This window comes from Pollachius pollachius (genome assembly GCF_949987615.1).
Source record: "Pollachius pollachius genome assembly, chromosome: 12".
NCBI classification, from domain to species: Eukaryota; Metazoa; Chordata; class Actinopteri; order Gadiformes; family Gadidae; genus Pollachius; species Pollachius pollachius.
Window position 1 is genome coordinate 10277573 of NC_136945.1, and position 72089 is coordinate 10349661.

General features: G+C 43.8%; 2 protein-coding genes across 4 annotated transcripts; both read left to right on the forward strand.

Moving 5' to 3' along the window:
* Positions 1–6400: 6400 nt before the first annotated feature.
* Positions 6401–25099, forward strand: LOC307084333 (NFX1-type zinc finger-containing protein 1-like). 3 transcript variants are annotated; one of them, XM_079748670.1, is made up of 19 exons: positions 6401–6501; positions 7071–7145; positions 7240–8054; positions 8313–8547; positions 8697–9046; positions 9159–9338; positions 9445–9551; positions 9802–10040; positions 10774–10905; positions 11289–11446; positions 11701–11854; positions 11999–12112; positions 15188–15405; positions 15756–15895; positions 17068–17200; positions 17569–17736; positions 20825–20935; positions 21336–21431; positions 21788–25099. In XM_079748670.1, the coding sequence occupies exons 2-19, from the start codon at positions 7085–7087 to the stop codon at positions 24239–24241; spliced, it is 5865 nt and encodes a 1954-aa protein (XP_079604796.1). In that variant the 5' UTR covers positions 6401–6501; positions 7071–7084; the 3' UTR covers positions 24242–25099. The 3 variants fall into 3 exon arrangements, with proteins under 3 accessions (XP_079604796.1, XP_079604798.1, XP_079604797.1); XM_079748672.1 differs by having other exon boundaries at positions 7810–8054; XM_079748671.1 differs by having other exon boundaries at positions 6434–6514.
* A 5881-nt stretch (positions 25100–30980) lies between these two features.
* Positions 30981–57668, forward strand: LOC307083950 (NFX1-type zinc finger-containing protein 1-like). Its single transcript, XM_079748025.1, has 19 exons — positions 30981–31036; positions 31512–31586; positions 31681–32471; positions 32748–32982; positions 33138–33487; positions 33600–33779; positions 33876–33982; positions 34954–35192; positions 35921–36052; positions 36701–36849; positions 37250–37403; positions 37548–37661; positions 39649–39866; positions 40220–40359; positions 48848–48980; positions 49369–49536; positions 53484–53594; positions 53968–54063; positions 54420–57668. Exons 2-19 carry the CDS (start codon positions 31526–31528, stop codon positions 56787–56789), a joined length of 5748 nt encoding a protein of 1915 aa, XP_079604151.1. The 5' UTR covers positions 30981–31036; positions 31512–31525; the 3' UTR covers positions 56790–57668.
* The last annotated feature ends 14421 nt before the right edge of the window (positions 57669–72089 follow it).

Here is a 72089-nt window from a genome sequence, read left to right on the forward strand (position 1 = left end):
TAACTTGTAGGATTGATGAGTATTTGATCGTGAGAAAACATTGTTTTACCGTGAGTGAGTGTTAAAAAGAAAGAAAGAATGAATGAATGCGGGCGCGCGCGTGTGTGTATGTGTAAAATAATTAATGAATGCGGGCACACGTCTGTTTAAACACAGGCAAACTAAACACGTAACGCGTAATACAGTCCATGGCAATGTATATTAACGGGGGGACATATGCATATTAGGAACACAAGTCGATAACGATAATGCATACAATACTGCTAAGAAACAATGTTTATAATGTATTGTGTATATCAGAACCACAGTTACCACATATCATGTGTGTTAAGTTTTCTTTTCTGAAATTTATTTGAGGACTCAGTATTTCTGAAGTTGTGGAAGAAAACCTTATTCCATGTGTGAATTAGGCCATATTATTTGGCCATAAACTGAGCCATTTGAAGTTTGAAATTCATGTGCATCTGTCATTGGAGACTGCAGACGCGCTGTCAAAATATCAACTCGTCAGATTCAAATGCTCTCATGGCTCTTAAAGGGGATGGAAGCTGGCACTCTCATTAGTTTATTGCACGTTACGCCCAAACCACACCTACGGGTAATTAGGCTACTTCAGACCAACCCTTTTTAGATTTGCGCCGGGTGCAAGAGTAATTTTTGCGCCGGTAAAATTGCAACATCGCCATAGAACCGCCCGCAAAGTTACTTGCGCTTCTCACTTGTGTTTCAGACCGTTAAAATAGGGCCCATAGTGTTGTTGTACGTTCACAACCTGGAAGATTCACACATACAGAACACAGAAAGCTACAAACTGCAGGTGCTCAGTCAACTACGTTCTCATGTCTAAAAGAATACTTTGTATTTCACTGTAATTCACTGCTCTGTAAATTTGTACCGAAATGATATTTTAGGGGAATTCGGTTTAATTTGAGACGTTATTAATAGTGGACCTTTCTCTTCCTGCTGACACGGCGGACCGGCGCAGGGATCGCAGAGTGGGGCTGAAATCATTGGCTGTTAATCATAAAAATACATAAATCTAATGCATTTTCATTATTTAGGCTTAATTAGTATGTATTTCAAACACATACACATTATTCATCTTGAAAAGGTAACCTAATTACTATGTTATTCAAACAAATATACTTAATGTATTCTGAAAACATAATCTGATTAATGTGCATTTAAATTCAATAAATTATATAAATATTGAATACATAAACCTGGTGAATATGCATTTCAAATGAATAGGCTTTATTAAACTGATGCATATACATCATGTAAAGTTTATTAGGTAAGTATGTTCAAAATATTTTAAAAAATCAAATGGAACTTTGTCATGTAATTATTTTACATATTCCTTAAAAGTTAGGGTTAAATATTCTGAGTGTACTTTACGAGACCGGGTGGAAAGGAAATGGCTTTATTGGGACAAGGGGTAACGACAAGCCGGGGCTAGGCAAGCGGTTGTCAGGCAGGCGAGGGTTCGGTAACACGGGCAGTCAGACAAGCAGGGGCTAGGCGGTAGGCGGGTAGTCAGGCAGGCAGGGATTCGGCGGTAGGCGGGTAGTCAGGCAGGTGAGGAGTCGGCAACGGGTAAACAGGGTGACGGACGGAGAACTACGGAAGAGGAAAGAGGGATACTGGAAGACAGGGAAAACGGGCTGGACTTGGTTTAACGCTGGTAGGACCGTTTACTACACCGAGGTGTAGTAAACAAACTTCCTTCAAAGGTCCCTTGAAGGGAGTTTGGGGGGAACTCCCTTCAAGGGAAGATCCCTTGCCCGAAGCCAAACCCGCTCCCTGTCCGGGAGGGTACTGGGGGGCAGGTAGACGATGCTTATTGGCCTGCAACTGGGAGCGGGAGGAAGCGTGGAGCAGCACAGCGCAGGGTTCCAAGTGCGCTGGCACCTGCGCAGGTGGGTCTGGACCGACAGGGCCGCTATCTCGTCCTCCAATTCAGGGAATAGGGGTGGTTTGTAACCCAGCGAAGCCATTAAAGGAGATAACCCTGTGGATGCGTTAACCAGGGTGTTGTGGGCATATTCAACCCAGGGGAGCTGAGTGCTCCAAGAGGTGGGACTGGCGTGGGTGATGCAACGGAGTGCAGCCTCCATCTCCTGATTGGCTCGCTCGGATTGTCCGTTAGACTGGGGGTGAAATCCGGAGGAGAGACTGGGTGAGGCACCAAGAGCCTTACAGAATGCCCACCAGACTTGGGAGGTGAACTAGGGACCTTGAGGAGGGAAGCTTGGCGAGTGCAATGAAGTGTGCGGCCTTTGAAAAACGGTCGATCACGGTTAGGATGGTGGTGTTGCCCTCGGAAGTGGGTAGACCGGTGTCGAAGTCCAGGGCGATGTGTGACGTGTGTGAATAAACAAGCGGACGTCCGCGTCCATGGTGGACCACCAGAAACTCTGACGGAGGAAGTCCAAGGTGCGGGTGATGCCTGGGTGGCAGGTGAGCCGGGAGGGATGCGCGGGATACGAACAAGTGGTTAGGGGGACCGGTTAAGGGGTCTGGCTGCTGCCTCTGCGCAAGACGTACCGCGGACTGCGCGACCACCTGGCCTGTCGGGATTTCAGCCTCTTTGCTGACTGGATATAGGCCAGGTTGCGGTGGTCGGTCCATACAATGAACGGATGCTCCGCGCCCTCCAACTAATGTCGCCACTCCTCTAAGGCAAGCTTAGGAACAAGAAGAGGAACGCTGGGAGAGCACTGCGCCCACTGTGTCAGATGCGTCGGCCTCCACCACGAACTGGAGAGGGGTCAGGTTGAATGAGGATGGGCGCGGATATGAAACGCCGTTTGAGGCCCTGAAAGGCGGTCTCAGCCTCTGGCATCCACGCGAAGGTGCTCTTGGTGGAGGTCATGGCCGTGAGGGAAGCCGCGACTTGGCTGTAACCGCGTATAAAGCGACGATAAAAATTAGCGAAACCAAGGAATTGTTGCAATCTCTTGCGGGTTGAGGGAGAGGGCCACTCGGCCACCGCAGAGACCTTGGAGGTGTCCATCTCTACCTGGCCCTGGCTAATAATATAACCCAGGAATGGGATGGACGAGACGTGAAACTCGCGCTTCTCTGCCATGACGTATAGTCTGTTCTCCAGCAACCTCTGCAGAACCTGTCGGACGTGAACCCTGTGCTCCTCCACGGACTTCGAAAAAATAAGGATATCGTCAATATAGACGAAGACGGTGTGGTTCAACATGTCCCGGAGGACATCATTTACCAGGGACTGGAAGACAGCGGGGGCGTTGGTGAGACCGAAGGGCATGACTATATACTCGAAGTGGCCTAGTAGGGTGTTGAACGCGGTCTTCCACTCGTCTCCCTCCCGGATACGCACCAAGTGATACGCGTTGCGGAGATCCAACTTGGAGAAGACGGAGGCACCGTGGAGGGGGACGAAGGCGGAACTGATGAGGGGCAAGGGGTACTTGTTCTTCACGGTGATGTCGTTCAGGCCGCGGTAGTCGATACAGGGACGAAGCGAGCCATTCTTCTTGCCGACAAAGAAAAATCCCGCTCCTACAGGTGAGGAGGATGGGCGGATGATTCCAGCGGTGAGGGATTCCCCGATGTACTCCTCCATTGACTCCCGTTCAGGACGAAAGAGATTGAACAGGCGGCTGCCAGGGAGGGGGGCTCCGGGAAGGAGGTCAATGGCGCAGTCATAAAGACGGTGAGGAGGCAAGGACAAGGCGTGGAATTTGCTGAACACTGCCCCAAGGTCGTGGTACTCCTCCGGGACCGAGGACAGGTTAGGAGGTGCGGCAGCGGACTCGAGCTCTGGCGCCCGAGGAGACTGGGCGGACCGCAAGCACTGGGACAAACAGTGTGTACTTCACGACATGACTCGTCCTGTTCTCCAATCGATCTGGGGGTTGTGTGTCTGATACCAGGGGTAACCCAGAACGACTGGGGAGAAGGGGCTGGTAATCACCATAAGGGAGATAGACTCGTGGTGAATCCCTGAAATGAGCAGGTTGACCGGAACGGTACTCGGTACGGTACTCCACCTGCGTGAGTGTCCTCCCGTCTAGCGCCTGGGTCTCGATCGGAATATCAAGAGGAACGGTGTCGATCCTCAATCGGCGAACCAACTCCCGATCAATAAAGCTCCGGAGTAATCATCTGCTCCGGAGTCCAGGAGGATAGAGAGTGGGTGGGTTTGATCCTGCCACAGGAGAACCGCCTCCAGGTGGGGACGGGAGACCGAGGGATTACGGGAGCGGCTCGCCAGGATCCCTCGGGTTACTGGCAAGCCCGTTAATTTCCCGAGAGAGAGGGACATCCTGACCGGAGATGGCCTGATAGCACACAGTAGAGGCAGGCTCCGGAGCGCATACGGCGTTCCCTCTCCTCGAGGGAGAGATGTGTGCGTCCGATCTGCATGGGCTCGGGAGAGCGTGTCCGCTCGTTGTGGGGTGGCACGGAAAACGAAGAAGGGGGCCGAGGAACTGCAGATGGCTCGAAAGAGGAAGTGGAGAACGAGTGTTGACCCCTCTGCGGCGTTTGCGTAAGCGATTGTCCACCCGTATAGCGAAAGTGATCAGGTGATCCAGATCCGAGGCCTCCTCCCGGGAGGTCAACTGGTCCTTAATGTCACTGCTAAGCGCGTTCAGAAAAACCCCCTGCAGAGCCTTTTCGTTCCAGCCGCTCTCAGCCGCAAGGGTGCGGAACTCGACCGCGAAGGAGGCGACGCTGCGGGATCCCGGCGAAGATGCAGGAGACGTTGGGAGGCCTCTCTGCCCCGGACCGGGTGATCGAAGACCTTCCGCATCTCCTCAGTGAAGTCGGAGTAGTCGGAGCAGACCGCGGAACCGCGTTCCCACACGGCCGCTGCCCATGCGAGAGCCTCCCCCCGCAATGAGCTGATCAGGTAAGCGATCCGAGATTTCTCAGTGGGGTAGGTCTGGGGCTGCATCTCGAACACCAGAGAGCACTGTAGCAGGAATGACCGACAGGATCCCAGGTCCCCTTCATAGCGCTCGGGGGCTGGAATGAACGGCTCCCGGGGGGAAGCCGATGAACCACAGACCGGGAATGGGGCTGACGGGGAGCTGGGAGTGGACAGTTTGGGTCAACTCACGGAGAGTGGAGGTGATCTCCTGCAGGACCTGGGCATGTTGGCCCAAGAGAGTCCCTTGGCGGTAGATCATCTGGCGACAAGCCTCTGCGTCAGCTGGGTCCATGTTTGGCCAGTTCGTACTGTTATGGGGACAGGACGAGAGGACCCGCAAGGAACGCTTGACACAGGGAGGCAGAGACGGGGTGGAAAGGAAATGGGGTTTATTGGGACAAGGGGTAACGACAAGCCGGGGCTAGGCAAGCGGTTGTCAGGCAGGCGAGGGTTCGGTAACAGATGGGCAGTCAGACAGGCAGGGGGCTCGGCGGTAGGCGGGTAGTCAGGCAGGCAGGGATTCGGCAACAGGCAGGGCCTCGGCAGTAGGCGGGTAGTCAGGCAGGCGAGGAGTCGGCAACGGGTAAACGGTGACGGAGGGACAACTACGGAAGAGGAAAGAGGGTTACTGGAAGACAGGGAAAACGGGCTGGACTTGGTTTAACGCTGGTAGGACCGATACTGACTGAGGTGTAGTAAACGACGAACTGGCGCCGGCTGATTGGAGATCCCCGGCTGAAGTAGGGAACGGCGATTGCAGATTGCAGCAGTTGTGTTGAGAGGGTGAGTACCAATGGCGCCAAGCGGCCACTAGATGGAGGTGTTGGACCGTGTAGCAGGACGTGGCGTAACAGAATGTACAATCCTTCACTTTAATTGCATCATCAAATTATTTTCATCAACAGCTTGCACTGCTTTTTTACACAAAATGTGTCAACTCTCAAACATTTGAATCCAAGGACACTTTTTTCACATATTTATCTCAACTATCACGTTAGGATTCCCTTTGTCAAGTTTTCAGAGAGGAAGGGGGGATCCAGAAGAATTGTTTTATTTTTGACCAGGTCTGGTAAAACCTGGTTTGTGTGTAGAAAGTACAATTAACATATTTACAGGCTTTAAACCTTTCACGAGTTTCATCTTAGAGGAACATTATATTAGTCCAGTATATTAGTGATAAAAACGCAAAGTTGGATGGATCTATGATAAAATACCTAAATGAAGCTGAACAAATCGAAATGACTATTGGCCAATCAATAATAAATAGCTAGAGGTCTTTATTGATTGTCCAATAGAACGTTACAATAAATTCGAAAATCCGAGGATAAGATAATAACATATAAATACTGTTACAGAAATAAAGGTTTAATATATTGCCGTTTATATAAGGTTATAATTATTCATCAGCATAATTCACATTTGCAATTACAATTGCAAATGAAACATAAACTAATGAAATGGGGAGAAACGAAACCAGGGAAATAAACATGATGTCACACTCAGCAACACAGGCGCACCCTTCACTCAGAGCCTTCATGTGAAACGTGAAGAGTTGGCCACCGCAGCATCGCGAAGGGTTCGTTCAGGAATAGGTTGGTCTACAAAGTAAATATTGTCTTTTAGGGTGTAAATCTAACTACTAACCCTAACTATGACGACTTGAAATAACATAATTGTGAGGATGTATTTATAGGCTAAATGGGAACGCTTATTTTACCTAGGCAAATTCAATATGAACCAGCTAACATCAAACATAGTGCTCGAGTCCCCGAGTTACATTGTATAGATTATTATTATAATTATTAATGATTATAATTTATTCATGTGGAACCTGTATTTGTGTACAAAAATATAGTTGTAGTTTTCCGTTTAGTAGCAGAAGTAACACAAAATATAACGTTAGTCGTATCATTTGTACTTCCTTACAGAAAATAATTGTTGCCTTACATTCATATTGTGTTCATATTGGGATTCCTATAATTTTTCGATGTGCATTGAAAACGAAAGCGTATACCGATCCATTTCCAGAGATCATCGGGAGGAAATGAAACTTAGTTTGTCCTGCACGTATTAACTGCGTCCAGCAGGTGGCAGCGATTGCAGAGTTCTGACATGAAGTTGTTAAACTAACATAATTTTATGCCTTCCTCTTTTTCTTTAGCGACCTTTTAAAGTATGGATGGACCAACTGAAAACACAGGGCGTCGAGAATCCATGAAGAGAAATGGTGGAAGAGGTAATTTAGAGGATGTCTGAAACGTGTCAGTGTAATAGCCTACTACACTGTCTCTACTGGCTAACAATTTTGCTCCCCCCCCTGAATCATACAGGTGACAACGACTCTTTCAGGGGAGAGACGAGGGCCAGTAGTGAGTGTAGAAATAGCAGAGTAAAAGGCGGAGGAGAATACAGTGGGGGTAAAGATGGCACGGCTGCTACAGGGAGCACAGGACCATGGGAGGACAGAGGAGGGATAGGAGGAAGTAGAGGAGGTTGGAGAGATCAAAGACGCCCTGATGTGAGTCAAGTAGGCAGAGGACAAGGGAGAGGGACAAGTTGGGGAGGAGGTAGATCATGGAGGGGTGGAGATAGATCATTAGGAAGAACAGGGGATAGAGAAAGGAGAGAAGGAGACGCCAGAGGCGGCAGGGGGGGTAGGCGTGGTGGGATGGCCCCTGGAGCCTGTGAATTTGCACGTCATGCAGCAAGAGAGAGAAGCGGGAGTTTGACGGGCACAGCGCCAGCTGCTCAGAGAGGAGATCAGAGCGCCAGAGGGGGTCGATGTGGTAGTCGGGGTAGAGGGGGGGGTCGCAGGATGACCTACACGATGCTGGCGGAGCTCTCTGAGAAACCGCCCTCCGAGGTGGCCATCACCCTCTCCTCCTCTCCTGCCTTTCAAGCGCTCCTGGAGGAGCGAGACATCCGGCATGACTTCGTGCAGCTCGTTTGCTCTGCCCTGAGCAGGGCCTTCCAGTCGCGCGTGGATAGGAGCACGGTCCAGCACCTTGCTGGTGTGGTGAAGGACAGCGGGTTCCTGCGCACCATCCTCCCGCAATACGTAGGCGGAATGAGTTCAGAGTCCGACCCCACCCGCAGGGAACAGTACCCGCAGCACTTTGACAACATGATAGCTGTCCTGTCTAAGGTACGAAGGCTGCATAGGCAGCTGTACACACTAAATGACATCCCAATTGTTGTGCAATGTTTTAACAACCAAAGTGATCGTAAATAGTTGCTGTTAAAGTTCAATCAAAGTAAGCGAACAGATTTTGTTGATGGAGAAGATGTATTGATTATATATATTTGCAGTGTGTGTGTCCAGTCATAAGTGACTTATGATTATGATTGTCGTGAATATGATTATTATGATTATTATTATAATGTATATTATTTGGTGCGGCAGGTGCTCAGCATCTTCCCAGCCAGCTCAGTCCAGGCTGTGTCTGTGCTGGTGGTTCTCTTGCGGGCCTCTCTCATTGGCCTGAGGGACTCTGGGGTTGACATCGCACGTTCAACTGAAGAAAAGCTGGAAGACATCCAGGCTTTAAGCCAGCAACTCCAAGAGAGATCCAGGGAGGGGAGCCTGCGTTCAGACCGGGACCTCCTTCCACTCTTATCCGACCAACTCGACAACCAAGGTCATCAATTATTAAGAACGGATGTTTATTGTTTAAGACTAGTTTAAAATGCTGGCAAAGATTTAGACTTGAGACTCATTAATTTGTAACATGCATACAAATTTACTTTAACTGTAAAACTGTAAAGGTGCAAACTGCTTCTTATCCAGGTGAGGAAGATCTGGAGAACTTTCGTACAATACCCATCTATCCAACGCGAGAGGAGTTCCATGAAAATAAGACACCCTACCTGAGGCCCAACGCCACTACTCGCCAACACGCCAACACAGAAACCTACCTCGACACACACTTCCGACTGCTGAGAGAGGACTTTGTGAGGCCGCTACGTGAGGGGATCCAGAGATTGATCTGGAGCGATTTGGACATGGGGAATACCCAGCAGCTTAAGAAGGAGCGCTTCAATGACATCAGTGTGTACTTTGACGCCAAATTGGAGTCGCCTCTGTGCACACGTTCAGGCTTAGCCTATGTTATCGAATTTGACGTTGAGCCTCTGAAGGTGAGTGTGTGGACCGACGTCCAACTGCCTTTCTATATTAATCACAACAACAATTTAACATTGTTTTGATTATACTGTTATGATGTAATGAAGGAACCATCTTTTTCAACAGTTTGTTCGCTGGGAAAGCTCAAAGCGGTTACTCTATGGTTCTTTGTTGTGCATGTCGTGTGACAATTTTGAGAGCATCCTGTTTGCTACAGTATCTGAACGAGAGCTGAACGACTTGAAGAAAGGCAGAATTCAGGTCATCTTTTCTGATGAGAGCAAACAAAAGCTGGCAACCATGCAGGTAGGAGTTTGTGTATTTTACTGTGTTACTGTGTGTTACTGTGTTGAGTACTAAGGTGGCATTGTATAATGAATATCTAGCAACAATAACCTACCTTTTCCTACAGACAAATCAGCTCTTTCTGATGGTGGAGACGTCTGCCTACTTTGAGGCCTACCGTCATGTTCTGGAGGGCCTGCAGGAAGTACAGGGAGATGAGCTTCCCTTTCAGAGGTTAAATATTTGTTTTGTTTTCCGCTAACAAAAAAACGCATGTACAGACATTGCAGGATACAATGTGAGATGCGTGAGATCATATTTATGGAAAGATAATAATTAATGTAATACACCTCATTAAACCTTACTTTTTTTTCTTCAGTAAGTCAACATCACATTGGATGCTCTTTAATTCCCTGAATCACTTGTATGTCCTTATTTCACAACCAAATCCCCAATGTGTCAATCCCCAATGTGTCCACTTCAGGTATATAGTGGAGTGCAGCCCAGATGTGCAACCCCCACGGTATCTGAGGGAAAACGACACGTACAACCTGGAACAGGTGGCAGACCCTAAGAAGAACCAGAAGATCGAGCCCTTTCACTGCCTCAGGCATGCTGACTGGCCTGCCAAGGAGACCCTCGACCTGGACGAGTCTCAGATGGAAGCCTTTCAATTGGCTCTCACTCAGGAGCTAGCCATCATACAAGGACCCCCTGGCACTGGTAGACACTTCTACTTTAACCATAGATGAAAAATATACATTAATTGGCAATTCAAGTTTTATACATATATTTATATATATATTTATTCATAGCTGATTTCGGATGGTTCACATATTTTCTGATGTGGCAAAGTCGTGCTGGGAGGAGAGGTACAAAAAGTGGGGGAACACACTGTAGGATTAGATCTCATATTCCAATCCTGGTTGGATCCGCATCAATGGTTTTTTAGTAGGATTTGTATCTTGATCAGTTTGTATCTGGATCAAGGTTATCCAATCCAATGTTGCTTTGAAAAACTGGCTCAAAACGAAGGTGGATTACCTGATCATTTATAGCAAAAATGGGATTTCCAAATCCGATTCATTCTCATCCAGTTATTTGGATGATTGTATCTGAATGGTCGACAAACATTTGATGATTCAAATCAAACCAGAAGCTTTTGTTTTGGTGAGACCCTGTAGTCATGGAATGTCTTATCTAGTGTAGGAGGTGAGGGAATGTATTTGGTCCTGAGTTCACCTAGTGGTCTGAGACGGGTGCTCGCTGGAGACAGGGAATCATGCAATTGCTAAAGGCCCCCATGCCGATTCAGGCTAGCTAAAACTAGACTCAGGATGAAACATACTCAAAGTAGGGCGGTTTTACCTGAGATGATGGTTTCTCAGGAATGTAAAGCTTTGCAAGCATGTCGTGCTGTTGTTTGGCTGTAACTACATTTCTGATCCGTCTATAGGAAAGACCCACGTCGGCCTTAAAATCGCCAAGGCTCTGTTGACCAACCAGGAACTCTGGAGTGCCGGTCAGGAGGCTGCGCCAATGCTTGTCGTGTGTTACACAAACCACGCTTTGGACCAGTTCCTGGAGGGTAAGCACCACTGCCACCACAGCCAATGTGGCCCACAGACCCTTCCTATTGGTCTCATTTCGTCCCTCGACCAGGACCACCGAGCCTGTCTCACCTCGCTCTACCAACATGGATGAGAAGCAGGAGAAACCACTGAAGAGCTTAATTCTATCGGCGAATCGCTGTCAACTAACTGCTATGAGCAAGCACAATTTTATGTCTGTATAGATATTAACTGAAAATCGATAATGTCAAATTCACTATATAACTGTATTGGAATGGGTAACATCTTTTGGGAATTCTGTGAGAGTACAACCCTATTCTGCTCATATTCCACTCTAGAAATTGCTTCATACTGCTTTAAGTTTTTCTCTCTTGCTTCTTCTTCCTTTCGATATTTGAAGGTATCCATACATTTCTAAGAAAAGGCATTGTGAGAGTTGGGGGCCGGAGCAGCAGCGAGGACCTAAAGCCCTTTATCCTTAAACATCTAATGGAAGCCTTCCGTAAGGGGAATTTGGATAGAAAAATGCCCAACCACCTACGATATGCTTTTACAGAGGTGAGATCCCTTGACAAACTGACCTACCGCTAATCATAGCAACAACAACTAGATAGGAGATCTGTCTGTCTTGCTGTCTGTCTGTCTGGCTGTCTGTCTGTCTGGCTGGCCTAAAGCTCTTCTTAGGTCAGATACTTTTGTTATCCACCTGAGCAACTTTTTGGTTATGTTTTATGCTGCGTTTCGTGTTTATTTGAACACTGTCCTACACAATTACGAATACAATGTTGAATCGATTAAACCTTTTTTAATAGATTATAAGCGATCTGCAAAGTCGGGAGCATGAGGTCAATCTTCACTCGGTACAACTACAGTGCAGTCAGAAGGGGGTCCTCCGCGAGTACATTCTACAGAAATACATTTCAGATAGACACTGGCCCAGTCTGGAACCGCCTGCAAGGTCCATCTGTAAGTTATTCATGTTTGTGTCTGTTACGAACAGACACAAACAGCATGCTCATATGGAGCGACTTAATTATGTTTGTTTTTCATATTATTCATATGATATTTTTAATGTACATCATTAATCTTCCATGCAATTCTCCCAACAAGCTGGCTGGTACAAAGAGCTGCATTCAAGAGAAAAAAGGCAGAGTCAGATGGTTGAGTGGTTGGGATTAGGTACCACATTCTTCCAGCAGGAAGCGGAAGAGGAAGCACATGAAGGTGAGGTTCCTGCTTAACAACAAAAAAGTAAACTACTTTAATGGTTGCCCTTCTGGTTCCGTCACTGTTGAAGAAAACAGCCATCCATATTAAAGGGCTGTACAAATTTAAAGTTAGGGTTGGCAATTTATTTCATTGCAAAGCATTTTTGTCATATTCATACATCCTCTTTACATTCCGAAAGCATTTTCATTCTCTTGCGCTCATTGCACATGACCACTGTCTTCCATAAGTCTTTAAAGACAGATTGGGGGCCTTGACAGTAAGCTTTTTTAAGCTCTTTCTGTAATGTTTTATTTGCCCAATAGCAAAACATACTTGCCCAAAATGGAAAATGTAGGCCTATTAAGAAAATGTATAAAACCAATAAGTATTTGTTGAATTATAATAATTTATTCAAATAAAAAACAAAACAATTATGGCTGCAACACTGTCAAACCAGCTAGCCCAACCATCAAAATTAATTAATAGATATATTCATTTATTTTAACATTTATTTTTATTGATTTTTGGTGAATATTTCTAACTATTAATTGCATCCCGATTTGCTATAATGCAAAGTAATATGATTCATTATCAGCAAATAATCACCTGAAGTAAGTAGCAGCCCACCATTGGCAACTACTACATCAATCAGAATGACAAAATGTATTTTTGTTGATTTGTGAGGATTTCTTTCTTGAAACAATTCCACGGTGAAGTCTGTGGGGTGCAATTTGTAGACGGCCCCTAAAACAGATAGCAGCCGGAACGTAGATTTAAGTGCTGTTCTCTCACAGATATCGATAGCAACATGCCGTCGTGATTTTTGTTGATACGGTGTCCTAAACTGTCCTCAACATACTACAACCGTAATGCAGTGAAATTGTGTTGATGAATCCGATTGCGGGGTAGTCACAACCGCAATAAGTTTACTTTTACCCGCCAGCAAGACGGACCCACGGAAACTTCCTTTGCCTTTTTGAATCACATCCTGGCGGCGTCTCATTTTCAGGTGTCTTTATTTATTTATTTCCGTTACATTTACCTGACACTTGGCCAGTTTTCTGAGGCTGAAGGAACATAACGAAAGTGACTCTTCTTTTTCTTCTATTCCGTATGTGGCCGTTGGCTATACGGATGTGACTGAACACAAATTATTGCTATGATTCTTATTCTCCTGTTTTACCGAAAACCGACGCACAGCGCTGTAGAAAGTTCCTCTCCCGCGATATAGGGGACGTTTATTTTGTAGGCATATTTGGTGTATTTTCGAAAAAAAAAAATGAGGGCAACTAAATTTCACATTTAAGTTGCCCGATCACAGACACCGGGCAAGCGGGCAATCATTAATGTCGAGGCCTGCTTGCAAACTAATCTTTTATTTTTGGGGAATGGATTTTGAGGGAGGCCTGAGGGATTTTTTAGGTTGGATACTTTCAAAGACTTTCTTCGATTATACCCTGACAATTGAAAGAAAATGAAGAATTTGATCATACAATAAAGCTTCAGAACATTTATTTCATATTTAAATTACATTTAAATTTAATTTCAATGATATATTTTTTATAAATTTTGTATTATCCCTGGCTACACTAGACACGTTTCCATCTAAAAGGTGAAGCAAATCTTTAGAAAGTTTGCAAAAAAGTAATTTGAATTAGGTGCGTTTCCATCAAGTGGTTGGAGCGAAAAACTACACACATTCCAGGGCTTGTCGTATCCTTTGGATAACATCCTCTCTTAGGTCCTGATATATAGGCTACGTTTACATGATGACGGTCTGAACAGAAGATGCAAAAGTGGCGTTGCGTCTTCACTTTTTATTCCGCATTTAGACGAGCGTTTTCGGGAGGAAATCTGCGTGCATACGGTGACGCAAAAGTGTGTGGATTTTGATTGGGTATGCATGTCAGGCGGCTAGGTGGGGCTGTGATACACTTTTACACAACACCATGTCTGAGCGCATGCGTAGAATCTTCCTACTTCTCTTATCTGCGCCGCGAAAACCAAAACATAATTACAGATCTTCAAGTTTTCCCATCTGGAGGGTGGTTTCAGATTTTTGCGTTTTTAAGCCCCAAAAACGCTGTCACTGTCTAAACGAAAGGCACTTCCGATAAAATATTTGGTCGTTTTTACCCGCAAGCGTCCTCGTGTAAACAGGGCCATAGTGGAATTGCGTTGTTTTCCATCTAAAATAGCTGTAATGTTTTTTTCTTTGATGAGAGCAAGGAAAATTTTTACCTCTTCAGCGGTCCACACGTATCTATTATTCACATTGGCTATCTGTTCCATGGACGTATTTAAAGGATACATTGTTCATATTTATAATTCGAAATTTGCCGCAGCCTTTATACCACAGATAATATAGGGTCTATAGCATATAACCGCGTTTTCTGATTACAGTTTAATGCATTTTCCACAATGTACCAGCCCTCGTTTTGAAGGCGGAACAGACAATTTGACTGGAATTACTTAGTAGGTATCCATATATCAGGGATTAATGGACACGGTATAATTAAAGGTTATGCAAACAAAGACATCCTAATTTTTATATATAGGATATAGGATGTCTATGTGTACAAAGGCTTAAAAATATATTGACGCTACAAGTTGATGTCGGCAGGGTTGCTATGGCCGGTCGTTATGCGGAAATCGGAAGGACGTTGTCAATACTGTGTGTTCAATGTTCGCTACGTCACAGCTGTTTCGAAGTGTTTTCATCTCCCATTTTTACGCATTTACTCTCTTTCGCATTTCTCAAAAACCACCTCAAGCGAGCGGATAAACTTTTTTGCGAATTAGAGGATTTTTATGCATATTTTGGTGTTTCCATCACTGTTTACTGATTCGATACTTCAAAATTCACATAAAATCAGGGGGATGGAAACGCAGCTACTGACTATCACAGTCTGTATCACAGTAGATTGACATAAGCCAGTACACAAATCTCCTGTAAACTGTATACACACATTGATGTATTAATTACATACATCAATAAATAAAGTGGCATGGGAAGAAATTTTAAGCAGCCACATTTTTTAACAAGATTTGCGTAAATAATATTTTCAATTTCTGGTTTCAATGCCTCAGAAATTGAATCGGACCCAGAAGCGGAAGCGGATGAGATGATCCAGATCGCTGAGGAAGCAGACCAGATTCACAATGAGCGATTTATCGAAGACGGCTTTGAGCGTCCAAATTCGAAGATGATCAGGCAGCAGGAAGTGCACCAAGCAGAGGAACAGATTCTGGCAATGAACTTTAAGAACGTCCGCCAACAGGGGGGCCAGAGTGACCAGGAATGGCAGGTAAAGCTGACAGCCTTGTTTCTGTTAAACAGTGACGTCATGCATCTTTAATACATCTTTTATAAATTCTTAGCTGCTTTTTGAAGTGTTTTTTTTAACATGTCAAGGCAGCTAAGAAGTGCCTCATAAAATAAAGAAAGAAAGATTGGAGTTCGTTGCTCAACGGCAATGGGAGTATTTAGGAAGAGCGAATAGACCATGGCCGTATCATAAATTTCACTTGCTAAACCTTTAAATTATTCATCTGAAATAATACAGGCAAGTGATCTAAGCAATCGTAGTTCTTTCATACTTTGGAATTGTAACCTAGAATAAAACCTTATTATATTACGTTATTCTGAATTGTTCAGATGCAGAGAAACCAGAGGAAAAGTATCAAGAGAAAATTCCGGAAGGAACTGGATAAGGAATCAGATATGACCAAAGCAGAGGAAATGGCCATATTTGACATTTGGCAACTGAGTTTGGCAGAACGATGGAGACTTTATCGGTATGGGTGAACTTTATTTACTTTCACTTCCTATTGACCTTTTTTTTTAAATAGTTTATCCTCACTTTACTTATTACTTTATTTAAAAAATAAATGTATGTAATGCAGAAAGAAGCTTTAAATATGTGAAACAGTAGATTATCTTTGGCAATATGATGTAATTGAAATTAAAACAGAACAAAATGTTGTAAGATTAAGGTTTGATTCTTCACGGTTTAAATTTACATTTTACATTTAGGGCATTAATTAGACGCTGTTATTCAAAGCGACTTACAATAAGTACATTTGTCAGAAGAAAGATAACAATATATCACTGTTGGTACAGTAAGGATGGTCATAGTAACAAGTGCCAAGCACTAACAATTGTTAGGTAAACCGATTCCCCATATACAACAAGGATAGCTAGGATAAGATGCTACACAAGGGTAGGTACTATTTTTAAGTGCAAGTACGTACAACATACAATAATTGCGTACATTAAGTGACAGGAGGTACTACATACAATAAGTGTGTAAGAGGGGTAAAGGGGGAGGAGTTCCCCTTTACACCCTTCTTAATATGCAGATAGTCTTTTCTGAAAGGAAATTTAAATGTTTAATGTAAAGTGGTCTCTAGCACCATCCTGACCCGTCTGTCCAGAAAGCCATACTTCTTGTGGTGTCTTATTGTTGTTAAAGCTGCCCCGACCAACCAGTAGGGGTCGCTAATGCAGCGACCAGTACACAAACCATGCTATGCCTGCCTAACCTAATCTATGAACACAGATACTGTAGGACCATTTTAAGAATAAAACACAGTTTTGTCAATAGACAGTCACAGTTTATCAGTCTAACAACACGACTATGATATACTGTGTAAACATCAAGCCAATAAAAACAAAGATGAGCTTGTTCATCGTCTGTTAACAGTATGCAATAAGTATATAAAAAAAGTAGGCTTTATTTCTAAATCTCTGCGGCCCAGTGGCCAATCCTGCACAGCCCGGTACCGGTCCGCGGCCAGGTGGTTGAGAACCCCGGCTTTATGGGATACAACTTTCTTTCAAGTTTTGTAACAAAAATAGTATCCCTAAAAGGACGGCATGACGTCCACGGGGTCCAAGTTCCGAAGTTCCTGATGAGGATCGTAAAAGAAAATAGTGTGTTTTTCTCTCCCCATGTCATCTTCTGCAGGCTATGGGTGTCACGTTACAGGGCTTTTCTGCAAGATAAACTTCAGAAGTCCATGGAGGAATACCAGAACACGGTGGAAAGGTTGGAGGAGGTGCGGCTCAACGAGAAAATCAGCCTCCTCCGCAACGCCAAGGTATAACCACAGCTATTATAGAGTGAGAGAGTTATGCCACCCCGGTTGAAGGAACATACAGGATAGAGACTGCAGTATAATACTTGAAAACCGCGGGTAGTGTGCTTTACAGAGTGTAACGCACGGAGATGGGATTTTAATCTCCATCTATTTAAGATTTAAGTGGGCTATTCACAGGGTATTGGGAATTCACTATTATATGCAATATCAAGCATACTGCCTACAATCATTTGCACCCCTGGTGGTCAATGCACATATTCAGCCAAGTTGCTTATCTTTTTATGAGAACACCTTTTGGTAAAACTAAGACTTAGGATTCAAGAGGTTTCATTTGCCAAACATCAAAATGTTGTGTAATGCCGAACCAGGTCATCGGCATGACGACCACAGGGGCGGCCAAGTTCCGTAAGATCTTGCAGGAAGTGCGTCCGCGGCTGGTGATAGTGGAGGAGGCTGCTGAGGTGTTGGAGGCCCACACCATCACCTCTCTGAACCCAGAGTGTCAGCACCTCATCCTCATCGGAGACCACCAGCAGGTACTGTTACAACAACAATAACAACAACAACAGAGAACACATGTTGGGTCTTAAAGCTGCACCATGTCACTTCAGCACTTTAGTTAAAGGCTGTGTTGCAGGTTAACCGGAAGTTTTTAATAATGGGTACAGAAAGCACTCAAAATATATATATAATTTATAAAATGTCTCCAAAATAGTGTTAAAGTCCAGTTTTTGTCGTTTTTGGCAGTAACGTGTGTTTTCTAACGCCATTCGGCGATGAAGTCACGTTGGGGAGACGTGGTAGAAGGTAGCCTCAGCCTAGTACTAGAACTATGGTGTCTAAGAGGTGGCAAGAACCACAAGTAACATGTATGATGGCCCACAGCCGTATAATGAACATCAGTGCATACAATAACAACACTTTTATTTATTTTTACTGTCAGTGAATAGCACCGGGTGAAAGTCAACGTTTTCTTTATATCTAGTGACAGTAAAACCGCCGCACCACTCCCAGCGCCCTAGTTGACGTCAAACTGTACTAGACTTAACTTAGCACTAATAAAACAAAACGAAAAAGACAGCATGCAACCGCCTTACTTCGCCTTGCACACTGCCGGGGTCCTTCACTGTCTTCCGCTCACCCCTTCCCACTCGTTCTCTCTCCCGCCTCTTTCCTTTTCCGGCTCCATCATGCGTCTTAAAGGCGCAGTCTATTTGTACCCGTTACATTAATAAAGACTTGACTAGGCTATCTATCTATCTAGGCTATTAATTAACAATTATTCGCCGAAGGGGAAGTGAATAGTGGGGAGTAGCCCCCGAGAACTAAGGTCGAGGGGGCTATTCCCCACTATTCACGGAGCCTAAGGTAAATAATTGTCAATTAAATGTTTTAGTATATACTCCATGTGAGCACTCCAAAAATAAACAAGATAATAGTTTTTTTGTTTTTATTAGCGGACATTTTGCGATGAAAACAATATTGAGTTTGAGATGTCAATCATGGGATATTGCCCAATATCCCGAGATAGCGAACCAATCAAATTGCGCCATCTTAGGAGGTTCCCGTGTAGCATATACTAACTATATATAATATCTATGTATTTATCTATGTATTTGTATAATCTGCTGAACACTCTCTTACAAGTCTCTACTCTCAAGGGTCTCAATGCGGCTTTGGTCCGTGTCTCCCAACGTGATGTCATGCAATTCTGCATTCTGGGGGAAATTAAATCAATAGCAAACCGCTAAAATAGTACCTACCTTTTCATATTACATTCCATTTTGTGATACCTAACAACATTAAATACAATGGATAACAATCTTTCAATCTTTATTACCAACAAGCAAATTGCACAAATTTGTTGCAAAATGAACCCTGCAACACGGCCTTTAAAGGGTCTCTGGCAGAGATGTGGACTCGAGTCACAGGGCTTGGACTCGAGTCAGACTCGAGTCATGATTTTGATGACTTCAGACTCGACTTGACAAAATTATGCATGACTTGCGACTTGATTTAGACTTGACTGCTATTGACTTGAGACTTGACTCAGACTTTGCTTCTTTGACTTGTAATGACTCGACATGTCTTGAGTCAAAAACATTTGTTGTTTTAGATATCTAGTCTATTTCCCGCCTAGAGGGCTAGACACCCGAGACGCATTCACTTCTGTGAAGATGAAAAAAAAAAAAACAGCGAGTAAGTCTACACTTCAATAATATCAAAACGGAATTTCGATATCGTTCATATCGGCTTTGTTTCAGTTAGTGTCATTGATTTGCGTTGACGCTGGAGGTGAGGACGTTCAGCAGTGTTGCCAGATTGGGCGTTTTTTACCGCCCTATTGGGCTACATTTTGAGGACGTTCAGGCAGTGTTGCCAGATTGGGTGGTTTACCCAGGGCTACTTTTAACAACATAAGATTTCGGCGCATGTGCATATCATAACACATTTGAAGACAGAAACAATGGACATATTATAACTGTATTGATAAGAAATGACTGTACATTAGTGTGATATGTTGAAATTATGATCAATAGCCTAATAATGACATTATTAAGTAAAAATACATGGTGACTTGTTCAAGACTTGAAAAAGTTTGGGACTTGGACTTGGTCTCGACTTGGCTTTGGTGTGACTTTGACTCGGACTCGACTTGCCTTTCCCTGTCTTGACTTGGGACTCGACTCGGACTTTACTGCTAAGACTTGGGACTTACTTAGGACTTGCCAAACATTGATTTTGTCCCATCTCTGGTCTCTGGTGATTAGCCAATACAAGCCAGTCAATACAGTCCACTGAGAGGGCTGGTAGGGTGATCAATCGATCCATCTATCTTTATATAAACTTCAATTCAATTTCTTTATTGGCTTGAAAGACACATGTTCATGAAAATGTTAAATGTTGCCAAAGAATATACCAAAATTAACGATAATGAAGATCTAGATACCATAATAATATAAATCCTACTTTCATACACCTGGACGGACAATACCACATGTGATGTTACCACACTGTCGACTTTGAAACAGCTTGTACTGGCAAATCAACATCATCACACTTGCTGGTAAAATAGAGGCCCTTTGAAAAGAAAAGAGAATAACAAATAAAACCTGTTATTCCCTTTTCCCAAAATGAAAAGGGAATAACGAATAAAACCCATTCCCTGGGATTATTCCCTTTGTCACTAAAATGTGGACACATAAGGATAACTAAATCTGATGATTCAAGATTCAAAGGTTTTTTATTTGTCTCATACAGGATGTGCAGTGAAATGTTAGTGTGACATACTCTGTATTCTATACTCAGTACTCTAATGCAAGCTCCATACCTGAGGGGGTTGGATTAGGGGAGCAGAGTCAAACTACAACACAAGTGAAATATAGCACAGTCAATAATTCCCGCTTGATTAGAAGTGTCCATCACATATGCTATAAGTAAAGCAACTTGACACATTATTACTCGAACAAAAGTTGTAGTATTTTGCAGGGTTAATTTGAAGAATATTTTAATTATGTCTCAATGTTATTATGTTCAAAGACCAAGGCCCTTAAAGGAGACATGCTTTGAACTAAAACACATACATATATAGATATACATGTATGATATTTTCTTTCCTGGTAGCTGCGGCCTAGTGCTACAGTGTACGATCTGGCCAAGAACTTCAGTCTGGAGGTTTCCATGTTCGAGAGGCTGGTGAAAACTGGTTTCCCTTTCGTCAGGCTCAACTATCAGGTTGGTACGATGGCAGCCTCCTGCCTTGATTTAAGAAAGGCTGGAAATATTCACTCTTCTCAGTCAGAGTATGAAATGCTGTAGACATAAGTTGTAGACCTAAATATATATATTGATGTGATGTGTGTTAATATGTATGGGTCTTTCTACATACAAAACATATTTAAAATAAATGAAACATGTTGAAATGATGAAAGCAAAACAAATATTATATTATATTTTCTGAATTTGGGTTCAACGCTTCACTGATGTCCCTTATTGGTTTGTAAGCAAAAGATCAAACAATGACTGGCTGTTTTAATGTTCTCTTTGTGTGTGTGTGTGTGTGTGTGTGTGTGTGTGTGTGTGCGTGTGTGCGTGTGTGCGTGTGTGCGTGTGTGTGTGTGGTCGTTGGGTCAAGCATCGCATGAGGCCCGACATCGCCCGCCTCCTGACTCCTCACATCTACCCCGAGCTGGAGAACCACCCGTCAGTCATGGACTACGACAACGTCAAGGTGATTGTTGAATCCACTGCCTCTGCCTCAGGGGGGCAGACATCTGCTGCTCTCTCCTCCAGCAGTACATACCTACTGGCCTGAGGCTTTTACATCTATTTAGAGGGATTCAGAGCATATGACCTTATGAGGGGAGATGGCGTTTCCAGTGTGTGTTTTTGTTTGTTAGCGCATTTGATCTGTTGATCTGATATTATTTTACTATCAAGTAGTTTTCTTTGTCCCTTCTACATTTAAAATAGTCTCCTAACATCTCTTTTTCCTCCTATTAAATGTATTTTAATACTTGTATATGTCCAAATAGATGATCCCTTCATAGCCATAATGTATATTCTCGATTGTCTGCTTTATCACAGGGCATCCAAGCCAATCTGTTCTTCCTGGAGCACAGCCACCTAGAGGAAAACCTCAGAGATGGGAAAAGTCACGAGAACAAACATGAAGCCATGTTTGTAGTTGCTCTGTGTCGCTATCTTCTGATGCAGGACTACAATCCAGAACAGATAACTATCCTCACCACGTACAGCGGACAGCTCTTCTGCCTGCGCAATATGATGCCCTCCTCCGAGTTTGCAGGGGTCAAAGTGCATGTGGTTGACAAGTACCAAGGGGAGGAGAACGACATTGTCTTGCTGTCTCTGGTCCGCAGCAACACCATGGGCAGTGTGGGCTTCTTGAGCATCCCAAACCGCGTCTGCGTGGCATTATCACGCGCCAAGAAAGGCCTCTACTGCATCGGAAACAGTGCAATACTGAGCAAAGTCAAACTGTGGAGCAATATCTTCGGCACCTTGAAAGAGAAGGAACAGATGGGCAAAGCGCTCACTCTGTGCTGTCAGAACCACCCAGAAAAACAGATCCAAGCCGCCTGCTCTGAGGACTTCAAACAAGCCCCCGAAGGGGGGTGTTTGACACCTTGTGAGTTCCGCTTGGACTGCGGCCATGTTTGTGCTCGAGTATGCCACCCTTATGACCCCCAGCACAAGAAGTACAAGTGTGAGAAACACTGTGAGAGAAAACTGTGTGATCGTGGACACAAGTGCCCATTGGCTTGTCACCGTCAATGCCCAGCGTGTCCGGTGAAGATTGAGAAGACCTTACCAGGTTGTGGGCACAAGCAAATGGTCCCTTGCTACATGGACCCTGCTGTCTTCAAATGCAACGAGCCCTGTGAGAAAAGTCTCCAGTGCGGACATCAATGCAAAGCACTGTGTGGGGGTCCATGTACAATTAAATGCAAGGTAATGGTCCCCCTCATTCTCAAGTGTGGACACACCCAGAGTGATAACTGCTTCTACAAGACAAAGGACTATGAGCCTAACTGTAGGACCCCATGTGACCTTCAGCTGAAATGCGGCCACAGCTGTACTGGTACTTGCTACGAATGCAACCAGGGGCGCTATCACCTACCATGCTCCTACCAGTGTGAACGTCTGCTTATTTGTTCCCATAAGTGCAGGGAACCTTGTACCGGTGAGTGCCCTCCATGCAAGCTGCCCTGCGAGAACGTCTGCATCCACAGCAAGTGCAAGAAACGTTGTGGCCAACCCTGTGCCCCTTGCGCAGAGCCTTGCGCCTGGCAATGTCTGCACCAAAGCTGCAGCAAGCTTTGCCACGAACCTTGTGACCGCCCGCCATGCACAAAGCCCTGTTCCAAAATGCTGGTCTGTGGCCACCCCTGCATAGGCCTCTGCGGAGACAAATGTCCAAAGAAGTGTCGTGTCTGTGATCACGACGAGGTCACAGAAATATTCTTTGGCTCTGAGGACGATCCCGAGGCCTACTTCATTCAACTGGAAGACTGTGGTCACATTGTTGAGTCCGAAGCAATGGACACATACATGGATTTGGACCAGCAGTCAGTGGACAATGATCAGATGGTCATCAAACTGAAAGAGTGCCCCAGATGTCGCACTCCGATCCGCAGAAACCTTCGCTACGGCTCTCACATCAACCGCAGCCTGGCCGAGATAGAGAAAGTCAAGGAGAAGATAAATGGACACAAGATAGATATTGAAACTGAAAGCCACACCCTCAAAGTGCAATGGGAAACCAACCACAGACAACTTCTTACATATTTGCCATACAAATGTCAAAATCATGTTCAAAGCCAATTGTCAGAGTCAGATCTCACCGCTAATGACTTGCTGGGTCTGGAACATACAATGCTGTTCATGGAGAGAGCCGCCATGCTTCTGAAGATCCAAAGGAAGGAGATGACTGGAAACCACAGCCTCCGTTTCTTGGACAAAATCGATGTGTTCCTCCAATGGCTTCTTCACCCAAATCAGAAATTCACTGAACAACAAGTCTCAGATCTGCAAAAGGAACTGCAGAGACTCACCCTATTGGCTGAACTCAATGCAAGGTGCACAATGGCAGACCAAAGACAACAAATAACAAAAATCCAGGCTGAGGTAGATGCTATCAGGAGGGTTCTGGATAAGATTGACTCGTTCACTGAACAAGATGCAGTCAAAGTGAAGCTGGCCCTAAAGGATATAGAAGAAAAGATCCCCTACACGGGCCTTGGCATTAGTGATAAGGAGAAGGCGATGGTCGTCTCAGCTCTGAAGTTGCCACCTGGTCACTGGTACAAGTGTCCAAACGGCCATGTCTATATCATAACGGAGTGCGGAGGGGCAATGGAGAGCAGACGCTGCCCAGACTGTGATGCCACTATCGGTGGACAGAGTCACGCTTTGGCCAGTGGAAACCAGGTAGCCTCAGAGATGGACGGAGCGCAGCACGCGGCTTGGTCCGAGGGAAATAATCTGTTGAATTTTGATCAATTAGACTTAAATGACTAAAACACGATCACCTTTTGGCTGACCAGGATTTTGCATCTGGGGATTGTTAATTAGTTGGTAGGTTGACAGGTTTAGCAGGTCGGCAAGTTAATTTGACTACTCTTACGTACTGTTTAGTAGGTTTACATATAGCAAAATTGTCATATGCAAGAACGTTGCTGATTATATGGGTATAATGATCAGAATACTATAACTTTAAAGCAATGGTCAAAATTGTTTTTTATTCTTTTTAGATACACACATGCCTAAAAACAGATGCACACAATGTATAAATAACATGGCTACACTGGATCAATTAGAAAATACATCTTCACGAGGAGCAGTACATTTGAAAAACTAATGATGCTTTCTTACTTGTTCATGCTTAAAGTGTTGTACTTTAGCTATTACATAAACATAGTCCAGCCTCCTAGCTTAAAACAAAATCAACTGCTTGCATTGCGATGAATTGTGTCAACTCTCCACTCATGAATCAAAGGACAACTACGTTGGGGAAAAGCACAACCTACTAAAATAGCGTTGTCAATTCAAGTAATGAAAACAATCACATTTTAAATGGATGTCTTGCAAAGTTACCGAGGGGGGCAATAATGGACAAAAATGCTTACAATGAAATATAAGAATATATTTATGCTGAATGATTATCTCATATATCATGTTAAGATGCTCATTGTCACAATTGCAGTAGACCGGTAGGCCTACTTTCTACCAGGTCTGGTAGAACCAGGAGTGTGTAGATAGCACCAAAAAATTTAAAAAATCAAGTAAGTGATTTGCTAATCATTTTCCTGTGAGGAGAAGAAGAGACTGATCTAAAAGGAATGGAAAAGGAAAGAACAAGATCATTATTGTAGGGAGAAATGCAATCACATAAGGTTTTCCATCCTGTAAATAAAACAAAAAAAGAAAAACAATCGTCATTTTTTATTATGTTTTGAGAGGTCATCTCTCCGAAGTTCAGAACTGCAATCGATTATGCAAGGTTGAAACCCCTTACGGAAAACAAACCAAATTGGTTGTGTCAACTCGGAGGGGGGAGGGGGAGGTATATGATTTTTGAACTCTGACGGTGCCCAGGGAACAGCTCTGAAATACTCTCAGATACCCTATATGTGTGATGAATCAATACAGTGCTCTTACAATACAGTGCTAATCAACAACTTTTGGATAATATCACTTATCACATCTTTATAGTCTTAAATCCTTTAAGATTTTCCTCTTAAAGGAAAATTATATTAGTTGATGAAAAACAAAGTTGGATAGATCTATAAAATACTTAAATAAGGTAAAAGAAGACTATTGGACAATCAATAGGTGTTGGCCGGTGGTCGTCGGGTCAAGCATCACATGAGGCCCGCCATCGCCTGCCTCCTGACCCCACACATCTACCCCGAGCTGGAGAACTACCCGTCAGCCATGGACTACGACAACGTCATGGTGATTGTTGAATCCACTGCTGCTCTCTCCTCCAGCAGTACACACCTATCAGCCTGAGGCGTTTATCTTTTTCTATTTGGAGGGATTCAGAAAGTCTGACCTCACTGTGTGTGTGTTTGTGTGTGTTAGCGCTGTGACATTTGATCTATTTGGACTACTTTTCTTTGTCCCTTCTACAATTACAATGCCTCCTAACTACTAATTGAATGTTTTTTAATACTTATATATCTCCAAATAGATGATCCTTTCAGAGCCATACTGTATATTCTCTATTGTCTGCTTTATTACAGGGCATCCAGGCCAATCTGTTCTTCCTGGAGCACAGCCACCTAGAGGAAAACCTCAGAGATGGGAAGAGTCAAGAGAACAAACATGAAGCCATGTTTGTAGTTGCGCTGTGTTGCTATCTTCTGATGCAGAACTACAATCCAGAACAGATTACTATCATCACCATGTACAGCAGCCAGCTCTTCTGCCTGCGCAATATGATGCCCTCCTCCGAGTTTGCAGGGGTCAAAGTGCATGTCGTTGACAAGTAAAAAGGGGAGGAGAACGACATTGTCTTGCTATCTCTGGTCCGCAGCAACGCCAAGGGCATTGTGCGCGTCTTCAGCATCCCCAACCGCGTCTGCGTGGCATTATCACGCACCAAGGAAGGGCTCTACTGCATTGGAAACAGTGCAATACTGAGTAAAGTCAAACTGTGGACTAATATCTTCGGCACCTTGAAAGAGAAGGAACAGATGGGCAAGGCGCTCACTCTGTGCTGTCAGAACCACTTAGAAAAACAGATCCAAGCCGCCTGCTCTGAGGACTTCCAACAAGCCCCCGAAGGGGGGTGTTTGACGCCTTATGAGTTTCATTTGGACTGCGGGCATGTTTGTGAACGAGTATGCCACCCTTATGACCCCCAGCACAAGAAGCACAAGTGTGAGAAACATTGTGAGAGTAAACTGTGATCGTGGACACAAGTGCCCATTGGCTTGTCACCGTCAATGCCCAGCGTGTCCGGCGAAGATTGAGAAGACCTTACCAGGTTGTGGGCACAAGCAAATGGTCCCATGCTACATGGACCCTGCTGACTTCAAATGCGTTGCGCCCTGTGAGAAAAGTCTCCAGTGTGCACATCAGTGTAAAGCAAAGTGTGGGTGTCCATGTACAATTAATTGCAAGATAATGGTCCCCTTCATTCTAGTATGTGGACACACCCAGAGTGATTACTGCTTCTACAAGACAAAAGAATATGAAACTAACTGTAGGACCCCGTGTGACCTACAGCTGAAATGCGGCCACAGCTGTACTGGTACTTGCTACGAATGCAACCAGGGGCGCTATCACCTACCATGCTCCCATTTGTGTGAACGTCTGCTAATTTGTTCCCATAAGTGCAGGGAACCTTGCACCCGTGAGTGCCCTCCATGCAAGCTGCCCTGCGAGAACGTCTGCATCCACAGCAAGTGCAAGAAACGTTGTGGCCAACCCTGTGCCCCTTGCGCAGACCCTTGCACCTAACAATGTTTGCACCAAAGTTGCAGCAAGCTTTGCCACAATCCGCCATGCACAAAGCCCTGTTAGAAAATGCTGGGCTGCTGCCACACCTGCATAGGCTTCTGCGGAGACAAATGTCCTAACAAATGTCGCGTCTGTGATCACGACGAGGTCACAGAAATATTCTTCTGGTCTGAGGACGATCCCGAGGCCTACTTCATTCAACTGGAGGACTGCGGTCACATTGTTGAGTCTGAAGCTATGGACATATGCATGGAATTGGACCAGCAGTCACAAGAAAATGTGCAGATGGTCATCAAACTGAAAGAGTGCCCCAGATGTTGCACTCCGATCTGCCGAAACCTTCGCTACGGCTCTCACATCAACTGCAGCCTGGCCAAGATAGAGAAAGTCAAGGAGAAGATAAATGGACACAAGATAGATATTGAAACTGAAAGCAACACCCTCAAAGTGCCATGGGAAACAGACAACTTCTTACACATTTGCCAAACATATGGAATGAGCATGATCAATGCCAATTGTCAGCGTCACATCTCACCGCTAATGAACTGCTGGTAGTGGAACATACGATGCTCTTTATGGAGAGAGCCGCCATGCTTCTGAAGATCCAAAAGGAGGAGATGACTGGAAACCACAGCCTCCATTTCACAGACAAAGTCGATGTGTTCCTCCAATGGCTTCTTCACCCAAAACAGAAATTCACTGAACAACAAGTCTCAGATTTGAAAAAGGAGCTGCAGAGACTCACCCTATTGGCTGAACTCAATGCACGGTGCACAATGGCAGACCAAAGACAACAAATAACAAAAATCCAGGCTGGAGTAGAAGCTATCAGGAAGGTTTTGGATCAGATTGACCCATTCACCGCACAAGACGAAGTCAAAGTGAAGCTGGCCCTCACTGAATCTAGATGAAAAACTCCCCTACACGGGCCTAGGAATTAGTGATAAGGAGAGGGAGATGGTCGTCTCAGGTCTGAAGTTGGCACCTGGTCACTGGTAAGTGTCCAAACGGCCATGTCTATATCATAACGGAGTGCGGAGGGGCAATGGAGAGCAGACGCTGCCCAGACTGTGATGCCACTATCAGTGGACAGAGTCACGCTTTGGCCAGTGGAAACCAGGTAGCCTCAGAGATGGATGGAGCGCAGCACGCGCCTTGGTCCTGTTACGTATTTTAAGCACATAAGCTGCCCCCACATAGCCACAAGGAAGCAGGATCGAACACACAAGCTGCATCACCTCCACATAGCCACAAGGAAGTAGGATCAAACATATAAGCTGTAATTACTATACATAACTACTCCAGCAACAAATGGCAGCACCTTTAGACAGGTGAGGAAGCCGGAGCTAATACGTCATATAGGCCACGCCTACTTCACATTGGCCGCGCCTACTTGATACAAACGGGGAGCGGGAGTCAGATGAGGTCAGAGACATACGGCAGACACCTTGAGAGCCCCGGGGAAAGCCCCCCCGGGTCTGTAAGATAGCTCTGCGGTATTTCTCTCCACGCGTGTTAAATACAATTCCCTCCCTTTGCGTCATAGTAACCATACCGAAATACTTTAACAAATAAAGTGTGTTAAAAGCGACCCGGATTGAACTACTTTCTTCAAGAATACGACAGTCCGAGGGCAAGAATCTGTTGAATTATGGTCAAATGGATTTTGATGACCAGAACACGATCACCTGTTTCGCTGTGAAAGGGTTGGTTTGTTCTCTTGTTTCCGTGTTGGTAGGTTGACAATTTTTTTTCTGTTTAGTTTCTGAGGCACGTTGATTTTTAAAAATGTCTTGAGTAGGTGGACATTTAATCACTGTAACCGTGCTTCACCCCAAATTAAATGGAACTTGAGTTACACTTGAATTACACAAAACCATTCCCTAGTACCTAGGTAATGTTCCTGCGGTCAAAACGCGGCTCTTGTTATAGGCAAAAATGTTGGCCGATTATATAGGTATAATGATCTGAATACTACTATGCCTGTGTCTTTTATGCTTTGGTCAAAATGTAAGCCTTGTTGTGTTTCAGCAATAGAGGGGAGCGATGCATTTGTAAAGAAAAAAAATAAAGTATGCGATTCCAAGTTGTTTTCATTCATTCACATTTACATTTAGGGCATTTAGCCGACGCCTTTATCCAAAGTGTCAAAGTTACAATAAGTACATTTGTCGGACGAAAGAGAAACAACAATATATTACTGTTGGTACAGTAAGGATGTTCATAGAAACAAGTGCCAAGCACTTACAATTGCAAGGTTAACCCATTCACCGTATACAACAATGATAGCTAGGACAAGATGCTGCACAATGCAAGGTACTATTTTTATTTGCTAGGGCATGCAACATACAATGAGTGTACATTAAGTGCCAGGACGTACAACATACAATAAGTACGTAAGAGGGGCTGTTTTTAGGAGAGTACGGGATGAGAAGGGGCGGTAGGGGTAAGGGGGGAGGCCATGCAGAGTCCAGGTGAACTGTTTGTTTTTTTAGATACACAAATGCCTATAAACAGAAACAAGCAATGCATAAATAACATTGCTAGATACTTTAGAAAATACATTTTTACACGTAGCAGTATAATTGAATATCTGACCAAACAAGTGCTACATGTGTATTGGGATGATGTGTGGATAAGCAAACAAGACACCTTGGAAAACTAAATTAACTCATTTGAATTGTTTAGTTTAAATTTCCAAAAGTCACTCCATAGTGTGAGGATGAAACAACTACTGTAAATATTTTGTGTGGATTGTGTTTTGAGCAGGTTATAAACCAAAGTGTGCAGACAAACGTACACAATCAACATGAAAGCCTTTAGCGAGTTGTTCCCTGAAACATTATTATTGTGAATGGGCTGCTCTGTGTTCACTGCAGTCTATGGAACCCAAGGTTAGATCTGCTTTCTTGTGTATGCTTGAAGTAATGCACTCAGTCGTTACATAAACTGTCATGTTATTGAATAACCACGCAAGTCAGCCTGTACTTTACGTGATAGGCCAACTAGTCCAGCCTCATAGCTTAAAAACAAAATCACTCTTCATTTTTTGCAGAATGTACAATCCTTCACTTTAGTTGCATCATTAAATTATTTTCGTTCACTTGCACTGCTTTTTTACAAAAAATGTGTCAACTCTCAAACATTTGAATCCAAGGACACTTATATTTATCTCAACGATCACATTAGGATTCCCTTTGTCAAGTTAACAAGAGAGGAAGTGGGAATCCATGAAGAATTGTTTTATTTTTGACCAGGTCTGGTAGATCCTGCATGTAGAAAGTACAAAAAACATATTTACAGGCCTAAAACCTTCACGATTTTCATATGAGAGGAACATTATAGTAGTCAGTTGATAAAAACGCAAAGTTGGATGGATCAATGATAAAATACCTAAATGAAGCTGAACAAATATAAATGACTATTGGCCAATCAATAATAGCTAGGGATCATTATTGATTGTTCAATAGAACGTTAGAATAAATTCGAAAATCCGAGGATAAGATAATCACAATAAATATAGATACTATTACATAAATAGGTTTAATATATTGCTTTTTATATAGGGTTATAATTAATTATAATTATTTTTTATTATTATAATTATTGATCAGCATAATTGACATTTTTGAAATAATTGAAATTGACAACGAATGAATTGGGGGGAAACGAAACCCAGAAAACCCATTTTTGCAAAATTGAAACAGACAACGAATGAATTGGGGGGGAAACGAAACCCAGGAAACATGATGTCACACGCAGCAACACAGGCGCACCCTTCCCACAGAGCCTTCACTGTGGATCCGGAAAAGTTGGCCCACGCAGAACCGCGAAGGGTTCGTTCAGGTTGGTCTTTAAAGGAAATATTATCTTTAAGGGTGTAACTCTAACTAACTACAAACCCTAACTATGACGACTTGAAATAACATAAATGAGGATGTATTTATAGGCTAAATGAGAACGCTTATTTTGCCTAGGCAAATTCAATGAACCAGCTAACATCATACATAGTGCTCGAGTCCCCGAGTTACATTGTATAGATTATTATTATAATTATAATTATTAATGATTATAATTTATTTATGTTGAACCTGTATTTGTGTACAAAAATATACAGTTGTAGTTGTCCGTTTAGTAACAGTAGCAACACAAAATATAACGTTAGTCGTATCATTTGTACTTCCTTTCAGAAAATAATTGTTAACCGATCCATTTCCAGAGATCATGGGGAGGAAATGAAACTTAGTTTCTCCTGCATGGGCACACCTGTCCTTGATGTTGTTAAACTGACATAATTTTATGCCTTCCTCTTTTTCTTTAGCGACATTTTAAAGTATGGATGGACCAACTGAAAACACAGGGCGTCGAGAATCCATGAAGAGAAATTATGGAAGAGGTAATTTAGAGGATGTCTGAAACGTGTCAGTGTAATAGCCTACTACACTTTCTCTACTGGCTAACAATTTTGCTCCCCCCCCTGAATCATACAGGTGACAACGACTCTTTCAGGCGAGAGACGAGGGCCAGTAGTGAGTGTAGAAATAGTAAAAGGCGGAGGAGAACACAGTGGGGGGAAGACGGCACGGCTGCTACAGGGAGCACAGGACCATGGGAGGACAGAGGAGGGATAGGAGGAAGTAGAGGAGGTTGGAGAGATCAAAGACGCCCTGATGTGAGTCAAGTAGGCAGAGGACAAGGGAGAGGGACAAGTTGGGGAGGAGGTAGATCATGGAGGGGTGGAGATAGATCATTAGGAAGAACAGGGGATAGAGAAAGGAGAGAAGGAAACGCCAGAGGCGGCAGGGGGGGTAGGCGTGGTGGGATGGCCCCTGGAGCAGGTCAATGTGGTAGTCAGGGTTGGGGGGGCGGTCGAGGATCAAGACGCAGGGCGCCTCATTCGAGGTCAGCCCCCCCCAGCGACACCAGGGGGGGAGCGCCACATGGTCGCAGGATGACCTACACGATGCTGGCGGAGCTCTCTGAGAAACCGCCCTCCGAGGTGGCCATCACCCTCTCCTCCTCTCCTGCCTTTCAAGCGCTCCTGGAGGAGCGAGATATCCGGCATGACCTCGTGCAGCTCGTTTGCTCTGCCCTGAGCAGGGCCTTCCAGTCGCACGTGGATAGGAGCACGGTCCAGCACCTTGCTGGTGTGGTGAAGGACAGCGGGTTCCTGCGCACCATCCTCCCGCAATACGTAGGCGGAATAAGTTCAGAGTCCGACCCCACCCGCAGGGAACAGTACCCGCAGCACTTTGACAACATGATAGCTGTCCTGTCTAAGGTACGAAGGCTGCATAGGCAGCTGTACACACTAAATGACATCCCAATTGTTGTGCAATGTTTTAACAACCAAAGTGATGGTAAATAGTTGCTGTTAAAGTTCAATCAAAGAAAGGCAACAGATTTTGTTGATGGAGAGGAAGTATTGATTATATATATTTGCAGTGTGTCCAGTCATAAATGACTTGTGTGCCTAACTTACTCTTTTTAGGATTATGATTATGGTAAATATGATTATTATGATTATTATTATAATGTATATTATTTGGTGCTGCAGGTGCTCAGCATCTTCCCAGCCAGCTCAGTCCAGGCTGTGTCTGTGCTGGTGGTTCTCTTGCGGGCCTCTCTCATTGGCCTGAGGGACTCTGGGGTTGACATCGCACGTCCAACTGAAGAAAAGCTGGAAGACATCCAGGCTTTAAGCCAGCAACTCCAAGAGAGATCCAGGGAGGGGAGCCTGCGTTCAGACCGGGACCATCTTCCCCTCTTATCCGACCAACTCGACAACCAAGGTCATCAATTATTAAGAACGGATGTTTATTGTTTAAGACTAGTTTAAAATGCTGGCAAAGATTTAGACTTGAGACTCATTAATTTTTAACATGCTAACAAATGTACTGTAACTGTAACTCTAAAACTGTAAAGGTGCAAACTTCTGCTCATCCAGGTGAGGAAGAACTGGAGAACTTTCGTACAATACCCATCTATCCAACGCGAGAGGAGTTCCATGAAAATAAGACACCCTACCTGAGGCCCAACGCCACTACTCGCCAACACGCCAACACAGAAACCTACCTCGACACGCACTTCCGACTGCTGAGAGAGGACTTTGTGCGGCCGCTACGTGAGGGGATCCAGAGATTGATCTGGAGCGATTTGGACATGGGGAATACCCAGCAGCTTAAGAAGGAGCGCTTCAATGACATCAGTGTGTACTTTGACGCCAAATTGGAGTCGCCTCTGTGCACACGTTCAGGCTTAGCCTATGTTATCGAATTTGACGTTGAGCCTCTGAAGGTGAGTGTGTGGACCGACGTCCAACTGCCTTTCTATATTAATCACAACAACAATTTAACATTGTTTTGATTATACTGTTATGATGTAATGAAGGAACCATCTTTTTCAACAGTTTGTTCGCTGGGAAAGCTCAAAGCGGTTACTCTATGGTTCTTTGTTGTGCATGTCGTGTGACAATTTTGAGAGCATCCTGTTTGCTACAGTATCTGAACGAGAGCTGAAAGACGTGAAGAAAGGCAGAATTCAGGTCATCTTTTCTGATGAGAGCAAACAAAAGCTGGCAACCATGCAGGTAGGAGTTTGTGTATTTTACTGTGTTACTGTGTTGAGAACTAAGGTGGCATTGTATAATGAATATCTAGCAACAAATACCTACCTTTTCCTACAGACCAATCAGCCGTTTCTGATGGTGGAGACGTCTGCCTACTTTGAGGCCTACCGCCATGTTCTGGAGGGCCTGCAGGAAGTACAGGGAGATGAGCTTCCCTTTCAGAGGTTAAACATTTGTTTTATTTTCCGCTAACAAAAAAACACATACACAGACATTGCAGGATACAATGTCTGTGCATGCGTGAGAGTATATTTATAGAAAGATAATACCGTATTTTCCGCACTATAAGGCGCACTTAAAAGCCGGTAATTTTCTCAAAAAACGACAGTGCGCCTTATAATCCGGAGCGCCTTATATATGGATCAATTGGTTAATTGGTTGATCCATACTGGTTGTAAACGGCGCTCTGTCAAAATGTTTCAGTATGAAAAACCAATAAAAACAATTTAATAATAATAATAAAATGTTTCACTACGACTACGATAAAGCCACACCGCTTGCAGCATTACGGCTATCGTAGTCAGTGCACACAGCATTTTACTGCGCTTACTCACGGAAGGTCACACTATACGATCACAGAGCCAGGAAATCGGGCGGAAGACTGGCCACACTACAAGATTCGAGGGTGCGATGCTCTACTTTGTATCATTCACGTTTGCAAGATATTTAAAAAATCTAAGGTTTGGAACTGCGTAATTGTGTTTTACTTTTTTGTCATAAAGGTTCCAGTTTTATATCTGCTAAATGCAGCAACTCGTCCTCACAGTTGCGTTGTGCGTGACGAGCTATACAATTAGCACAGCTCCATCTAGTGGATGCATAACGCATCCCCAGTCAAACGTTTGACTGCAGTATCTTCTATGCTATGCGCTTTATAATCCGGTGCGCCCTATTTATGAAAAAAGTTCTAAAATAGGTCATTCATTGAAGGTGCGCCTTATAATCCGGTGCGCGTTATAGTGCGGGAAATACGGTAATTAATGTAATACAATACAATCTCACCTCATTAAACCTTATTTTTTTTCTTCAGTAAGTCAACATCACATTGGGTGCTCTTTAATTCCCTGAATCACTTGTATGTCCTTATTTTACAACCAAATCCCCAATGTGTCAATCCCCAATGTGTCCACTTCAGGTATATAGTGGAGTGCAGCCCAGATGTGCAACCCCCACAGTATCTGAGGGAAAACGACACGTACAACCTGGAACAGGTGGCAGACCCTAAGAAGAACCAGAAGATCGAGCCCTTTCACTGCCTCAGGCATGCTGACTGGCCTGCCAAGGAGACCCTCGACCTGGACGAGTCTCAGATGGAAGCCTTTCAATTGGCTCTCACTCAGGAGCTAGCCATCATACAAGGACCCCCTGGCACTGGTAGACACTTCTACTTTAACCATAGATCAAAAATAAACATTAATTGGCAATTCAAGTTTTATACATATATTTATATATATATTTAGCTGATTTCGGATGGTTCACACATTTTCTGATGTGGCAAAGTCGTGCTGGGAGGAGAGGTACAAAAAGTGGGGGAACACACTGTAGGATTAGATCTCATATTCCAATCCTGGTTGGATCCGCATCCATGCTTTTTTTAGTAGGATTTGTATCTGGATCAGTTTGTATCTGGATCAAGGTTATCCAATCCAATGTTGCTTTGGAAAACTGGCACAAAACAAAGGTGGATTACCTGATCATTGTTAGCAAAAATGGGATTTCCAAATCCGAATCATTCTCATCCAGTTATTTGGATGATTGTCTCTGAATGGTCGACAAACATTTGATGATTCAATTCAAACCAGAAGCTTTTGTTTTGGTGAGACCCTGTAGTCATGGAATGTCTTATCTAGTGTAGGAGGTGAGGGAATGTATTTGGTCCTGAGTTCACCTAGTGGTCTGGGACGGGTGCTCGCTGGAGACAGGGAATCATGCAATTGCTAGAGGCCCCCATGCCGATTCAGGCTAGCTAAAACTAGACTCAGGATGAAACATACTCAAAGTAGGGTGGTTTTACCTGAGATGATGGTTTCTCAGGAATGTAAAGCTTAGCAAGCATGTCGTGCTGTTGTTTGGCTGTAACTACATTTCTGATCCGTCTGTAGGAAAGACCCACGTCGGCCTTAAAATCGCCAAGGCTCTGTTGACCAACCAGGAACTCTGGAGTGCCGGTCAGGAGGCTGCGCCAATGCTTGTCGTGTGTTACACAAACCACGCTTTGGACCAGTTCCTGGAGGGTAAGCACCACTGCCACCACAGCCAATGTGGCCCACAGACCCTTCCTATTGGTCTCATTTCGTCCCTCGACCAGGACCACCGAGCCTGTCTCACCTCGCTCTACCAACATGGATGAGAAGCAGGAGAAACCACTGAAGAGCTTAGCTCTATCGGCGATTCGCTGTCAACTAACTGCTATGAGCAAGCACAATTTTATGTCCGTATAGATATGAACTGAAAGTCGATTCCTTACTTTTTCAGATACAGTTACCAAGTAAGAATAGAAATAAGTAACATGGTTCTTTCAATACATCCATGGTTGGGGCATATGCTTTGCAGTTCCTTTGATCATTGATTGTTCCAGCTCTATGCACATGATTCTTCTAGAATGAGCTTCTTCTTGTCACTCAGCCTATCAGGATGCTCTACATAACACTCTTCAACATGTTTAATGAAGTTTAAGCAATATTGAAAATTAACAAATTCTGGTTAACTTGCATACCTCAGCTTTAATGTCAAATTCACTTTATAATTGTATTGGAATGGGTAAAATCTTTTGGGAATTCTGTGAGAGTACAACCCTATTCTGCTCATATTCCAATCTACAAATTGCTTCACACTGCTTTAAGTTTTGCTCTCTTGCTTCGTCTTCCTTTGGATATTTGAAGGTATCCATAAATTTCAAAGAGAAGGCATCGTGAGAGTGGGGGGCCGGAGCAACAGCGAGGACCTAAAGCCCTTCATCCTTAAACATCTAATGGAAGACTTCCGTAAGGCTGGAAAATTGCCCAACTACCTACGATATGCTTTTACAGAGGTGAGATCCCTTGACAAACTGACCGACCGCTAATCATAGCAACTAGATAGGAGATCTATCTATTTATCTGTCTGTCTGTCTGTCTGTCTGTCTGGCTGGCTGTCTGTCTGTCTGTCTGGCTGGCTGGCTGGCTGGCTGGCTGGCTGGCTGGCTGGCTGGCTGGCTGGCTGGCTGGCTGGCTGGCTGGCTGGCTGGCTGGCTGGCTGGCTGGCTGGCTGGCTGGCTGGCTGGCTGGCTGGCTGGCTGGCTGGCTAACCTAAAGCTCTTCTTAGGTCAGATACTTTTGGTATCCACCTGAGCAACTTTTTGGTTATGATTTATGTTGCTTTTTGTGTTCATTTGGACACTGTCCTACACAATTACGAATACAATGTTGAATCGATTAAACCTTTTTTAATAGATTATAAGCGATCTGCAAAGTTGGGAGCATGAAGTCAATGTTCACTCGGTACAACTACAGTGCAGTCAGAAGGGGGTCCTCCGCAAGTACATTCTACAGAAATACATTTCAGATAGACACTGGCCCAGTCTGGAACCGCCTGCAAGGTCCATCTGTAAGTTATTCATGTTTGTGTCTGTTACGAACAGACACAAACAGCATGCTCATATGGAGCGACTTAATTATGTTTGTTTTTCATATTATTCATATGATATTTTTAATGTACATCATTAATCTTCCATGCAATTCTCCCAACAAGCTGGCTGGTACAAAAAGCTGCATTCAAGAGAAAAAAGGCAGAGTCAGATGGTTGAGTGGTTGGGATTAGGTCCCACATCCTTCCAGCAGGAAGCGGAAGAGGAAGCACATGAAGGTGAGGTTCCTGCTTAACAACAAAATTGTAAACTACTTTAATGGTTGCCCTTCTGGTTCCGTCACTGTTGAAGAAAACAGCCATCCATATTTGTACAAATTTAAAATTAGGGTTGGCAATTTATTTTATTGCAAAGCATTTTTGTCATATTTTGTAAATCCTCTTTACATCCCAAAAGCATTTTCATTCTCTTGCGCTCATTGCACATGACCATTGACTTCCACAAGTCTTTAAAGACAGATTGCGGGCCTTGACATTAAGCTTTTTAAGCTTTTTCTGTTATGTTTTATTTGCCCAATAGCAAAACAAACTTGCCCAAAATGGAAAATGTAAACCAAGTATTTGTTGAATTATAATAATTTATTCATGTACAAAACATAACAATTATGGCTGCAACGCTGTCAAACCAGCTAGCCCAACAGAAGAAACACTAGGGCCTCAAAATTAATTAATAGATATATTCATTTATTTTAACATTTATTTTTATTGATTATTATTTGGCTTGTATTGCATCCCGATTCGCTATAATGCAAAGTAATATAATGATTCATTATCAGAAAATAATCACCTGTAGTAAGTAACAGCCCACCATTGGCAACTACTACATCAATCAGAATGACAAAATGTATTTTTATTGATTTGTGGTGATTTCTTTCCTGAAACAATTCCACGGTGAAGTCTGTGGGGTGTAATTTGTAGACGGCCCCTAAAACAGATAGATTTAAAGGTCCCATGACATGCCACCAGGTGTGGGCTGATTAGGTTACAAGCCGTTTTGGAAATCTGTCCCTTATGACATCACAGGTGGGCGTGTCCACCTAGATGTGTGCTGGATAGATCAGTCTACCAGCCTACCCAGTTGACTGTAGCAAACGTTGCTCATCTATCCGTCACACATCTAGGTGGACACGCCCACCTATGAAGTCATAAGGGACAGATTTCCAAAACAGCTTGTAACGGCTAATCAACCCACAACTTTAAGTGCTGTTATCGCACAGTTATCGATAGCTACATGTCGTTGTGATTTTTGTTGATACAGTGTCCTAAACTGTCCTCAACATACTACACCTGTAATGCAGTGAAATTGTGTTGATGAATCCGATTGCGGGGTAGTCACAACCACAATCAGTTAACTTTTACCCGCCGGCAAGATGGACCCACGGAAACTTCCTTTGCCTTATTGTTTCATATCCTGGCGGCGTCTTATTTTCAGGTATCTTTATTTATTTATTTCCGTTACATTTACCTGACACTTGGCCAGTTTTCGGAGGCTGAAGGAACATAACGAAAGTGACTCTTCTTTTTCTTCTATTCCGTATGTGGCTGTTGGCTATACGGAAGTGACTGAACACAAATTATTACTATGATTCTTATTCTCCTGTTTTACCGAAAACCGACGCACAGCGCTGTAGAAAGTTCCTCTCCCGCGATATAGGGGACGTTTATTTTGTAGGCATATTTAGTGTATTTAAAAAAAAAAAATTACTTGTCCGAACGGGAAACTAAATGTCACATTTAAGTTGCCCGATCACAGACACCGGGCAAGCGGGCAATCATTAATGTCGAGGCCTGCTTGCCAGCTAATAATGTGTTTTGGGGGAGTGGATTTTGATGGAGGCCTGAGGGATATTTTAGGTTAGATACTTTCAAAGACTTTCTTCTATACCCTGACAATTGAAAGGAAACAAATAATTTGATCATACAAAAAAGCTTCAGAACATTTATTTCATATTTAAATTACATTTAAATTTAATTTGAATGATATATCTTTTATACAATTTGTAATATCCCTGGCTACACTGACTATCACAGTCTGTATCACAGTAGATTGACATAAGTCAGTACACAAATCTCCTGTATACACACATTGATGTATTAATTACATACATCAATAAATAAAGTGGAATGGGAAGAAATTATAAGCAGCCACATTTCTTAACAAGATTTGCGTAAATAATATTTTCAATTCCTGGTTTCAATGCATCAGACATTGAATCGGACCCAGAAGCGGAACCGGATGAGATGATCCAGAACGCTGAGGAAGCAGACCAGATTCACAATGAGCGATTTATCGAAGTCGGCTTTGAGCGTCCAAAATCGAGGATGACCAGGCAGCAGGAAGTGCACCAAGCAGAGGAACAGATTCTGGCAATGAACTTTAATAACGTCCGCCAACAGAGGGGCCAGAGTGACCAGGAATGGCAGGTAAAGCTGACAGCCTTGTTTCTGTTAAACAGTGACGTCATGCATCTTTAATACATCTTTTAAAATTTTTAGCTGCTTTTTGAAGTGTTTTTTTTAACATGTCAAGGCAGCCTCAAGTGCCTCATGAAGTAAAGAAAGACAATTGGAGTTCCTTGCTCAACGGCAATGGGAGTATTTAGGAAGAGCGAATAGACCATGGCCGTATCATAAATTTCACTCGCTAAACCTTTAACTTATTCATCTGAAATAATACAGACAAGTGATCTAAGCAATCGTAGTTCTTACATACTTTGGAATTGTAATTGTAACCTAGAATAAAACCTTATTATATTACTTTATTCTGAATTGTTCAGATGCAAAGAAACCAGAGGAAATGTATGAAGAGAAAATTCCGGAAGGAACTGGATAAGGAATCAGATATGACTGAAGCAGAGGAAATGGCCATATTTGACGCTTGGCAACTGAGTTTGGCAGAACGATGGAGACTTTATCGGTATGGGTGAACTTTTTTCACTTTCACTTCCTCATGACCTTTTTTTTCAATTATTTATCCTGACTTCACTTAATACTTTCTTTAAAAAATAAATGTATGTAATGCAGAAAGAAGCTTTAAATATGTGAAAAGGTAGATTATCTTTGGCAATATGATGTTTTTGCGACTAAAACAGAAGAAAATGTTGTAAGATTGCGGTTTGATTCTTCAGGGTTTAAATTCACATTTTACATTTGGGGCATTTAGCAGACGCTGTTATTCAAAGCGACTTACAATTAGCACATTTGTCAGAAGTAAGAGAAACAATATGTCACTGTTTGTACAGTAAGGATGGTCATAGTAACAAGTGCCAAGCACTAACAATTGTTAGGTAAACCGATTCCCCATACACAACAAGGATAGCTAGGATAAGATGCTACACAATGGTAGGTACTATTTTTAAGTGGAAGTACGAACAACATACAATAAGTGCGTACATTAAATGACTGGAGGTACAACATACAATAAGTGCGTAAGAGGGGTGTGGGCCGAGGCAGTGGTCCCTCGGCAGCGAGGCTCCGGCGGAAGATAACCATGGTCAACAATTGCGGGCAACAATCACCTTCTCCTCCATGTCATGGTTCAGTCTACTTCAGATTGATGTGGACGTGGAAGAACCAGAGACATCGGAGAACCCGACGCAGTCGTTTGATATCCATAACATCGTCTGGTTGCTCACACAGCTTTTGGCCGTGATATTATATATTATATGAAATAGATATCTATGTATAATATGATAATATTTAGATATAGAGCTCCAGGACTCCCGCCGGAGTGTTCTACAATATTTACAGAACACGGCCAAAGGCTGTGTGTGCCTCGTCATTGCGATACATCCACTGTAAACCGAGCGCATGGTACCGTGGCCGCAAGCTGCTCAGGGCCACACCCCCACCCTCTTCCTTGACCCGCCTCTCTCCTCCTCATTTGCATAAAGACACCGAAACGGCGCATTTGGGGAAAGCTCAATGTGCGACTGGCTCGTAGTGGCTGTAATTCTGCACCACGGCTGAATTTCAGGAACGTCTTCAAAGACTGTGTTTGGGGCCCACTAATATCTATAGTAAAGCATCTGTAACCTTGTAGACAATTGGGCCCTGTTTATTATAATCATTATTTATTATCATTTACTATCATTATTTTATTTCCATATAATATATACTTATTTCTCGATTTCCCCTTTCTGTACCACATCTGCATATATTCTATTGCCCATTGGGGTTACAAAACTTGGCGAGCTAGCCAGGAGGGATTTATTTGTGACAACTGCACATTTGCAACCTTGACAATTAAGGTGAACCACATTTGAACAACTGGAGCAACCTAAGGTTAATTTGCCATTCATTTAATTTGAGTTTCACTTTTATTTTGGTGCATTGTGAAATCACAAAATGTTAAGGTTCTGAACGCTGTTTTAGTCAGTGGACTTACTCACATCGAGACAGACAATGAAATTTTTGACTTCCTGAAACAGTTTGGTCCTGTAGCTAGGCTGATTGATGTGCCTTCAGTTGGTAGAGAAGTAACTGTTATCGTTGAGTTCCAACATGAGGCTACAGTCAAAGAGCTTGAGAAACTGTATTTACCTCTTGACCGACCTTGCATTGCACACCCAGAAGTTGTGCACCGTGTTCAAAGCCTATCAAGTGTCTATAGTAGTGAAGTAAGTTCCTCAGTAACCGAAACCTACCTGTCCGAGTTGAGGGATTTAGCAAAAAGGAGTAGCAGGTCTTTTGAAGACATTTTGCGGGTGGAGTTGGGTAGGATCGGAGAGTCTGTGGGGAGGGAGGTCCCAGTAACTGTTGCTGAAACCCTTGTAGAACAAGAGCCATTTCCCCTTACAGATGAGCCCCAAACCACACCACCTTTCTCCCCTGCTAGTGAACATGTACTCCCAGTAAGTGTCACCCCTCAGCTTAGTGAGACTGGTCCAGAAACCTTTCAAAATCAAGGTAAGACAATTCAAACCTCCCAGATCCCGTCCAACCTACTCAGCATGCCTGAGGTGCAACGTGTCATTGTAGAGCACATTGTAAAAAGCAGTGGGGTAGCATCTCATTCCAACTCTGCTTATAGACTGAAGTCCTTCTCTGGGAGAGTTCCGCGCCCTGCTTTCGAAATTGACTATGAGGCATGGCGCAACAGTGTGGATTTCTGCTTGAATGATCCCACAATTTCAGAAACCCAGACTGTAAGAAAAATAGTTGAAAGTCTTTCACCTCCAGCCTCCATCATCGTGAAATCACTTGGTCCAAAAGCAACTTCTAATGCTTATCTCACACTGCTTGATTCAGCCTATTCCATAGTGGAGGATGGTGATGAGCTCTTTGCTCGCTTCTTGAACACCAACCAGAATGTTGGTAAAAAAGCTTCTGACTACTTGCAGAGACTTCACACTGCTTTGAGCTTAGTTATCAAAAGGAATGGAATTGCTTCGGGTGAGGCTAACAAGCACCTTCTCCGTCAATTCTGTCGTGGTTGCTGGGATAGCTCACTGATAACCAATCTCCAGCTTGAACAACGCAAAGGTGAGCCTCCATCTTTCGCTGAACTCCTGCTTCTAGTACGTACTGAAGAGGATAAGCAGTCAAATAAAGCAACAAGGATGAAACAACACCTTGGGATCACTAAGACAAAAGCTCTTTCCCATCTCCAGACCACCTGCATGCCCAGCATTGGCAGTCTTGATCCTGTCTCAGAGGATATTTCCTCTGCTACTACTAACGACCTCAGAAAGCAGATTGCAGATCTTCAGGCTCAAGTAGCGCAACTCGAAGTTAACAGCACAGAGAAACATGCAAAAAAGGCATCAAAAGATCAACAAATGGCAAAAGACAAAGAGTGAACCAGAAACACAAGAACTCAAACAGATCACAGCAAGGTTGCCAAAACCTTGGTATTGTTTCAGATGCGGTGAAGATGCTCACATTGCCTCTGCTTGCAGTTATGACCCAAACCCAGCGTTAGTAGAGGCAAAGAAGAAAGCCCTAAGAGAGAAACAGCGTGTGTTGGAAAGTCACCACTACACCCCTGATTTAAACTAATTGGAGCTTCTGTTGAAGGGCAAACGGGAGCTCAAAATGAGCATCGTCCTATCGTTACAAAGACTAAGAAAGCTGTGAGCCTAAAGGCTGGTGTTTGCCGCAACAACAAACTTCCGCACCGACTTGTGGGAAGAAAATGTACAGCCAGAGTAGCAGTTGATGGAGTGGACTGCTGTTGTCTACTCGACACTGGCTCACAAGTCACAACCATAGCCATGGCCTTCTACCAAGAACATTTATCTAAGCATCAAATCAAGCCGATAGCCGACCTTCTTGAGGTCGAAGGAGCCAATGGCCAGACTGTCCCATATCTCGGATATGTGGAAATCGAAATAAAGTTCCCAAAAGACTTCTTTGAAACTGAACCTGAAATATCCACCTTAGCTCTTATTGTGCCTGATATTCGTTCAAACAGTGACACCCCACTGCTGATTGGCACAAACACTCTTGACCCCTTGTATGAGCTGCTGTGCGAATCGCCCTTGCCAAATCATCAATTTTCTTCCTATGGCTATCAGCAGGTGCTAAAAACACTTGAGGTCAGGAAAAAACAAGCCGATAGTGGCAAGATAGGTTTGGTGACCCTCAAGGGTCGGACCCAGGAAGTTCTTCCTGCAAACCAGAAACTGCTGCTTGAGGGATTTGTGGGTGCTAATCAGGCAAAGTCTGAGCTGTGGGCACTACTCGAACAACCAACTACCTCATCTCTGCCAGGTGGTGTCTTTGTCGATTGTTGCCTGATCACCCTGCCAACGCATGGTCCTTACAAAGTGCCAGTGCTACTCAGAAACGAGACTGATCATGACATCATCTTGCCTACCAACTGTGTTATTGCTGAGTTAATTGCTCCTGGTAGTGTCCTTCCAAATCCTGTACCAGATCAAAATAACCAAAAAGTCTCTGCTACATGTCCCCACCAGCAGCAGACTACAGACTCAAAACCTACTTTGAGTTTTGACTTTGGTACTTCACCTCTTTCTGAAGAGTGGAAGCAGAGAATCACTCAAAAGTTGAATACTTTCTCTGATGTGTTTTCTCACCATGACCTCGATTTTGGTCATGCAACTAAGACCCAACATCACATTAAGCTTAAAGACGAGAACCCATTCAAACAGAGATCCCGACCGATTCATCCTCATGATTACAAAGCAGTCAAAAAGCATCTGCAAGCTCTTTTAGATGCTGGCGTCATCAAAGAGTCAGAGTCTCCATTCTCGTCGCCCATTGTAGTAGTTCGGAAAAAGAATGGTGACGTGAGGTTATGCGTGGATTATAGGAAACTAAATCTGCAAACCATCCGTGATGCATATGCACTGCCAAATCTTGAGGAGTCCTTTTCAGCTCTTGCTGGATCACAATGGTTTTCTGTTATGGACCTCAAATCTGGGTATTACCAGTTAGAAATGAACGAAGCAGACAAGCCAAAGACAGCTTTTGTGTGCCCCTTCGGGTTCTATGAATTTAACCGTATGCCCCAAGGAATCACAAACGCTCCAAGCACTTTTCAAAGGCTCATAGAGAAGTGCATGAAAGACCTCAATCTGAAAGAAGTTCTTGTCTTCCTTGACGATTTGATCGTGTTTTCCAGTACACTTGAGGAGCATGAGACCAGGCTCATTCATGTCCTTGAACGCCTGAAAGAATACGGACTCAAGCTTTCACCTGAAAAGTGTAAGTTCTTTCAGACCTCCGTTCGCTATCTAGGACACATAGTGTCCAGAGATGGAGTGAAAACTGATCCCGATAAGACAGAGGCTTTAAAAACCTGGCCAAGACCACAAACCTTGAAAGAACTCCAGTCATTCCTGGGATTTATCGGTTACTACCGGAGGTTCGTGAAGGACTATTCAAAGATAGTTAAACCACTTACCTCTCTCACCGCAGGCTACCCACCTCTTCGGAAAGGCTGTAAATCCAGTCCGGGTGACGGTAAATACCTAAATCCCAAGGAACCGCTTGGAGAACGTTGGCGTGATGCATGTCAGCAAGCCTTTGAAAGCATTATCGAAAAACTTACTTCTTCACCTGTGCTAGGCTATGCTGATCCAAAACTTCAGTATTTCCTTCATACAGATGCAAGCACCATCGGTCTTGGAGCTACTCTGTACCAAGAACGGAACGGAGTGACACGTGTAATTGCCTACGCAAGCCGAGGTTTATCACGCAGTGAGTCCAGATACCCTGCTCACAAATTAGAATTTTTGGCCCTTAAATGGGCCATAACAGACAAATTTCACGACTATTTGTATGGTAACACATTCACTGTTATCACAGATAACAATCCTTTAACCTACCTTCTCACCACGGCGAAGCTTGATGCCGCTAGCTACCGCTGGCTGGCAGCATTGTCCACAATCAATTTCAACATCAAATATAGACCCGGAAAACACAATCTTGATGCAGATGGTCTGTCCCGAAGGCAACATGGTGTGGCGGAAGATGACATGAGTTTTGAGGAGGAGGGTCGTATCCAAGAGTTCAGATCCCATCTCATGTCATCTTTCAAGGATGTAGGGTCACAAATCCTCCTTGCAGATACAGTTGCCGCAACCTGCCAGAAACATACAGTCCTTATGCAGAATGACTTGTCTTCCTTTGGGCTGGTACAATCTCTTGCCATGTCCCCTGCTGCTATCCCTGTCATGTTTGAACAGGAGGATCTTAAGAATGGTCTTCTGACTATACCAAAGTACAGTCAACCTGATCTGATGCAGATGCAGAGAAATGACCCTGTCATTGGAAAAGTCATTCGCTTGTTGGAAGCAGGGACCAACTTACCTGCCAATTACAAAGCTGACTCCCACGATCTTCACTTGATCTTGAATGAATGGAAGCGCCTTGAGCTACAAGACGATCTTCTTTACCGAAAGTGCCTGTCTGGAACAGAGATTCTGATGCAGTTCGTTCTCCCTGAGGCCCTCAGATTCACTGTGTTGCAAAACCTTCATGATCATATGGGCCATCTAGGAAACGAGCGAACAGTTGAACTTACAAGATCTCGCTTCTATTGGCCCAAAATGGCCTCAGAGATTGAGAAGAAAGTGAAAACTTGTGAGAGGTGTGTCCGCAGAAAAGCCTCTCCTGACAAGGCAGCCCCACTTGTAAACATTAATACCACCAGGCCGTTGGAGCTAGTCTGTATGGACTTCCTCTCAATAGAGCCTGATAGCAAGAACACAAAAGACATCTTAGTGATCACAGATCACTTCACAAAGTACGCCGTGGCCATCCCTACAAGAGATCAAAAGGCCAGTACTGTGGCAAAGAGTCTGTGGGAACACTTCCTAGTCCATTATGGTTTTCCAGAGCGACTCCACAGTGACCAGGGAAGAGATTTCGAATCTCATACCATCCGAGAACTGTGCTCCCTGCTAGGTATACGCAAAGTAAGAACCAGCCTGTATCACCCCAGAGGTAATCCTGTGGAGCGCTACAACCGGACTTTACTGAGTATGTTAGGTACATTGAAGGACACAGAGAAAACCCACTGGCGTGACTTCGTTAAGCCGCTGACTCATGCCTACAACTGTACCAGAAATGATGTCACAGGCTTCTCCCCATATGAACTTATGTTTGGGAGGCAACCCCGTCTACCCATTGATATTGCCTTCGGACTACCACTCACTGACAAACAGCCCCTCTCACATTCACAGTATGTGAAAAAATTGAAAAGCCATCTTGAGGAGAGCTACCAAGTAGCCATCAATAACTCTCGCAAAGTGGCTGACAAAAACAAGAAGAGGTTTGACAAAGTCATTCGTGAGTCTACCTTGGATGTTGGAGACAGAGTCTTAGTCCGAAATCTTCGTCTCAGAAGTAAACACAAACTGGCAGACAGGTGGGAATCGACTACATATATAGTCACCAAACGAATGGGCGAAATGCCTGTATACACAGTGAGACCAGAAAAAGAGTTTGGACCTCTGAGAACACTCCATAGGGATCTCTTACTCCCTTGTGGTTTTCTCTCACAGACAGAAGAGGAACCTGAGCGCATTAGTAAACCTCAAAAACCCAGAAACCGACAAAGCCCAGATCAACCAGAGGATAACAGCTGGAATCAAGAGGATGACGAAGATACCTGTTATCACTTTGAACCATCACAAGAAATAAAAGAGACACGTTTCATCGAAATCATTGACAACCCAATAAAAAACACAGACATTCACAGAGAGGAATATGAAAAATCTGAAGGAGAGCCATGTGCAAATTCACCTGGTTCAGAACCACAGGAAGATCAGGAGATCCCTCTTGTGAAAATGACTTACCTGATGAACCGGCTAAAGTTCCTCACTCACCTGAAACTTTTTCCATGCAAAAATCTGTGAATGAGGAGTCTAGCCATGTATCACATCAACCTGAAAAAGAAACAGAGCCATACTTACCTGAAATGGTACAAGGAAACACACCAAATGGAGAGTCTGAACCTGAGGCTAAGGACAGTGAAACGAACATGCATCCATCCATGCAGGAGTACTCCTTAGCAGATACACCAGACCTACAGACCAAAACGAGCCCTGTACATACAGAAAGCCAGAATGATGCAGAAACAGAAATGTTAAATCAGATCAATGAGCACTCAGACACTGAACCTCAATCCATCAGAAGATCTGAGAGAATTAGACAACCACCCCGTAGACTTGACTATCCCGAGCTAGGAAATCCCTTAGTCACAGTGGTTAAGTCATTGTTCCAGGGTTTAAGTAAAGCTTTTATTGATTCCCTGAATGTTGATCAAGATTATTGGTCACAGAGTCAAGCCTTTGAAATAACAACCCCTATTTTAGAGTAACATGCAACGGGACGTGCATGATATTTAAGAGGGGAGGATGTAACCTTGTAGACAATTGGGCCCTGTTTATTATAATTATTATTTATTATCATTTACTATCATTATTTTATTTCCATATAATATATACTTATTTCTCGATTTCCCCTTTCTGTACCACATCTGCATATATTCTATTGCCCATTGGGGTTACACATCCATAAAGTAGAATGCCATGGGACGTTTAAGAATAAAAACACTGTTTTATCAATAGACAATAGCAGTCTATCAGTCCAACAACACGACTGTGATATACTGTGTAAACTTCAAGCCAATTAAAACAAAGATGAGCTTGTTCATCGTCTGTTAAAAGTATGCAATAAGCATATAAAAAAAGTAGGCTTTATTTTTAAATCTCTGTGGCCCATTGGCCAATCCTGCACAGCCCGGTACCGGTCCGCGGCCAGGTGGTTGAGAACCCCTGCTTTATGGGATACAACTCTCTTTCAAGTTTTGTAACAAAAATAGTATCCCTAAAAGGACGGCATGACGTCCACGGGGTCCAAGTTCTGAAGTTCCTGATGAGGATCGTAAAAGAAAATGGTGTGTTTTTCTCTCCCCACGTCATCTTCTGCAGGCTATGGGTGTCACGCTACAGGGCTTTTCTGCAAGATAAACTTCAGAAGTCCATGGAGGAATACCAGAACACGGTGGAAAGGTTGGAGGAGGTGCGGCTCAACGAGAAAATCAGCCTCCTCCGCAACGCCAAGGTATAACCACAGCTATTATAGAGTGAGAGAGTTATGCCATCCCGGTTGAAGGAACATACAGGAAAGAGATTGCAGTATCATGCTTGAAAACCACGGGTAGTGTGCTAGACAGAGTGTAACGCACGGAGATGGGATTTTAATCTCCATCTACTTAAACTTTAAGTGGGCTATTCACAGGTTATTGTGAATTCACTATTATATGCAATATCGAGCATACTGGCTACAATCATTTGCACCCCTGGTGGTCAATGCACATATTCAGCCAAGTTACTTATCTTTTTTTTAGAACACCTTTTGGTAAAACTAAGACTTACGATTCAAGAGGTAGATGCAAAATTCAAGAGGCTTCATTTGTCAAACATCAAAATGTTGTGTAATGCCCAACCAGGTCATCGGCATGACGACCACAGGGGCGGCCAAGTTCCGTCAGATCTTGCAGGAAGTGCGTCCGCGGCTGGTGATAGTGGAGGAGGCTGCTGAGGTGTTGGAGGCCCACACCATCACCTCTCTGAACCCAGAGTGTCAGCACCTCATCCTCATCGGAGACCACCAGCAGGTACTCCTACAACAACAATAACAACAGAGAACACATGTTGGGTCTTAAAGCTGCACCATGTCACGTCAGCACTTTAGTTAAAGGGTCTCTGGTGATTAGCCAATACAAGCCAGTCGATACAGTCCACTGAGAGGGCTGGTAGGGTGATCAATCGATCCATCTATCTTAATATCAACTTCAATTCAATTTCTTTATTGGCTTGAAAGACACATGTTCAAGAAAATGTTAAATGTTGCTAGAGATTATACCAAAATTAACAATAACGAAGATCTAGATGCCATAATAATATGAATCCTACTTTCATACACCTGGGCGGACAATGCCATGTGTGATGTTACCACACTGTCGACTTTGAAAGAGCTTGTACTGGCAAATCAACATCAGCACACCTGCTGGTAAAATAGAGGCCCTTTGAAAAGAAAAGAGAATAACAAATAAAACCCTTTCCCTGGGAATATTCCCTTTGTCCCTATAATGTGGACACATTAGGATAACTAATCTAATGATTCAAGATTCAAAGATTTTTATTTGTCTCATACAGGATGTGCAGTGAAATTGTTTGTGTGACATACTCTGTATTCTATACTCAGTACTCTAATGCAAGCTCCATACCTGAGGGGGTTGGATTAGGGGAGCAGAGTCAAACTACAACAAGTGAAATATTGCAGAGTCAATAATTCCCGCTTGATTAGAAGTGTCAATCACATATGCTATAAGTAAAGCAACTTGACACATTATTACTCAAACAAATGTAGTATTTTACTCAGGTAGGCTGCTGTTCAATGACCAAGGCCCTAAAGGGGACATGCCTTGAACTAAAACACATACATATTGTGGCATCCCGCCGCCAGACCTCGGACCGGGTGGGTCCGAGGACACGCAGTAGACGGGGGTTTACCGTCGCCACCCTCCAGCCGGCGACAGAGAGCACCACGTCTCTCCCCCCAATCAGCGCAATCGGAGACACCTGGCCGGAGGAAGGGAAAGGACCAGGAGCCGGGCTTAAAAGGCACCAGACCGGGCGAACCAGGAAGTGCCACGGAGAGAGTCCGCACCAACGGGAGAGTGACACGGCGGGAGTCCGCACCAACGGGAGAGTGACACGGCGGGAGTCCGCACCAACGGGAGAGTGACACGGAGGGAGTAAGCACCAGACCGGGCGAACGGCAAGGGACGCGGAGGGATTCCGCACAGCGCCGGGCAAGTGACACGGCGGGAGCGCTCGCTAGACCGGGAGAAGGGCGAAGCGACACGGAGGGGATTCCGCACCACGCCGGCGATCTAGAGGCTCACGGAGACCCTAGCACGAGTATACAGACTAGTAATTATTCTCGTGAAATAAACGCAGAATGCGGCTTTAACCCTTGATTTCTGTGTGATTCCTACCGGGTATCTGACAATCGGGGAAACGGGTTGCCACATATGGTGGAGAATGCAGGCAACTCGACCGCGCTACGGGCCGGTTTTGTGAGGGAACCCCCTTCAGCTGGCATGCAGAACCCGGATGGGACCGCGGCGACGGCCGCCCAGCAGCAGCAGCGGGAGACCACGGAGAGTCTGGCCCTGCGCTACGAGGTCGTACTACGGCTCACCGAACTAAGCGCCGCAACCGCCGCCGCGACCGCCGCCGCGACCGCCGCCCCGTTGCAGCCGGAGACGACGCTGCCGGAGACGACGCCGCCAGAGACGAAGCGGCCCGAGACGAGGCCGCGGGAGATGAGGCCGTGGGAGGCGGGGCCGCGAGACGAGCCACGCCGGCAGCAGACGCAGCCATGCATGCGAGCGACCTGCTGGGCGCAGGGGAAAACGGGAAGCCCGACCATACCGGCGCGGGTAATGAACCAGGACACGCAGGCCCTCGTGGATACCGGCAGCGTGGTCACTCTCCTCCGCCCCGACTTGGCGGGCGGGAAGGAGGGCGCACCCATAGAGGTGACCTGCATACACGGGGACACCCGGACGTTCGAGACCTGCCACGTCGTCATCCGGACCCCGCACGGGGTATTCACGACGCGGGCAGGGATCGTACCCCACCTACCGGTGCCGCTGCTAATCGGGAAGGACTGCCCGATCTTCCACCGGCTACAGGACCCGGCGCGTGAACTCCGGAGCCGGAGAGAACCACCCCGCAGAGGGGTGAGGGGAGCTCAACAGGCCTACGGGGCCACCAGGCCTCTGTCGCCCCCTGGAGGGCGAACAGAGGAGGCTGAGCCCGCGGCCTCACAGGCACCAGAGGCCGTGGCGCTGCTCGAGGCCGACTCGGAGCCAGAGACCGACATCGACACCGAGCCCACGACAGAGGCCTCACCGGAACCAGAGGCCGTGGCGCTGCTCGAGGCCGACTTGGAGCCAGAGCTCGAGGCCGAGCCAGAGGCCGACGTCAACACCGAGCCGGAGGCAGAGGCAGAGACGGAAGCGGCAGAGACGTTAGTCGGAGCAAGGGACTCCGCAAAAGAAGTTGAGGACGACCACCTGCCCGTGTCGATCCCCAATGAAGCCGCCATCGCGCTGGATGTGGATGGGGACGACCTCCCGGAGACAGGTAAACCTGTGAAGCCTCCAGATCCCGACAAGAGCTCAGACGACCACTGGGTCCCCTCTGGACCCACGGGCCACGACGACGACGACCTGATGGAGGAGGGGACCAAGGACCCCGGCTCCAAGAAGGCGTCGACCGCCAAGCCGCTGCAGCGAATCACAGTGGACCACGAGTGTGCCTATCAAGCCCAGAGCCGGTGGAGGGCGGAGGGAGGTCATCCTGGTCACCGACCACGCCCCCCTGAAACGGATGGCCGGAGCCAGGGACACCAACGCACGAGTGACGCGGTGGTTCCGGGCCCTCCGAAACATCAGGTACTATCTCCTAGGGAGGGAGGTCATCCTGGTCACCAACCACGCCCCCCTGAAGCGGATGGCCGGAGCCAGGAACGCCGACGCCCTGTCACGCCGGGATGCCTGCCTGAGCGGGCTCACCGACGACCAGGGGCCTGAGCAAGCGGTGGAGGAGTGTGGCATCCCGCCGCCAGACCTCGGACCGGGTGGGTCCGAGGACACGCAGTAGACGGGGGTTTACCGTCGCCACCCTCCAGCCGGCGACAGAGAGCACCACGTCTCTCCCCCCAACGCACGAGTGACGCGGTGGTTCCGGGCCCTCCGAAACATCAGGTACTATCTCCTAGGGAGGGAGGTCATCCTGGTCACCAACCACGCCCCCCTGAAGCGGATGGCCGGAGCCAGGAACGCCGACGCCCTGTCACGCCGGGATGCCTGCCTGAGCGGGCTCACCGACGACCAGGGGCCTGAGCAAGCGGTGGAGGAGTGTGGCATCCCGCCGCCAGACCTCGGACCGGGTGGGTCCGAGGACACGCAGTAGACGGGGGTTTACCGTCGCCACCCTCCAGCCGGCGACAGAGAGCACCACGTCTCTCCCCCCAATCAGCGCAATCGGAGACACCTGGCCGGGGGAAGGGAAAGGACCAGGAGCCGGGCTTAAAAGGCACCAGACCGGGCGAACCAGGAAGTGCCACGGAGAGAGTCCGCACCAACGGGAGAGTGACACGGCGGGAGTCCGCACCAACGGGAGAGTGACACGGCGGGAGTCCGCACCAACGGGAGAGTGACACGGAGGGAGTAAGCACCAGACCGGGCGAACGGCAAGGGACGCGGAGGGATTCCGCACAGCGCCGGGCAAGTGACACGGCGGGAGCGCTCGCTAGACCGGGAGAAGGGCGAAGCAACACGGAGGGATTCCGCACCACGCCGGCGATCTAGAGGCTCACGGAGACCCTAGCACGAGTATACAGACTAGTAATTATTCTCGTGAAATAAACGCCGAATGCGGCTTTAACCCTTGATTTCTGTGTGATTCCTACCGGGTATCTGACAATCGGGGAAACGGGTTGCCACAATATATACATATACATTTTTGATATTTTCTTTCCTGGTAGCTGCGGCCTAGTGCTACAGTGTACGATCTGGCCAAGAACTTCAGTCTGGAGGTTTCCATGTTCGAGAGGCTGGTGAAAACTGGTTTCCCTTTCGTCAGGCTCAACTATCAGGTTGGTACGATGGCAGCCTCCTGCCTTGATTTAAGAAAGGCTGGAAATATTCACTCTTCTCAGTCAGAGAGTATGAAATGTTGTAGACATAAGTTGTAGACCTAAATATATATATTGATGTGATGTGTGTTAATATGTATGGGTCTTTCTACATACAAAACATATTTAAAATAAATAAAACATGTTGAAACAATAAAAGCAAAACCAAATATTATATAATATTTTCTGAATTTGGGTTCAACACTTCACTGATGTCCCTTATTGGTTTGTAAGCAAAAGATTAAACGATGATGGGCTGTTTTAATGTTCTCTTAATGTGTGTGTGTGTGTGTGTGTGTGTGTGTGTGTGTGTGTGTGTGGTCGTTGGGTCAAGCATCGCATGAGGCCCGACATCGCCCGCCTCCTGACTCCTCACATCTACCCCGAGCTGGAGAACCACCCGTCAGTCATGGACTACGACAACGTCAAGGTGATTGTTGAATCCACTGCCTCTGCCTCAGGGGGGCAGACATCTGCTGCTCTCTCCTCCAGCAGTACACACCTACTGGCCTGAGGCTTTTACATCTATTTAGAGGGATTCAGAGCGTATGACCTTATGAGGGGAGATGGCGTTTCCAGTGTGTGTTTTTGTTTGTTAGTGCATTTGATCTATTGATCTGATATTATTTTACTATCAACTAGTTTTCTTTGTCCCTTCTACATTTAAAATTGTCTCCTAACGTCTCTCTTTCCTCCTATTGAATGTTTTTTAATACTTGTATATGTCCAAATAGATAATCCTTTCAGAGCCATAATGTATATTCTCGATTGTCTGCTTTATCACAGGGCATCCAAACCAATCTGTTCTTCCTGGAGCACAGCCACCTAGAGGAAAACCTCAGAGATGGGAAAAGTCACGAGAACAAACATGAAGCCATGTTTGTAGTTGCTCTGTGTCGCTATCTTCTGATGCAGGACTACAATCCAGAACAGATAACTATCCTCACCACGTACAGCGGACAGCTCTTCTGCCTGCGCAATATGATGCGCTCCTCCGAGTTTGCAGGGGTCAAAGTGCATGTGGTTGACAAGTACCAAGGGGAAGAGAACGACATTGTCTTGCTGTCTCTGGTCCGCAGCAACACCATGGGCAGTGTGGGCTTCTTGAACATTCCCAACCGCGTCTGCGTGGCTTTATCACGTGCCAAGAAAGGCCTCTACTGCATCGGAAACAGTGCAATACTGAGCAAGGTCAAACTGTGGAGCAATATCTTCGGCACCTTGAAAGAGAATGATCAGATGGGTAAAGCGCTCACTCTGTGCTGTCAGAACCACCAAGTAAAACAGATTCAGGCCGCCTGCTCTGAGGACTTCAAACAAGCCCCCGAAGGGGGGTGTTTGATGCCTTGTGAGTTCCGCTTGGACTGCGGCCATGTTTGTGCTCGAGTATGCCATCCTTATGACCCCAAGCACAAGAAGTACAAGTGTGAGAAACACTGTGAGAGAAAACTGTGTGATCGTGGACACAGGTGCCCATTGGCTTGTCACCGTCAATGCCCAGCGTGTCCGGTGAAGATTGAGAAGACCATACCAGTTTGTGGGCACAAGCAAATGGTCCCTTGCTACATGGACCCTGCTGACTTCAAATGCAGGGTAATGGTTCCCCTGATTCTCGAGTGTGGACACACCCAGAGTGATAACTGCTTCTACAAGACAAAGGACTATGAGCCTAAATGTAGGATACAATGTGACCTACAGCTGAAATGTGGCCACAGCTGTACTGGTACTTGCTACGAATGCAACCAGGGGCGCTATCACCTCCCATGCTCCTACCACTGTGAACGTCTGCTCATTTGTTCCCATAAGTGCAGGGAACCTTGCACCAGTGAGTGCCCTCCATGCAAGCTGCCCTGCGAGAACGTCTGCATCCACAGCAAATGCAAGAAACGTTGTGGCCAACCCTGTGCCCCTTGCACAGAGCCTTGCGCCTGGCAATGTCCGCACCAAAGCTGCAGCAAGCTTTGCCACGAACCTTGTGACCGCCCGCCATGCACGAAGCCCTGTTCCAAAATGCTGGGCTGCGGCCACCCCTGCATAGGCCTCTGCGGAGACAAATGTCCAAAGAAGTGTTGCGTCTGTGATCACGACGAGGTTACAGAAATATTCTTCGGCTCTGAGGACGATCCCGAGGCCTACTTCATTCAACTGGAGGACTGTAGTCACATTGTTGAGTCCAAAGCTATGGACACATACATGGAGATGGACCAGCAGTCAGAAGAAAATGAGCAGATGGTCATCAAACTGAAAGAGTGCCCCAGATGTCGCACTCCGATCCGCAGAAACCTTCGCTACGGCTCTCACATCAACCGCAGCCTGGCCGAGATAGAGAAAGTCAAGGAGAAGATAAATGGACACAAGATAGATATTGAAATTGAAAGCAACACCCTCAAAGTGCAATGGGAAACCAACAGACAACTTCTTACACATTTGCCATACAAATGTCAAGATCATGTTCAAAGCCAATTGTCAGAGTCAGATCTCACAGCTAATGACTTGCTGGGTCTGGAACATACAATGCTGTTCTTGGAGAGAGCCGCCATGCTTCTCAAGATCCAAAGGAAGGAGATGACTGGAAACCACAGTCTCAGTTTCAGGGACAAAGTTGATGTGTTCCTCCAATGGCTTCTTCACCCAAATCAGAAATTCACTGAACAACAAGTCTCAGACTTGCAAAAAGAGCTGCAGAGACTCACCCTATTGGCTGAACTCAACGCACGGTGCACAATGGCAGACGCAAGAGAACAAATGACAAAAATCCAGGATGAGGTAGATGCTATCAGGAGGGTTCTGGATAAGATTGACTCGTTCACTGAAGAAGACGCAGTCAAAGTGAAGCTGACCCTAAAGGATATAGAAGAAAAGATCCCCTACACGGGCCTTGGCATTAGTGATAAGGAGAGGGAGATGGTCGTCTCAGCTCTGAAGTTGCCACCTGGTCACTGGTACAAGTGTCCCAACGGCCATGTCTATATCATAACGGAGTGCGGAGGGGCAATGGAGAGCAGACGCTGCCCAGACTGTGATGCCACTATCGGTGGACAGAGTCACGCTTTGGCCAGTGGAAACCAGGTAGCCTCAGAGATGGACGGAGCACAGCACGCGGCTTGGTCCGAGGGCAATAATCTGTTGAATTATGGCCAAATAGACTTTGACTAAAACACGATCACCTGTTGGCTGACCAGGATTTTGCATCTGGGGATTGTTAATTGGTTGGTAGGTTGACAGGTTTAGTATGTTGGCAAGTTAATTTGACTACTCTTACGTACTCTTTAGTACTTTTACATCTTGCAAAATTGTCATATGCAAGAATTTTGCCAGATTATATGGGTATATTGATAAGAGGACTATGTAACTTTAATGCTATGGTCAAAATTGTTTTTATTCTTTTTAGATACATACATGCCTAAAAACAGATGCACACAAGGTATAAATAACATGGCTACACTGGTAGATCAATTAGAAAATATATCTTTACATAGAGCAGTACATTTGAATAACTTATGATGCGTTCTTTCTTGTTTATGCTTGAAGTGTACTTCATCACTTCAGTTATTACATAAACATAGTCCAACCTCCTAGCTTAAAACAAAATCAACTGCTTGCACTGCGAGGAAATGTGTCAACTCTCCACTCATGAATCAAAGGACAACTACGTTGGGGAAAAGCACAACCTACTAAAATAGCATTGTCAAGATAAGTAATGAAAACAATCACATTTTAAATGGATGTCTTGCAAAGTTACAGAGCGGGGCAATAATGGACAAAAATGCTTACATTTTTTTTTAATAAGAATATATCTATGCTGAATAATTATCTCATATAACATGTTAGGATGCTCATTGTCAGAATTACAATAGACCAGTAGGCCTACTTTTTTACCAGGTCTGGTAGAACCAGAGTGTGTGTAGAAAGTACCAAAAAAAGAACTTAGTAGAAGATGACTTGTTAATCATTTTCCTGTGACGAGAAGAAGAGACGGACCACAAAGGAAAGAAAGAGGTCACTATGTAGACAGAAATGCTATCAAAATAAGGTTTTCTATCCTGCAAATAAAACTAAAAAAGAAAAACAATCGTCATTTTTTATTATGTTTCCGAGTGACCATTCCTCCGAGGTTCAGCACTGCAATCAATTATGGAAGGTTGAAACCCCATACTGAAAACAAACTGAATCGGTTGTGTCAACTAGGAGGGGGAGGGGGAGGTATGTGATTTGTGAACTCTGACGGTGCCTAGGGAACAGCTCTGAAATACTCTCAAGATACCCTATATGTGTGATGAATCAATGCAGTGCTCTTACAATACAGTGCTAATCAACAACTTTTGGATAATATCACTTAACACGTCTTCATAGTCTTAAAACCTTTACAATTTTCCTCCTAAAGTAAAATTATATTAGTTGATATAAAGCAAAGTTGGAGAGATTTATAAAATACCTAAATAAGGTTTAAACAAAAAACGAAATGACTATTGGACAATTAATAGTAAGACTTCATGGTTCCAATCATACATGCCAGAAGTGTCGCTGTGAACTGTTTTATTTTAAGTGTCTGCTGTCACAGCCTACAGAACCTTTTATATTTACAGCTGGAGTATAAATCGGCTCCTCGTAGGCCCAGACAGACATCAGCGTTATAGGTGTGTAGTAAATGTACAGGGTTAACCCAGTTGTCATCACAGCCTCCCTTCCTACCACCATTTGGAAAATGTGTTTTCTCTTGCCACAGTGTAATAACAATCCTAAAGAAACGCATTTGAAACCTAACTATCCCCATCAATTCTAGCGGTGGGAGTTCAATCAATAACTTTTTTTTGCTTAGCTCGTATCTGATTAGGATACGGTTTTAAACTGCATGTCCCAGTGTTACCTGTTGAATATGAAGATTGGTGTGAGTCAGGACAAACATGATTTTGTTTTGGATAAGATAATGCAATAAAAAAAATATACCATGACAGAACTATAGATATAATATAGGTAGGCTATTTAATTATCCGTCCATCCTGTATATATATATATGTGTATATATGTATATATATGTGTATATATATATGTGTATATATATGTGTATATATATGTATATATATATGTGTATATATATATATATATGTATATATATCTGTGTATATATATAGTTGTATCATATTTTGATGTTATATTTCAGCATCTGTTTATTAATAGAAATCCCATAAAAGCTTTAAACCTACACTTTATTGTCAATATTGTGCATTTGCGTAGTGCCTTCTAGTGGTCAGATTTCATATTTCGTTAAGTCCTCCCCAAATGGTGTGCCGGGCCGGTCAGAATTTCCCGGTGGCTTTTAGTGCCCCACTCCTCCCCTGTTTGCAAGGGAAGTGATGGCAGAGCTCCGACTTGATGTTGTTAAACTATCATTATTTTATGGTTACTAGTTTTTCTTTTGCGATCCTTTGGAGTGGTAATGGATGGAATAACTGAAAACACAGGGGGTGGAGAAACCAAGAAGAAAAAATATGGAAGAGTTGATCAGTGTAATAGCCTATTAGTAGGCTATTTCACTGACACTTTTCAGATTCCAGGTAACGCCCATAAACCAACACACATGTATGTCTTTAATTGTAATCCATGCCGTTGCAGTATAGATTCCAGGGCGTTTCAGTGTTCGAGCGATTCAATAGTTGCCAACCTGTTGCTTGGTAGGCTACTTTACGTCATGAGTAAATTCGGAACATAGTGGGCCGTGAACGTTGTTCATCAAAGGACCCGCTGCATTTATAAACTCCTCAAATCTTCCGATAAATTTAAATAAGATTAGAAAGTAGTTAAATAGTCCTGATACATCGAAGGTTGGTGCAGATGCTTTTCAGTTTCTTTGATCATTGAATGTTCTAGGACGCTCTACAGATCGCACTTCAACCTGTGTAAAAAAGTTGAACCAATATTGAAAATTAACAAATTCTGGTAAACTTTGAGGTTAATGTTGCCTAGTTTGTCCAGCAGAGTATGCTATAACTCCATTCTTTACGGTACACTGCAGAATGTGTACTCTATGACTCTGGCCTTACCCCCTCCAAGTTAGGTGTTGGTGGTGATTGGTCCAGATCACCAACAGTAGACGGCAACTTAGTGACGCTCAAGCAGCTAAGCTGAATTCCACTTTGCTCCCCCTTCCACCCGCTTGCCACTTAACTACTGCTCGTCTCCTTAAACATAAAGTGAATAAGAAATGAGGAGCAAGCGTAGGAAAAAGTTTTGGAATGAAGCCAAGCTCCAACCCTGTTTGGCGATAAACATAGGTCTACACATTACTTTTTACAAAAATATTTCCAGCTTCTGTTGAATAAAGTCTTCATGCTTTTCTGATGGGAAATTAGTTTTTTTTTTTAATGTGTAGTGCTCTCTAGCACCAATCTGTGAGCCATTTCAATAACATTTTCCTTTATTTCAAGTTTTGTAATGAATATAATTGCCCCAACCAATGCCTTGGTAATCTCTCCCAACATCATCTTCTGCAGGCTATGGCTGTCACGCTACAGGTATTTTCTGCAAGATCAACTTCAGCAGTCTGAGGAGGAATATCAGAACACGGTGGAAAGGTTGGAGGAGATACGGAGCAACAAGAAAATCTCTCTCCTCTGCAAGGCCAAGGTATTACCGGAGCTATTATAGAGAACCACTCCTAACTTAATGTGGTAGGAATGTGGTGGCAATGTGGCATATATCACTGCCAAATATCGAGCAAAAATGACTTTGCACACACAACTAACACATCCGTGCACACAAATCACTATTGAGAGCACTTTGACTGTACTCGCATACAGTATTGCTCAGATAGCGAGGGCAATAATAAATCCTGTTAGGAAAAATGATTAATTGAGCGCACACATGAAGTGAAGCAGTAAAACGCCCCGTGCGCACAAATACTGTCTTTGCTCTCCTGCTCGTAAAGTATCTTCCTGCTCAATATCTTTTCTGTTCTTTTTGGGACCAAGTGGGCGGAGCCAGCCCCGGCCATTGTATCCCTGAATCTGATTGGCCATTGTATCCCTGAATGTGATTGGCCATTGTATCCCTAAACGTGATAGGTTGCTCTAACACATTTAGATATTGATTTCTCAATGTACATGTAAGGAGATTTACATTTTTTTCTGTTTCGTTTTTACTATTACATAATAATACAGATGTAAAAAAAGCGACAGTGCTGATTTATTAAACTTATTTTGTTGATCCCTTTCTTATCATTACACTAAATAACTACGTTAAACTAGCTACAGTGTTTATATCTTCTGGTCAGTTGATAATCTGTATGCTAATCTTAAATTCCGGTTTAGGTTTACTGCTGCCCCTCATATGATCCTGCTTTTGTTAATGCATGTTTTGTTAAGAACTGTAAACTGTCGGCGGTTTAAGGCTGTCCTTTAATATTCTGCAAAGCATGTTCTGAGGTGTTGGCTATTGAGCGTTAGCTTGAAAACGTCCAAGCACTTAAGGAGTTGTTTGGACTTGTCCAAACACCTCCGCCCACTTCGTCCCAAAAAGAAAACCACAGAATGAGAGAAAATATATGAAAGAGCAGGTAAATATTTTGCGTGCAAGGGAGCAAAGGAAGCACATTTTTACTACGCTCTCAATTAATGATTTTCATTGCTCTCGCGAGCAGAGAAATACTGTGCGCGATAGTGCAGTGAAAGTAACCCCAATAATTATATTTGTACACAGATGTGTTAGTTGTCAAGTAGTTTTTGTATGTGATTTTTGGCAGTGACATCCCCCCATACAGGAAAGAGACTGCAATACCGTGCTTGTACAACGGGGGCAGATTGCTAGACACAAAGTTGTCTAGCAATATATATTTCAGCTGTACATGGGTACTACCAGACTCTTGCACTTCATTTCATTTGTACAGAGAGTCTGGACCTACTCAATTCACAAACGTTAACTCACTTGAAGGCGGGTGTCTGTTAAAGTTTAAAACTATTGGATCTGACCAGTGCCACTCTGGATCTGCCATAACCAATTGCTAACGTTTGGCCGGGAATCACATTGCGCGCAGGCTGTCAACAAACCAAACACTGCGTGAAGATGTCCGTCAACGAGAGCTGACTTTAACGTCATTGATTTCAGCCTCTCCCTCTGTTCGCTGATTGGACCAAAATTTAGACGGAGAAAACCCACTTTCGTACCGCAGACCCAGACCTAGTACTGAAGGGAAATTCAAATTGAGCGGAAGTACTTAGGCGGGCGGAGCAAGGCCAGTCGCGCCGGAATGATTTCAATGGTGGGGGGACCAAATGCGAGTGCATGCGTCGAACAGCGCGTGACACCTCATCATCCTAAAGCCGGCCACACACCGGCGCCGAAGCGCCGCGGTGCGCATTTCACGCGCGTCAATTGTCGCCCCTAGCACCAATATGAAGCGGCGCGATGCAGCACCGTTGTGATCCGAATAATGTGTTGTCACCGCAAAGTAAACACTGAATCATCATAATATAATATAATAACCTTTTTCATTGTCATCATCGTCATCATAATCCTCATCATCATCATTATAGATGGCTTTTGGATTTGACTGTAGAACTTTGGTCGTGTTTTATGCAGTGCTTCACGCAGCATCAACGCAGCAACAAAGTGTAAATAACAATGGATCCCGAGTTCCTATACTAGGCATTATGATGGCGGTCCTCTGTGTAGTGCAGTGAAGTCTAGTTAGTAAAGATGTGCGGATGAGCTGTAATGTCATCCCGATTTTGAGTTGCGTGTTCCACAAATGTCGTTAAAATGTCCAACCACTATGAAATGTCCCATGTTGTCAGCGAACATAGCCAACGTGGTCTTATTATAGCCCGATCATTAAATAAAAGCCACATAGAAAGAATAAAGCGTCCAGCATATGATTTCAACAATGTGTGAGGGCATATGCAGCAGGGACGATCGCACAGTGGAATGCTTATGGAAAACCAGCGGACGAGCGCGGGGCGGAGATTTCAGAAGCAGGGAGATTATAGAAAAATATAGTTAGTCAGTTTGCCGTATTTATAGTCAATATGTTAACCTACTTATTATTTATTTATTTATTTCAAATTTGTCTGCAACGAACGAATCGGGACAAAATCGGGCTGAAATCGTGTAGTGTGAACCAGCAATAGCAAGCAGCAGCACCACCATTGTGTGAATTCCCTACTAGACCAAACGAGACTCGTAATTGTAGGTAAACACAATAGTTTATTAAAGCATGCAATTGTGATGTAGAAAAAAAGAAAAAGAAAACATAAAGTGCTTGCATGATGTTGAAGCCTACAGCGATCATTAGTTAACTTGTGTGGCGGTGCCTTATCATTCGTTTAACCATGGGCCATGGCAACGTGATTGCTACCTGCTGTAGTACTCTCATTGGCTGAATCGTTGAGAACGTTTTAGACTCAATCAATATAAGGTTGTGGGGAGACGAAGCTCTGTTCGTTTGTATAGTAACAATATTAGACCAAAACAACACTAAGAAACGAAATAGTTCACCAATACAGTCTAAAAAAAAGATATTTATCTATATTTTTCTTCACGAAAGGTGGGGTGGCCATTGACCCCGCGGCCTCATAGGTTCCGGCGCCTATGAGCCAGGCTAGCTGTTCGCTGCTGCTGTGCAAAAAGACAATCGACAGGTTATTGTGAATTTACATTATTTGCAATAGATGTTAAATAAACATATTTCTTTAGCACACTGCCTACACTCATTTGTACAGAAGCTCATTGTATTCACATGAGTAAAAAAATCACGTTATCTCATAATTACGAGCTAATTATCTGTTAATAACAAGATAGTATCTCATAATTACGAGATGTCCATCTCGTAATTACGTTAATTTGCACGCAAACGTGCAAATTGTTGCACGTTCACAGTCCTAACCAGTAGGTGGAGATATGCGTGCAGCTAGAAGGAACACACCATAATAGTGACGAGAAGAGACGACCGAAGCTCTCGGCGCTATTATGTTGAATAATTGAATAATTTAGGTGAATAATTGTTTTAGTATATAGGCCTACTACACGTGAACTCTTCCAAAATAAACAAGATAACACTTTTTGCCGGAATTTATTAGTTTTTATTAGCGGTTTATTTGTTTTTATTAGAGTGACGAGACGACCGTCACGCGCAACCGACGACCGTCACGGCAATATCCCATGTTTGAGATCTCAAACATGGGATTGCCCAATATTGCCCAATATCCCGAGATAGCGAACCAAACAAATTGCGCCATCTTCGGAGGTTCACCTGTAGCATATACTAATTGCAGATAGCAGCATCCATCATTACCCTATACTTGTGGAGACTACTATTAAGTTAAGATACTTATCTCATAATTATGAGAACCTTATCTCGTCATTATGAGATTCTATCTCCTTATTATGAAATACTATCTCGTAATTATGAGATAATTATCTTGTAATTATGAGATAATCATCTTGTATTTATGACATAAATATCTCGTAATTATGAGAAAATTATGAGAAAGATAAAGATATCGTGATTATGAGATAATTATCTCGTAATTATGACATAAATATCTCGTAATATCTCGATATTTTCTCATAATTATGAGATCTTTATGTCATAATTACGAGATAACCTGTTACTTTTTCTTTTGTGATGTGAATGCAATGCGCCACCGTACATTTGCACCCCTGGCGGTCTCTGCCAAGTTGGGTATCTTCTTGCTAGAACACCTTTGGTAAAACACTATTGAATGACTCAAGATTCTAGAGGTAGACGCTATATTCAAGGGGTTTCATTTGCCAAGTACAACATCGCAGTGTTGGACTCATCGTGATTAGCCATTACAAGCCAGTTGGTACAGTGCACTGAATATACGGGTTGATCAATCGATTAATAAATCAAATAATCTGTTGAATAAATTGCTTTATTCAAGGTTGATAGATATATAGATTGATAGATGTTGAACTTGCCGCCCCACAACTTTAATGGAAGATGAGCGACAGCAAGTTTCAATGTCTAAAACCGTATCCGAAGCCTCACGTATAGCCAAACAATTGCAGCAATAGTACCTTATATATTACGTTAGTCTTGTTTGTTAGCCTGTCTTGTCATCATGTCTTTCTTCTTTGTTATTTTTATCCCTATTAGTCTCTCTTGTCATCAATGTTTCTGTTGTAATTTGTATATTTGTTGCCCAAGGGCTCCCTTGTAAAATAGATTTCATTATCTCAATGGGACTTCAACTGGTTAAATAAAGGAAAAAAAAAAATATATATATATATATATATATATATATTCTTGACAATGTGAAGCAAAGGCTTTCTTGAAACCTAGACTTCATAACAGCACCGTCAGATGTAGCTGCACCCCTAGTCTGAGCTTGTGAGAGAAGCTGTAGACAGCGCGCCTTTCATGGCCACGGATGTCACGAAGAGGTAGTGGTTACCCGAATACCACATACGCTGCCTTTGCATACTGGTTATTTATGTTTAATATAGTAGTTTTGGCTTAATTGATTCATCTTAATAATATATTTCCAACTTGTTTACGCATATTTGCATACTGAATATTTATGTTTAATATCATTCTTGTAGTTTTTGCTTAATTTATTCGTCCACAAGATACATTTCAACATTTTTCTGCGTGTGCAAAACCATTTATAAAAAAACGTATATTTACTATAAAAAAGAATGAATCCCAATAAATAATAAATGTAACCAAATGTAATCGACAACTTGGTTTAGTACTTAAAATCCTTTCACACGAGATTGTAAAGTGATGCTGATGCGCAATGCATTTGCATATCTGGATAAAAGGCTTGCGCCACATCATAGGATGCAAAGGTATGCTAGAAATAGAAGCATCTGCCATGTAGCCTTCCCACGTACGTTGCCCAACGTTTACAATACAATAATGATCGATGTATTGTCTCAATCATTATTTGCCAGTAGCTGTCCTTTTCTCTGCCTGGGGATATTGATATGTGCAGAGAATGTCACAGGTGACACTGTGACATTTGATCATATGTTGAGTTAAGTCGGTGTTCGGTGTGCATTAACCGTGCAGTCTATATTGTCCGGTAAAGCTACTTCCCTTAGTGCGTGAGTGAGGGTATATTGACCTGACTCATTCCAATACATAACATAATAATAATCATCCTAATAATATATATATATATATATATATATATATATATATATATATATATATATATATATATATATATATATATATATCAGTTAAATATAATATAACTATATATAACTGATTGCTGGATCACATATGATAATGATGATCATGGCACCATTATTATCATAATCATACTATCATACATTTGGGTGACTACTACCACGTCACTGCAATGTCGGTTGTGAAACAGCTTGTAATGATGAATCAACATCACACCTGCTGGTAAAATAGAAGCCCTTTTAAAAGAAAATAATGAATAAAACTCATCCTGGGGAATTTTGTCCTCTATAACTGTGGACATGTGGAGAACCAAGTCTAATGCAAGCTCCGTACCTGAGGGGTGTTAGGTTACGGGTGCAGTAGGCTTGGGCGGTATCTATTTTTTCATACCTTCATACCTGCTTCCGCTGGAAAACTAGTCATTGTCATTGTCATTGACATTGTCTAGCCTACAATGCTGTGTGTCTTATGCAATTTGCCATCTTCAATAAGTCTTCAATAATGGCCTCAAAGATCGAACAGGCCAATAGTTCATCCAATCAGATTACAGTTTGTTTGACGTTCTGAAACATACATAATCTTTCTTTATTCTTAATCGAAGTACATATTTTATGAGTTGAAAGTGCTGAACTCTCGTCTGTTGGCTTGGTACAATATATCGAATCATGGTAAGGCTAGTGCTTTGCTGGATTTGGCGATCCGGCCCAAAGCAAAGAGCAAACATGGGCATTAAGGCCATACATTTGCAATAACACATTAATGCCTTATTAATAAATACTTCGAGGGGAATTAAAACACAACAAATAATTTATTTGTTATTCAAATTAAGGTTTAGAAAAGGTCTAGGATCACATAGCCTCAGGGCTCTAAATTGAAAAACAATGGAAATTGAAACCAGTTAAATTTGAATCCTCATTGTTTGATAATGAGGATGGTGCTTCATGGCCAACTCCAGCTACCCACCATCTTGCCAGAGCACTCTCACTCTGATCCTCGGCAAGAGCACAGCCCTGTGACTTGATGAACAGGAGATCTTCTATACTCCGGTAGTAAGGCTAAAGCGCCAGCCTGCATCCACTTCATTGTAGAAAACTGGGGCTCTACATGAAAAGTGGACACAGGGAAATTCAGTAATATTTTTATCATTCGCAACAGATTTGAGTACTTGCTTGAGATTCAAGAAGATGTTCTAAAGAGGCAATTGTGGTACCGCAAAATGTCTTGCACAATGTACAAACCACCTTTTTAGTTTCATGCTAATTTGAAGAAGGCTTCCTTTTCATTCAATGGGGTGATTTTTAACTTGACCTTGGTGGGTCGTGTTTCCAATGAGAGCACTGAAAACGTTTTGACGGAATCAGAAAGGAGCATGGAGGCACAGGCATCAAGGCCGGACAGTGTTGCAATGACAGCCATGGCTGCCGGTGAACTTCCTGCCCTGGTCAGGTGGATTTGGGTTGAAGGCTGATCAACAGCCTCTCCTGACGGCAATCCCTGCACAGCAGCAACACCGACTCCAAATGTTGCTGCTGCTGCTGCTGATGATATTGCTGCTTCTTCGACAGCATCCATCATCCTTCTTCTCCCAGAACAAGCCAGCCAAAGCTCATGTTTGCAGCCCCAGACACAGTGTTATTATGATCCTGGTTCTCCAGTTATATACAGTTAATCATGAAGGTACGTTAGATGTATTATGAACATATTCTCACTAGGGTAGTGCAGCACTTGGATGTGTGTGTTGCCCCTGTAGGCTGGAGTAATGACAATGGAATGCTGTTTGTACTGATCCGCAAGATAATTGAATGACCAACCACATCTGTATGCTGAAGTGAAGATGCTTTAAAACAATTCTTCCTTCAGCTGATCTTATTAAGTCTAGACAGATACATCAGTGGTGGGTAAGACTTTCACCATGTTTCTAAAAAAAAAATCAAATAGTTATATATTATCTTTATTATTCAAGACATTGGTTAAGATTTTTTCTTATGATAATATGGAATCCTAAATATTCGAACAGGACAGCCTGTGGGCTTAGAAGGAAGTGATGTCCAAGCAGATAATTAGTATAAATTCTTGCAGAATTTATACTTTCGTACATTTCATGTGCATTATATCCACTGATGCCCTTCCCAATGTCTGTTTATAACTAATGTTAACTTTTGATTTTAACTCACATTAGTTTATGATTGTTACCATCTCTATCCACAGAGCTCTCACTGCTCAGGCTGCTGTTGAATTACCGGCCAAAGGGGTCAGAAATTAGTGAGGACCAGAAATATATGTTTTCTCTCCTGGTAGCTGCGGCCCAGTGCTACGGCGTATGATCTGGCCAAAAACTTCAGTCTGGAGGTTTCCATGTTCGAGAGGCTGGTGAGAACTGGTTGGTCTTTCGTCAGGCTCAACTATCAGGTTGGTACGATGGCAGCCTCCTGCCTTGATTTAAGAAAGGCTGGAAATATTCACTCTTCTCAGTCAGAGAGTATGAAATGAAGTTGTAGACCTAAATATATTGATGTGTAAATATGTATCGGTCTTTCCATGCTATACAGACTACAAACAAAGTGTAAATTATTAAAAATGTTGACAAGATGAAAGCAAAAACCAAACTTTATATTGTTCTGGAAGGTCCTCTGAATCACCTCATTACCAGCTCATTAAGTCTGTCTGAATTTAACCTTTTAAACCTGAGGCATGGCTTTCATTTCTAATCAGTTTTCCTCTCCATTTTGTAACTAAATGAATATTTACCATCTTTTAGATATATCTACACTGTCCCTAATTAAGAGGGAAAAAGCCAGGTTTACATGAACTCACACAAAATATGAATGGATTTATGTTGCACATTTTATTCAACAATGGCGATGTTGCCATATCTCCTGACAGAACCCACTAAGTCCTGGATGGCACAATGGGAATGCACTGCGAGAAAGAAGCCCCCACCTGTTTTGTTATTTTTGGGGTGTTATTAATGGGCAGGGTTAGGATAATATCATCCAGATCCGAAATGGTTAAAAATAATTAATGCATGTGTTGAGCGCACAGGGTGAGAGGGCTATGTAAGCTATTATACATATGTTAATAAACAACATATGTATGATAAACATATGTTATTGCCAAACTAAGCCTTTTCCACCTTTTAACAAATAGATCACATCTTAGTTTTTCATCTTAATTGCTGACAGCCCCCAAGGAAATCAGTAGCAATGATATGTTTTCTCCCACTCACGACTTTTGGACCGCGATTGGCTGTTTCTTAAAGAGCCATTGAGCCCAAAACTGTTTTCTTCATTTTTAAAATGTGGTTATTTTTCATATATAATCTCCCACATGGTAATCTAGGCCATTTTATCACTGTTACAAAAATATGTCCTAAATTAAGAGAAATAGGAGGTAAAATCCTATGTTGTTCTCCCTAAAACACTTATGTGAATGTTTCGCTCTACTGGGAACACAGGCGTTGTTCTTTTTGTGATGTCTGAGTGGCTTTTTCCAAGGCATTCAGACATCACGATCAAGGGACACGGGCCCCACGGTTTGTGTATGTGTGGGGCTCTGCCTGGGCAGCAGTTGACCGCGGTGTCCTTGAGAAAGTTTAGCTGTTCTGACGCTTATTGTAGAATAAGTGTAACCATGGCGATAACTCACCCCCTCCTTCCTAGGTCTCAGCCCAAACAATTTTTCAGGGGGGAAGTGTTCAGAATTCCAGCTGAAACAGTGCCTGGTTTGTCACTGTCCATGCCCAGAGTGAGCGGTGACACATTCACCACACATATAATGTGCATCTTCGAGGCAGATTGTCAGCGTTAGACTTCACCGTTAATGACCTGCTGGGTCTGGAACATATGATGGAAACTGGAAACCACAGCCTCCGTTTCACAGCAAACTCGATGTGTTCCTCCAATGGCGTCTTGACCCAAAACAGAAATGCACTGAACAAGTCTCAGATTTGTAAGACGAGCTGCAGAGACTCACCCTATTGGCTGAACTCAGTGGAAACCAGCTAGCCTCAGAGATGGATGGAGCGCAGCACATGGCTTGGTCTAAGGGCAATAATCTCTTGAACTATGATTAATGAATCAATCAACGTGTTTGCTTTCTTGTTTCTTGTTTGGTAGGTTGACAGGTTTAGTTTTTGAGGCAAGTAAATTTTACTAATATTGTCTTTAGTAGGTTGACAGGTTTGACGCTTTGTGAGTTCAAGTTGGCAGCGGCCATGTTTGTGCTCGATTCTGCCACCCTTATGACACCCAGCACAAGAAATTAAAGTTTGAGAAACATTGTGAGAGATTACTCTGTGATCAGGGACAGAAGTGCCCACTGGTTTGTCACCGTCCATGCCCAAAGTGCCCAGTGAAGGTTGAGAAGACCTTACCAGGAAGTGGGCACAAGCAAATGGTCCTTGCCACATGGACACAGTGCGGAGTGTGCGGGGGTTGGGGGGGTCCATGTAAGATCAAATGCAAGGTAATGGCCCCCTTCATTCTAGAATGTGGACACTCCCAGAGTGATAACTGCTTCTACAAGACGAAGGACTATGAGCCTAACTGTAGGACCCCGTGGGACCAGCTGCTGAAATGCGGCCACACCTGTAGTGGTACTTCGCTACGATGCCACTAGGGGCGCTATCACCTCCCATGCTAAACGTCTGACCAGGATTTTCCATGTTCCTTTTGTTGCTTCCTGTTTGCTTCCAAAGTTAATTTGTCTTTAGCAGGTTTAGATCTAGCAAGGATGTTGGCAGATTATAATGATAAGACTACTACTATGCCTGCGTCTTTAATGCTTTGGTAAAAATGTAAACCTTTTTGTATTTCAACAATAGGTGGCAGCAATGCATTTGTAAAGAACAAATTGGTATATGAATCCAGTCCGGTTGTTTTTATTCTTTGTAGATACATGCCGAACATCAGATACACACACACACAATGTATAAATAAAAGTGCTTCACTGGTAGATCTTTGAAAATATTTGTTTACAGTACAGTACATTTGAATCACACAATTGAATTGCTACATGTATAATGGAAAAATGGGTGGATAAGCAGACCAGACACCATGAGAACGTGACTCATTGTTGAACAGTTTAGGTTAAGTTGCCAATAGTCGCCGCATAGTGTGAGGGTACACAACAACAATTGTAAATATTGTTTATTTATATGGCTTATCTTATGAGCAGGGTTGCTTTCTTGTGTATGCTTGAAGTGATGCACTTCACAGTCGTTACATAAACATAGTCCATCCGCATACCTTAAAACAAAATCTCTTTTTATTACCTGCAGAATGTGCAGTCCCCCACTTTAATTGTATATATATTTGTCTTATTACAACAACCACTGGCATTGCGATGTAATGTGTCAACTCTCAACACCTGAATCCATTGACAATTCTGGGGGAAAAGCCCTGAACCAAAATAGCACTGTCAATGCAAGTAATGAAAACAAACACATTTTGAATGATGTCTTATTAAGGGGGGCAGCGATGGACAAAAAGGCTTATAAAATAATATCCTACAGGGCACCTGTTGGAGGTTTGTCATATATCACTTTAGAAAGCACATTGTCATATTTTCAGCAGAAAGGTAGGCATACAAAAGTATTGGTTTTTTTTTTCAGGTCGAACCGCTGTGTGTGTAGAAACTACAAAAGAAATACCAGGGAGAAGGTGACTTGCTAAACATTTTCCTGTGACGAGAAGAAGAGACGGCTCACAAAGGAAAGAATAAGGTTACTGCTGTTGAAAGAAATGCTATCAAAAGAAGATTTTATATCCTGCAAATAAACCAAAAAAAAGAAGGAATCCTCTTTTTAAACAATGTTTCAGAGAGGTCATTCATCCGAGGTTCAGCACGGCAATCAATATTTGGAAGGTTGAAACCCCTTACGGAAAACAGTGACATGAAAACCAAAACTAATCTGTTGTGTCAACTAGGAGGGGAAAATGGATATGAGATTTGTGAACTCTGTGATGGTATCCAGGGAAAAGCTCTAAAATACTTCCAGGTACCCTATATGTGTGATGAATCAATACAGTGCTCTTTCAATATAGTATAAATGAAAACTTTTGGATTATGCAACCTATCACATCTTCAAAGGCTAACAACCTTTAAGAGTTTAAACAAGGAGGACAATTCTATTATTTTATGTAATTTTTAGACTGTTGCATAGCTTTAGAAATCAAAATGGAACAAATCTAAATTACTACTGGAAATGTAATTATTCTTCAGTTTTTTTTTCTGGTTCTATTTGTAGGGTGTAGACGAAATAGGTTGTTGAAACCCATGCCATTAGATCCGCAAGTGTCGTT

Excerpts from the sequence above, each read along its gene's own strand:
- LOC307084333 (XM_079748670.1), top strand. The coding sequence starts at position 7,085 with ATGGATGGACCAACTGAAAACACAGGGCGTCGAGAATCCATGAAGAGA. Across the intron at positions 8,548-8,696 it reads CGACCAACTCGACAACCAAG|GTGAGGAAGATCTGGAGAAC; the intron begins GTCATCAATTAT and ends CTTCTTATCCAG. Across the intron at positions 20,936-21,335 it reads TCGTCAGGCTCAACTATCAG|CATCGCATGAGGCCCGACAT; the intron begins GTTGGTACGATG and ends CGTTGGGTCAAG.
- LOC307083950 (XM_079748025.1), top strand. The coding sequence starts at position 31,526 with ATGGATGGACCAACTGAAAACACAGGGCGTCGAGAATCCATGAAGAGA. Across the intron at positions 39,867-40,219 it reads AGAGTGACCAGGAATGGCAG|ATGCAAAGAAACCAGAGGAA; the intron begins GTAAAGCTGACA and ends TGAATTGTTCAG. Across the intron at positions 54,064-54,419 it reads TGGACTACGACAACGTCAAG|GGCATCCAAACCAATCTGTT; the intron begins GTGATTGTTGAA and ends GCTTTATCACAG.